Source organism: Sinohyriopsis cumingii, chromosome 6, assembly GCF_028554795.1.
Source record: "Sinohyriopsis cumingii isolate HCF-2022 chromosome 6, ASM2855479v2, whole genome shotgun sequence".
NCBI classification, from domain to species: domain Eukaryota; kingdom Metazoa; phylum Mollusca; class Bivalvia; order Unionida; family Unionidae; genus Sinohyriopsis; species Sinohyriopsis cumingii.
Window position 1 is genome coordinate 8,161,525 of NC_142966.1, and position 72,089 is coordinate 8,233,613.

A 72,089-nucleotide genomic window follows, 5' to 3' on the forward strand; every position below is an offset into this window, starting at 1 on the left:
CTGTTTCATCTTGCGTCATTGATTTCTGAGTTTAACTATATAGATGTCAGAGGGAGTTTAACTCTTTTTGTTTTCACAGGAACAAATTGATCTCAAACAACCACCATAACAGTAAAATAGGTTTCAAGTGCTTCATTTGCGTAATCTATATTTTCTACACAGAAGAGGATGGACCTTACTAAATAAGGTAAAAGGTTTTCAACATTTAATGAAACATCTAAAGGAGATAATGGTATGATTTGCATCATATATAGCCTTTCTATTTACTTTAATAATGATCAGCAAACTTGAAGTCTACGTTGACATAGCCCGTCTCAGTAACTACTAGGTCATGTTCTAAAGCTACCCATAGTTCAGTTTCAATTTTCTCAATCCAAGACACAGGTACATCGGGTAGCCTGTACACAATCCCTATCAATATTAGCTTTGACGAGGCACGACAGATAGTTTTTATCGATATATTCACAGGTTGACTGATTACAAGGTATTTTATTTGTTCATATGAAAACTGACTGTTTATATAAGCAATAATCCGCCTCCATTTCTATTAATTGTTTCGGCTTTTCTTTCGATGTTATATCCCTATATATCAAGCTCATTTTCTTGTACATCAGCGCTGAGACAAGTTTCACACAAGCCTAAAACCTGGACATTTCTGTTTTGAGTCAGAAGTATTTTTCCTCATCAAGCTTTGACATGATGTGTCCAATAATAAGACATGTCATTTTAAGTTCTTTCTTAACCGGTCCTAGTGAAGAATAAATATTATAGACGTTAATGGTTTATTTTTAAGATTTACACTAACAGTAGCTATAAAATATTTCAATTTGTCTGGATCTCTGATCACAGACAAATGTGTTTCAGTATTACTAATAGTTTCAACAGACTCAGTTCGTTGCGAACATGAATTATTATCTAAAACCGAAACAAAAAAGTCCATTTTTACATCATATTTTGGTATTACACAGGCATGCTCATCTTTAGCTAGAGGTACATTACTTATGCATGTGGCCTCAGGGGATACATCATCACAATTAATATCTCGAGAAAAGATTATTACATCAGAAACCTTTTGGGACGCATCTTCTTGTATTCTTCAAGTTTCATTATATTTACTAGCTCCTGTATTGCTGTCTATTTGTTGTGTACAAATCAGAAAGGTGATGACAATGACATTGATATTCATGACACGTGGAACACCGTTTCCAGAACAGATAAAAGACATTTTGGACAAACACATAGAATGCAGTATTACAGCTAGTAATAACATAATCTGAGGCAATTTCGTTCTTGCCGTGATGTCCGTCCGTATACATATAAACAGTATATTTCTTTGTGGCCATATCAACTACACGAGTTGCACGGTATTCTTTTGCCATGCTTGCAAACATCAACGTTGTGACCTTCTTCACCATACATCAACGTTGTGACCTTCTTCACCATACATCAACGCTGTGACCTTCTTTACCATACATCAATGTTGTGACCTTCTTCACCATACATCAACGTTGTGACCTTCTTCACCATACATCAACGTTGTGACCTTCTTCACCATACATCAACGTTGTGAACTTCTTCACCATACATCAACGCTGTGACCTTCTTTACCATACATCAATGTTGTGACCTTCTTCACCATAGTAGAAGTAGTTGAAGGAATATTTGTCTTAACCACTGCTATGCCATATTCGAATAAAATTCGAAACCAATTTTAAATGAGTTCACGATTGCAGCACGTCTATGTAATCTTCATTGTTTCATATTTTGTGCCAATTCTCTTAAGCCCGCTTGTAGTATGTTGCATTGTCAGGCAGACAGATCTTGGTTTATAGATGTGTTCGCCAACAAGGCATGCTCGTCTTCTTTATGCCCACACCATGTGCTATTAACTTTGTCGAAGGGTGGGAATAAGAGTAACACTCCCATATCTGTTTATGCATACCGTGAATGATAATTACTATTGTCAATTTTCAGATGCCAAATTTCCAGAAGTTTAAAATGAGTGGTAATTGAAACCACACACACACATTATGGTCCAGTCTCTCAATCGCGCTTGAGACGCTCGATGGGATAATACCCAGGCGACACCCAGGTCCTGTGTGTGCACATAATTCAGGGCATTTGGTTACTAGACGAGTGTGAATCGGCAAAAACACTCGCCTATGGTTGCCCGAGGAGCCAAAGGAAATGGATGGGTTTTACGAACGTCAGCAGGAACGTTAACTAAAGCTCCAGATATGAACAAGGGTTAAATAATGCGCAGTTATTCTATGGGCATTCACTATTGCCTTTTTTTTGGGGGGGGGGCGGGGGGGGCATTCCCTATTGCCAATTTTATATCAGCCACAGTTGTAAATAGAGTTGCACGACATATTAGATGTAAATTTTCATACTTCCGAGTTTATAGATGTTGGTATAAGTACACATATAACGTCAAATAAATACAAACTTGAAACTTCACAGTGACCAAGCGGAACTTTGCTAAGTCATATTTGGTTTCGGTAATAAATTTTGAATGTTAACTAATGGACCAGGGTAGATTTTTGGTTTTATTGTGCATCTTCTATTTAGTTTTTCGATCAATACATGACGAGCATTTTGTAAGTCCTAACGTTATAATATGCCGTTCTTAAGCACATCTGTCACTTTCTAAAAATGCATTATATTTGAAATCTTATAAGTTGGCATGCTCTTTAATACTGCTGTATATGCATACAAAATCACGTAGTTCGTTTTAACTGAATGAGGCCTTCGCCTAGTTACCAGAAGTTACAGAGCTGTTCATATCCTTTCCCTTTCTCATCTATATCATTTTTACCCTTTAATCGTATTTCCTTAAGCATGTGTTTACCTTTATACACGTTACCGTGCTTGAAGAACAGAGATAACCCTCGCTGAAACAAACGTATATTCGGTACATCATCCATTTGATTATTCCAGTTTGTTAAATATATGTTTACCGAATATTCTTTGTCTGTTTTTCGATATTTTGGGTACACATTATGAAGATAGTCCGTTGCAATTACTGTTGTTTTTCATTTTACTTTTTAAAAAATTCTATTTTCTCAGTTTCACGTTTCAACCAAAGCCGTGTCTTCTGAAGCATGATAAGTGGATCTGCTGTTTAACGTTAGCTAAACACCAACCCACTTTCCTGCTTCATAAACAGTGAAATACTTTCGCATTCTAGAATTCGTAATCCTGCTAGACCTTATACCATGTGAGTATATTTTCATCTCAGTTAATTGAAGAATACGTGCTATTTTTATTTTTAAAAAAATCACTGAACACTTTCCTGTACAACTCATTTCACTCATCAGCTTGTATCTTCTGAGTTTTCGTAACCCCTCCCCCGTGGGAAATTCTTCTTATCGCATGTCCGTTTGTCGGTTTTACTTTCTCTACCGAATCATATTTATGGGAATCATATATTGTTGTCAACTGTTGTATCATTCCTATTCCTTATTTTACGCTCAATTCACTGCAGAATAAAGAAAAGAAAATTTGGCCTAAATACTAGGGTGTTTATTTGTCTATTAAAGTTATGGTTGCCACAGCTTTGAAATAGCACTATAGTCTAGAAATACGAGGGTATATCTATTTGTCTTTATGAGTAGACCATAAATGTTCTGGTATATCGATACGAAATTTTAAGACGGACGTTTAGTGTCTAAAATGATTAATAGACCTCGACCTAGTACATATTCCATCAGGAAGAAATTCAGATGTAATATATTAACTATAGCTATGAATACAACTACAACAAACATGAAACACGCCATAAATTCCAACTGCGGTTAATGAATTCGAATGCGTTATTCCATTCAACGCACTATAACTGGATAATGCAGTATAACTATGGTTACGGGCAATTGATAATGAATACATCCGTTCCATGTTTTTCTGATCGTGAAGAAATCGCTAGTCATGTTAGAGATATAGATGCGTTTGTTGATTCCTTAGAGTATCCAGTAAATCGAAAGCAGTGATATTTTGGGAAACAAGCAGTCAAATATTAAAAATAGTCTAGCTCTTTTTGTCGGGAAAATGTAATGCAGTGTGCAGCAAAATGATTTTATTACGCACTGACGCAGGCATTGCACTGATAGAAATAAAATAATACATATATTGGCAAGAAGAAGTAGACATTTCGTTTTAAATACTAATTTTAGAAATTTGACAAAAGGTGTCTATCTAAACATGATATTTTCAAACGGTATTCATTTATCGTTTGTCAATCGGTAACCATCCAAAATGTCTACAAATTCCCAGTAAGCTCAACTGAAATACTGCGCACAGCAATGTTTGATAACTCTATCCCTAGCGAAAATACCTCTATCCTATATAACTTGATATGTAAGACACTTAATCTGGACATTACCTTACAATCTCTTCATACACACAATTCATTTAAGGCTTGTCTATATAGGATATCATACTGACCACCATTAGCATTCCCAAGCTTCCAGAAACACTATATAGAGCACCACATTTCTTTCCAAGGGACTAGATGGTTGCAAAATACAAAACGTTTTACCCGTATTATTTAAATGTCATACATAAAACAACATGAATACAAGAAATGTAACAAAACCATTACCAACATGTATATCGCTAATTCGAAAAATAAACTCTTTTCCTATATATGGTCTGATCAAAACATCGCATTTTTTACTGTAGGAAAGCATAAGACATACCATGGTCGAAATTACTGAACGCTTTAAGCTACATTTACTTTACAATCACGACAAGTGACATTAGTAACATCCAACAGATCTTAGAGAACGGCCGTCTTCTAAGGTATGCAACTGCTTATGTATCTTATCTCATTAGTTCTCGTATAATTACATATTTCTCCCTTGATCCACACGTTTGCCTTTGCCGAGAGCACTTACTCACTCACTTGCGGAAACACATCCTTCAACTTCAATAGTTCTTATGCTCGCAAGCAAAATCAATATATGCATCAATTATGAAGAAGAAATCCAATCACCTAAGTTGTTATAGCGTTCGACTCGAATGCGGGACGTCGCGGGTTCGAACCCCGGCCGAGTCACACTAAATATTATTAAAATGGTTCTAGCAGCTGGGCCGCTTGGCGCTCAACATTAAGAGGTTATTGTTAGGACTGGTCGGCCTGATGTTGGGATAATGTGACTGGGTGGGATATGATGCTGCCTGTTTGAAGCAAGCTGTTCCAATGCTAGACATCACCATAAACTGCCACACTGCAGATATCTTATCAGTTGTAAATATCTATAGAAAGGCATTACAAAGTGAACGACAGGTAATACTGAAATATATCTAGTGTTATATTTAGTTAATCGCATGCAATAAAACAACAAAAGACCATTTTTGAAATGTAAACAAAAAACCACCACAGTTAATGGTATGAATCATTTTGCTATTAACAGTAGGGATCAAACCTGCCCTTTCTAAAACGAAACATTGATGGCAACCGGGTTCCAGATATACATGCGTGTTATGTACATTTAATTTAATTGTTTGTCTGTTAGTTTTTTTCAAAAAATTATTCCATCACATGCTATTGTAATGTAACATTGTTTACTAGATTTGACATTGTCCCCATTTTGAATTAAGTTTTGTTTGACATGATTGATTTTTTTACTTTTTAATTTTCGATGTAAACAACTAATAATAGAAACATTGTATCTATTTGCTGACCTTGTTCCAAAATCGTTAAACAAACGTTTCTAATTTTGGTGTCTTACTCAGAATAAGAATCATTAAGTTGAGTCATGGTCATATCTGGACTATGTGATATGAAGCACGTGTCAATTGGTAATAAACTCCTATTTTTTTCCCAGAAGAATTAAATTTTGCCCTTCATCCGGCAATCTGTTTTCCGTCCTATTCGTATAACTGATGTTTTAATAAGAATTATATCAGTCGTGCTTTAACAGCAGACACTTAACGTTGTATTATGTTATTGACAGCTTGGGTTGAATTTTGTTTTCATCAGATTATTGAATTCAAGTGATCATTGTCTCTGGAAATACAACAGGTATCGGACGCAATTCTTGAACAAAGACATTCATTGGAATTTATACTGAATTCAAAGTTGGCATACTATTTTTTCTGTAATTCAACAAGAAAATATTGACACAGTAAAACGCTAACTATTACAGACGTGATCGCCTTCCATCTTGAATTTCATCGGGATTTGAACTGAGATTTACTTAGAGCTTTTCATTGATAAGACCTGTGTTTTTTCAATCGATAATCGCACTCAAGAAAAGATACATCAGATAATTTCAGATGAACAAATTAACTCAAGCGAGGAACAACCCTCGACAATTCTGGCATATTTTGAAACGAAACACACGTTATTCTCAACAATAAGTAGAATATATCTCCCAAAAACTGGAAGGAATACTTTAAATCTGTATTGAAGAATGACTGGCAATATTGTTAATGAAGAACTACCTCACTTACAGGTTGATGACTTAAATTCTCCAATACAAATGATGAAATTATGAGAAGTATGATGGTCAATCTCGGTAAAAATAAAATCATTCTTTTCAGAAATGGGAGACATCTCAAAGAAAGTCGTATTGAATGTGTGTCGTATTACATGCGCATGGGTTTGTTTGTCACCCCAAAGTTGGTTTGGACGAAAGCAAAGCAGATACTAGCAGCTCAGGCAAAGAAGGCAACTTCAAAGATTCTGAATTAGCAAACACCATTCGGCTGCTTTCGTGTAGAGGATGTATATTTAAAAAGTTATTCGATAATAAAACCAATTGTTTGCTATAGGTTAGGAATTCGGAAATATGATTTTAGTAGAGATATTGAAAGTGTGCAATACAATGTTGCAAAAAGCATTTAGCCATTCCTAAATCTACCAAAAATACGAATGCATTAGGGGAGTGCGGAAGATACCCACTTTGTACCTCGTATTTTTTATGATGCATTGAATACTTTTTGACGGTGATAAGAATGTTTACAAGTCGATACCCACAAAATGTTATTTAATGTTAAAACATTAACTGAAACTAATAGTGTCCCCTGGGCTACCAATGTTAAAGACATGTTATTTCGTTTCAGCTCAGGCAATATTCGGCTAAATCAATGAGATTGTCACGTTGTGTTTAAAACTTTGCTAACAATTCCTGCATCATGCTTATGAAATAGAATTCTTAATTCAAAGTACACAGGGTAATATCAACACGTGTTATATAATATTACAACTTTAGACCGATTCTCAAACAAAGAAACTACCTGTCAGTGATTTAGTCATTGCGTCATAATCAAGTTTGTCGTTAATTCAAAGAGAAACATGCCACAATGGTGAGAAACTCGGTCGGCTTAGGCTTAGAAACCGGAAAACCGGACATTATGGCATATCAGTGATACTACCCGATAGTTTTCAGAGAGACCATCTGTATCCTAGCAGAACTAACATAGTCAAATATTTGAGAGGGTTTCCCACACAGCCAAACAGTATCCTGTGGCATCCATTTTGGAAAAATCACTGCATATTTGAACGTGGCACGAGTATGTCCTAGAGTATTTGGGAAACACTAGACTGCACTCCGAGAGCAAATTGTGCACTCATAAAAGAACAGGAAAAGGCGTTATGGGAAATTCGACGAGATTTGGAACGAAAGCTTCCAAGCTTTCAGGATGGTATAGGCGCCACCTGAAGGTCAGAAAAAGAAGGAGACTTGGAGAACACGGAAGAATAAGCAGTTGCGTGAAGGCGCAGGGCCGGTGGAATACACAGTAGTGCAAAAGCGCAGTGTCGGAGATGGTAATAAGGGTAAAGGAAGTACCGAGGAGGAAGCTACAGATGCGTAACATGGAAGGAGCAAGGAAAGGAAATTCTCACATATATAATTTTACTTGATGAAATAAATGGCAATTAGAAAAGGTCTTTTATTAAATGGAAGCAATTGAATTGAAACATTGACCAGTAATTAATGAATATAGTGTATTAAGTTGTTACACCTTTCAACATTTTTTAATAATTTATGCACTTGGACCGTCGGCGTTGCTGACTGGGGGCTCGGAGCTATATAATCTTTCAAACGTCCCTCCTTCTCCGGTGTTAGTAATAATTCCATAGGGGGCACGTGAAAGAGAGGAAAAATACTTCTTTTGCACTATTTATGCAAAGAATTAAGGATTCAACATTACAAATCTAGCAAAGTGATATTTACAACTCACATAAATGTTGGTATTCTATCCCGTATAAAACCGAATTAGGACCGGAAAATAGCTCTCATGTAAATTAACGAATTTTCTTAGGAATTTACTTACGATACAAACGAATAATAATGTATGATACTGTATGCGTCATATCGCACTCTCTATGAAGCTGTAGCAGCTGGAACACTCCTCGTATGATATTGTATGCGTCATATCGCACTCTCTATGAAGCTGCAGCAGCTGGAACACTCCTCATATGATACTGTATGCGTAATATCTCACTCTCTATGAAACACCAGCAGCTGGAACACTCCTCATATTCTAAGCTTCTTCTACAAATGCGCTGACTCGTGTGAAACGTTGCTCAGTACCAATATTTATGTCATATTGAAATTAATGGAAATTGATGTTATGAAAACCTCTTCAGAAAAAGCAGCATGCCTGCATACTGTGCCCTTTTATGCATTATTAACCCTATACTGCATACACTGAAAATTTATGAAAACTCCCAGACAAAGGTTGCTAAGTAGCACATATTCAAAGTACCCACTATTTCACATTAGCGTATGCCAAACTCATGTGGAGACCCTCTCTCAAAGTCTATAACTTTGATCTTGACGGCGTTTCAACACTATGAGATGTGATGCACTCTGGAGGATGTAAGTAACGAAAGTACCGCACAGCACATTACGTGCCCACCTTGTTCCCTTTTCCCAAACAAAATTCTTGATCTTATAGCTATAAACCATCCAGCAGCATCATACAGCGTGGCACTGGATCTAATTTCATCAAACTATTTAAAGTAGTCAAAAAGTGACAGACTCTATAAGGAATCAGGCCATTGATTTTCCTTGTCTTTGACCTTAACGTTCGGCACAGAGGATATAACTATAAATACATGTCGTGGACAGAGGTCGCTGATTTATATTTACCCTAGCAGCGACCTTAAGCTTGAGACAGAAATCAAGGCTATCATATCTCTTCTTATGATGTATAACTAATTAAAATTTTATTAATTCGGTACCTTAAACATTATCCTACTGAAAATGTACAACGTCATATAATCACAATTTCCATGTTCTTGTTGTTAACGTATCGTAGCGGCAAGTGGCCACGATGCTAAAGGTGACACACATTCAAATTAATATTTACCCCTGGATACAGTTTCGTGAAATCTCTCCAGCTGTCATGAAGTTATGAGATACGCAATCAAATGTTAACAGAAGGATGGAATGAAAATCTTGTTAAACTAGTATGCCAAATTTAAGAAGGTTGTAAAATAATGCATTAATAGTTATATTGTAATTAAATATGACACCGCACTTTTCCGGACTTGCCATTGACCTAGAGAAATAACATTGAACAAGTTATACATTCTTTCTCATATTTAAGACAACTTCAGAGCTGCTACTTGGATAAAACGATTGAAAATATTAACATCTCAGAGAGAACCATGAAAGAGGCAAAGCGTTAAATTATCATCTATTAATGTATATTTATCTCCCTAATTATGTTTTTTAGTTGAATGATTAACAAGAAATGTAGATATACTGGCGTGTGCAAATTTAGAAAATATCATCCAGTCAGAAGGTTAGTTTAAGTAAACCTTCCAAGCAGTATAGTTTGGGAAGATTTTATACAAAATGTAAACAGGTATCCGAGCACTCCACGTTAACATTGTCTTCAAGACAGTGTCATTTGTGCAGTTTTCTTCATTGTCAAAAATGTATTGAGTGTAATGTAGTGAGATACAGGAGGTGAAATTAAAATAGATAACTAACATCACAGTACGTATCACCACGATTCTAATCAATATATATATATATATATATATATATATATATATATATATATATATATATATATATATATATATATATCTTTAAGAACTGATCCTGGTGCAAATGGTTTAATATATATTATAGTGTTCCCATTAAATTTATATCAAATTCTAGGATGGAGATCTTAAAACTCTCCATGATATGGGCCAAGTTCAAAAGCTCCGGCTCGTAACCAAAGGGGCACAACCAAAGGTCTGTGCTAGACACATGTCAAATTGTCTTTCCTTACACACTTCATAGTCATAGCTTGGGAGCCTCAAGAGTTTCCACGGGCTAGTCTCCTTCCGCAGAAGTTGTATTGTGAATGTGTCTGATTTATGCCCTGTTCTTGAACCTATTTATGGTCAGACATTGTGGACTTTATGTTTTTCCAAGTTACGACTCACGAGGAAGTCCACAACCAAAGGGTCATGGCCCACGGTCTATATTGAATATATCGGTATATGTAGTTCTGTCTGATGTCAGTCAGAACCATTTATGGTTACTGACTGGTGATCATAACAGTTTCCAATTGCAACCGAAGTTAGTATAAGCGCACGGTAAATTCCTGGGCAAGAACAATGCATATGTCCTAGACCTGGCATTGAAGTTCACCCATTCCAACATCTAGATTTCCAGCTGCAATATTTCAAATATTCATAATTTTAAAGACAAAATGTGCTGTTCTTTTGAAGTCACAGTGCACATGTAAAGTCTAGTCCATTCATATGCAAAAGTTTAAAGCATGTACATTTAATGTTGTAGGAGATACATAACAACACTACATTACTAGAAGCAGGATGATATAAAAAATGCACATCAATATTAATTGGTTTAACTTAAAGAATATCTCTTTCAATGAAAATTATGGGAGTATTTCAAACAATATCAAAACTCTAAGAAACAATCTGATTGGTTGATAAAGTAAACCTTTTATTTAACAGCATTTTACAAAATGGAAAGCATAAAACATATTTGCATAGATTTATCTTCGAATCGAATGATATAACTACAACCCACACACTCAGTATTATATATTCAAGACCTTTTAAAACATATTCAATACATTCATGACAACTACAAAAAGCATACGCTCTGTCCTATCATTACAATGTTCTAGTTTACTTCCAGGTTTTTATCAAATATTCATTTTTCATGATCAATGGTGTTACGATAACACACAAGTAGTGTATTGGAAATTGTAGACCACAACTAACAACATATAGACATTGCAGGAGAATGGTATTAGTAGTAGCAGTTGAGATTCCTCAAGTTTTATAACTGGAAAAAAAATCTTTTAAATCTTTAAATGTTTTGAATCTTTAAAGTTTGTAGCTTTTGTGAAAAAATTGGCCGTGGGTGATTTTATCGTATTGGTGATAGTGGTGTTACTAAATATTTAAAGCATACTAATGTTGTAAAAAAGAAATTTGATTTCTACTCTCTAATAATAACTTCATTTCATATATATATATATATATATATATATATATATATATATATATATATATATACATACATACATACATATGTGTGTGTGTGTGTTTTTGTGTGTGTGTGTGTGTGTGTGTGTGTACTTGATAACATCATTGTTTTGCATGCAAATATTTATGCAAAATATCACTTTCCTATTTCCAAAAACAAAAATTTAAATGTGTCTGATACCGAAACTAAACCCCCTCCTTTATAACAATTTAGGTAAAGTAAGGATCTGATAATGGTGAACATACGCCTAAAATCTTTCTCAATAATAGTAACACTCCATCAGTGTAAGCTAAGTTCACAATGAGTTTGAACGGACAAAATGTTTTTTTTTTTTGTTTGTTTCAAATATACGAAAATCACTGCCAGGCCTCTGCTAAGCTGGACTGAAGAATTAAAGGTCTTCTAAATGATTTTATGCTTAATTAAAGATAACGAATAAAGAATATATAATGTATATAATGTAACAAGCTTGTAAAGTCTCATTCCCTCTGAATGCATATGCAGGCTATACAATACACATTAAATAATGCAATCGAACTGTGGTTTAACAATAACAGTCCTTAGAATTAAGTAATATTGATTACATTAGAAACAGTTTCTGGTTAAGTGGGTAGCATGCACCAAAGTCACGTGACATAATTTGTGTTTTGTGTCAAATTGCTAAAACAGTGCCTGTACTCTAATTGTAGTTTTATTTTACAATGAATATTTGTCGAACATCATAAAGTACTATCAAATATTTTGCCGGACTTCTTAAAGACTTATAAATTATTTGCTTCTTTTCCTTTGAACTCTATGACTTTACACATTTAGACATTAAAACGTGCCGACAAAGTGATCATTAAAAATTAATCTGAAGCAAAATCATTTATGGCCTTTATGTTAACAGTTATTATCATATCGTCTATTGGTGACAAGGAAAGGGTTCATTAGAAAATTAATCTGAGATCAAACTTTTATATGGGCTCTAATATAGACACTAAACTTAAGCTAAATCTACATGGTAATACTGACTCATCGAAACAGTCAATGCGTCCTACACTTCACGATTGTATTACAACTATTTTTAACATTGTTCCGTCACTCCTGTCAAAGCTGTAGTTATTATACTATTGCACCGTTATACACTTGGACATTAGGCAATGTACATTTATCGTAAGACGAACATGTGTTCATCACGATAACTGAACTCTTATGAACTTCTTTTCAGAATGAATTGAAATTATTGTACACGTGTTTGTTCGTGCAATGATGTCAACACAATGATACCTACTTCCACAAAATTGTACCGAGAGTACCACATAGGATAAACGCATATCGCAACATATCTGAGTCGTTGTGAACCACTTTGGATATATATTGATAAACACTTGCGTGTCTTTACCATATTCAAACCTGTATATAGTCAGTTTTATATATTATGTTCGGCAACCATCTTACAGTTTACTTCAATATAAGTGTCTACTTTAAATGAGGAGAATGTAAAGGAGACCAGGAAACAATAATGATACATGGGCCATGTTACCTAGATATAGTGCAAGATTATGGGCCACGTTGCCTAGATATAGTGCAAGATTATGGGCCATGTTGCCTAGATATAGTGCAAGATTATGGGCCATGTTGCCTAGATGTAGTGCAAGATTATGGGCCATGTTGCCTAGATGTAGTGCAAGACTATGGGCCATGTTGCCTATATATAGTGCAAGATTATGGGCCATGTTGCCTAGATATAGTGCAAGATTATCTATGCTAACATCCTTTGTAACGTTCAAGGCAAACGCATAACATGTTTGAACTGTTTGATTCTTTTCAATACATTAGAAGAAATCATATTATTATGTTACATATTAACAAAAACATCCACGGGATTAAAATAGCGTATTCCAATGCATCGATTACCGCTCTTGGAGATCGGTTGAGACATTAAGTGACGAATACAAAAACATAACAAGTAAACGTCATGGTATCCTTAATATCTCCGCTATACCTTATGGAGGCGAAACTTTTAAAACTAGATTTAAGCCTACTTTAAGTACAATAGCTGGTGATAATGAAATGTCCGTTGTGGAAAAAAGCGGAGGTCTTAACTAAACACTGATACAGAAGGAAAGACTAAGACTGGATGAATCTCGTTCACTCAAGTATTTTAAATTACGTTTGTTTCAATGCGCTACAAGCCAAGTGAAAAAGTAAATAGATCAATAAAACTAAAATTGTACACTTTTCCTGGAGGATATGTGCAGAGTATATTTCGTTATATTTGTTTTAGTTGTTCTTGGTGTAGAACTCTGACATACTTTTGCCACCGTTTCGACGATGCCAACAGTTGAAATAGTCTGTCTCGAGCGACTACATGCTGTACATGTCTGTGATTCAAAATTCTTTTCAGTTATTTGCTCTCACGCTTTTATTTCATTTTTGTTTATTTCTTTGCTTTATTATTTGTTGCTCTGTTCCTCGCAATTTTAGGTAATCCTACCTACGTATTAGTTTTAAGTTTAAATACTATTTTTATATTCTTTATACAGAGCCTTCTTACTCATCTTTGTTTAGTTGCAATCATGTTTAGGTAGTAGTGGGTTCATTAGGGATGTGGCCGAGTTCCAATCATGTTTTGGTAGTACTGGGTTCATTACGTATGTGGCCGTCCTTCACATCCACACCACTTTTTCTATCGCTATAATTTCTGTCTCATTCTGATCTTGTGCAACGTTTCAGTTGAGTTTATTTTGTTTCGTTTTGTTTTTAAATTTTTGTGGGGAGGGGTATAAGGACATATGTTAAATAAATCATTTTGATTAAATATATATCTTTACAGTTTATAACCATTATCGAAAATAGTTCACTTTGTCTTTTAATAGATCCATGTGCTTACAGGCAAGTCCTTCACAAATTCGTTCTTATCTGATAGGACAATGCGAGTAATTTACATTTCATATTCACGGAACAATGCAGCTTTCAAAGAAGATATCATAAAAATTAACACAGCTATTGATTTACACAAATGGTCATTTCATTCGTTTGCAAAGCTGAAGTTTGCTTTGTGAATTTTGCCATGCTTATCTTCAGCTTCAACTTGGACATCTGTACCGCCAAACTTTAGTCTGACCTTAAGCTTCTTGTCTTCCTTTCTGTCTCCAAGGTGCTTGCTACTAAACACGAGATACTTCGCAACACAATGACATCCTTGCTCATCAATATATTTCGGCGATTTAGAAGCTGAGCTGTAAAGAACGATTGGCAAGATTGTATCCTTGTCGGTCAGCGGGTAGTATATTTTTTCTTTTTGAAATTCTCCACTCAGAACTTCGGCTCCCGCTTCTACATGCTTGTCAAATACATCATCACAGAGGTCCTCTCCATCAATTGTTATCTTCTTTTCCTCTAGATGAATTCCTTTTATAAATGGGACAGTCATAGCTACGCCAAAACTGTAGGGGCAGATCCGGGATTTTACCTTGTCTGGATCATGACCATACAAGACGGCACCTTTCATTATGCATAGAATCGCATCTTGGGGAGTAATAACCACATATTGTGGCTCAAACTTAGATTTCACGGCATTTTTCACGAATGGCGAATCAGAGAAGCCACCAACCATCAAAATCATCTGTATTCCTGACACATGCTTAAGCAGACCCTGTATGTGGTTTACTATGTCTGTGACTGCATTGTGAAAGAACTGCTTAAAAATGTCGGCACTTATCCTGAGTTTGCTGTGTTCTGCTGAGACCTTACCCCTGTATTCTGTTTGTTTTATTTCATTGGACAGGTTTGGACACATTTCACATAGAGTTGCTGGAATCTGAATTGTAACCAGATTGGTGTTATCCACTGGAACGCTTCTTTTCTTCAATTCAAAGTTTTGAAACAGTGACAAATAATCTGCTCGATGTTGATTGTTAAGCCTCATAAGAACAGGTGCACCAATTAGAGAAACCAAGAAATCATTGAATGCATTATCAACTTTGGTGCCACCCCAGTCACCTCCAGTAGCCTTGTAGAGCTCTCGGAGACGTTTCCCTTCCAGAACCTCGTGCATTGTTACATCAACGGTGCCACCTGTGAACGCAACACAAGCTATGATTATTCCCAAAGATTATTTGGATTGATTTAGTAATCGAAACGTAGCAAGGTCTGTTTCTTGGTGTCTTGTTATCATTTCCATATATATTTTCTCATCATCAACATCAACGCAAAATAATACAGGCAAAGGTATTCAAATATCACTGATTTTACTTTCTAACTATTCATGAGTTTAAGAACATTCTAATAAAGTGCCTTGCCTGGGCTGCTTCAATGTATTTCAGGATGGTTTAGATTGTTTTCTCCATCGTCCATGTGAAGTAATGTTATAATATGCATGTGTTAGCATTTTGTTCTAATATACGCTTTGTCTGACCAAATAAAATATGGAATCAAAGACTGTGAACATGCACAGGTGACAGTACGCACCTTCTAAGTGAATGATGACGTTACATACCCCTGGCAAGCAAAACATTCATTATGAGAACTTTCAGATTATTGTTTATCAATGAGAATTATTTCAATATAATGTTTTATCAATGTGGATCATTGCAATACAACGTTTTATCAATTTGGATCATTGCAATACGTTTTATCAATTTGGATCATTTCAATATAGTGTTTTATCAATGTGGACCATTTCAATATAAAGTTTGTTACATGGTTGCCTAATAATAAATTGTGTATGAGAAACATTAGGGATAACTTAGTCATATGTACAATGCACGAGTGTACTTATTTTCTTATTTCACAGCTTGAGAAAAAATCAGCAAAATAATGCCTCTTCCATCCAACAAGTGTACCAATGATTACATTCCCAAACTGGCGGAACAAAGTGAACTTTTGAGCAACTGGTACCAGTGCATATTAACATGAATTAGGATAACTTGTTTAGGTTTACACAATCACGTCCAATTTAATCGGAGCGTCCTTTAAAAGAACACGTTCCATTCTGAAGTAGAAAAAATAAATATTTCGATTTTATGACCAACAGTATCATATTGTTATTTGTTTGGAACACTATTACTTTCATTTTTTGAATCGCTTATTCGTCATCACAAAAAGTAATGCTTTTTTGTATTATTTTCTATGTTACTACTAGTCGTACACACCACTACAGTGGCCTTCATTGTTAAATAGTCCTTCTCAAATGCGGATGGTCGTGGGTTGGAATCCCGGCCGAGTCATACCAAAGACTTTTAAGAATGACACTAGCACCTGCCTCATTTTGCACTCAGCATTAAGAGGTCAGTGTTAGGACTGGTCGGCCTTGTGTCAGAATAATGGGTCTGGGTAGGACATGATACTACATGTCCGCGGCATGACGCCCCAGTGCTAGCCATCACAATAAACTGTTGCACTGCAGACATCGTAGCGATATGGCTGAACAAGTTTTAAAAGCTACGTTAAAAATCCAACTCACGCACACACACAACTCATACTAGCAGATATCGAAGCAATGCCGCAGTTACAAACAGAAATGTAACGAAATATCGAATATTAAGAAGCAAATTAAACTTCAGTTCCATTGTTAAATAGGGGATCTTTAAAATGTTTAATTACTGCTAGAGAACAAACATTTCATTACCTCCGCAATCAACAATCATGTACTTTGTCCCTTCGGAGAAAGATCTGAAGTCTGACTGAGTGGCATTTCTTTCTAAGGGAATTTCCATGCACCACAGCGAGGCGGCTTCCGGTTCAAGAGCAATATCAAGTTTATCTTCTATTATACCAGCCTGCAATTGCAAATAATAGAAAATTAATTCATTGATCCAAGGGAAAGCAATCAATTTCTGCCGTGGGTTGCAGTTACCTATGATATTTCGCACCAGCTTCCTGTCGCTTTTCCTACACTGAGACATTGCGTCGTGCCCATCATGATAGCAATAACTACTTACAGACTGAAGGACAAACACCCTTATTGTTTCACAAGCGAAAAGTGAACATATGAATTAGTTTTTGATTAAATGCTTAAACTTAACAAGGTAATCCTCAGAGCATATACGTATCACGGTACACCTATGAGTATAACACTCCAACATTAAACCTCAGAACATAACCATGTCACTGTAAACCTCGGAGCATTACCCTGGCATAGTAAGCCTCAGAGTATAAACCCTGTCACTGTAATCATCAGAGCATAATCCGTTGACAGTAAAACCTCACAGCATAACACTCACAGCAAACCTCAGTGCATAGGAATCTTCAAGAACAATAGTCTTGCACATTAAAAGAGGGTATAGAACAAACAGATCATATTTGAACATTATTCTGGATGTCTTGTCAAGAGAACTCTATTATTATCACTCCTGAATATCGGCAAATTGTTTACTCTGATAATGAAAGAATTAATTGTTTTCTAAAAACACGTTTTAAACACCAAATATCAAATTATATCTGAAAGCTAAATAATATTGGGACGATAATGTCTTGCATCAAATTTATTGTGTAAATAAAACACAAAGCTAATGTTTGGGATAGTTTTGACTATACCATATGCAGATAATAGGTGCGAATATGCTATTCCAGCGGGGGAACTATCATGTCATACATGTGATGTTTGAACTATTGACTTTTGAGTTACATTAGAAGAGTAAATTTCTCACTCATATCCAAAAGTAACCACTGAGTATCAACACATTATGCGCCATGTCTTTTTCCTCAATCGGTTCATTGCAGAATATTTACAGTCATGCTTATTTAAAATATGTAACACTAGATTTTTGATAACATAAAATCCATTTACCTTTTTAGCAGCTTCTCTCATGAACTTTTTCCCCGATTCGTTCCAGATGGCGGGCACGGTAATGACCCATTCGATTTCCTTCGTGACAAGAGAGGGATGACTTTCGTGGACTGTTTTCAAAAGATGATTCTTTAGGTACTCAATGGAGCGACTAAAAACCACTATCGCTTTCAGCTTCTTTCCAAATGCATCTTTAATTGTATAGTCTGCACGGATCTCCTACATTTCATGAATAAGGGAAAAGAAGCATGCATATTTAGATGGCAGATCAAACAGATTTATTAGTTTCTGCTCTCGGGATATTTGGAGAAGGACTTCCACACTGCCCTTTAACATATGACATTAGCTACTGGATCTTTTTAAAAAGTTTCTGATAAAAATGGTTCATTCATGTTTTGGTATATGTACGCCCAAAAGAAAGTGGAGAACAGTAAGCACTAAACCCTATTTAAATTCTGGTATAAAAGCTTTTAATTTTGTCGTGCATATTTCCCAGTAGAGCAAATGAATAATTTAGAAGTAATGAATTATAATTAAGAGAAGTGAAGTCTATTTCAACATTGCCTGATAGATATTCCCTTAATGTTTCCTGAAGAAAAACAATTCACTAAAATATATACAAGCCATGTCAACAGAAATGTGTTATTTAGAGCAAGTAAATGAATGCAAATTACAGCCTGATGTTTAATAGACAAGACAAACATTCCTAAGCAACCCCACTGGTATTGAAATTTGTATGGGTACGCTTCTGCAATTTTGGGTACAACTGTTTCATTGGGTTTTTTTTATATTTAATTGAAAATATGTGCTTAGATTTTGTCCATGATAGAAAGTTAGATAATGTAAATAGGATGTTTACGTGGCTAAATTTTGTCCGTGATTGTAGGTTATAAATTTGTTGTTTTGAGCTTAGAATATTACAGAACAAAGTTAAGTGGGAAAAAATAGATATGTATGTATGCATGTATGTATGTATGTATGTATGTAAATCAATTTTGATAAGAATTTACAGTTGTGTTCAGTTATAAACCGAGAGCAATTATTTATTTAAACTCTTAACATGAATTACTAAGTGTTTTTGACTTTTGATCAACACATTGTTTTGGGGAATTATTATGACATCATTCAAAGACATTATGATTTTCATCCTTTGGGAATTTCAGGGCAATCAAAACTATTCATAAAATATCGGTTTTCAAACAACAAATAGTGCAAGCCAGTAGATGCATAAATTGGACGCAGTGCAGTCAGTCACAGCGAGTCAACAACCAAAGACCTTTGCAAGTCGTCCAAAATAGTCGAAGATATTTGATAAATTATATTTTACGATTCGTCCCAGATAGTCTAAGACCTTCTTCTTTTCTTAATCGTCCACTACGTATACCGACCGCTTATTTAAGTGATATATCAAATGCACGTACGGTTGCTACTAACTCTGCCAATTTTGCGACCGAAGTAACCCCAAACGGTGCAGGAAATGCATCGAGTAACTGAACTATTCCACTGCTATTTTGCATGTGTGTTACCTCCAAAATCGATATTTTTAATTCGATTGAGATGTTCTCTTTTATGGCTGCCTTTAGCGAATCAAGTCGCGTTTGAGTTAGCTTCATGGGGACATTTCCAGTTAACTTTGCCAGAGAAAGTTCGAATGCGAGTTCACACTAGTTTCTTACTGCGCTCTTTGTGTCCGCATGATGGATTTCGCTAAGGCCAAACTTAACTTTATTTTAAATTGTGTTGGTCAATAAGAACAAATACGGGTTTCCAACAACGCGTCAATAACCCTTATTGGTCCACCTTTACCCTCGAGCAACATCACCTTATCAGAATTAATCACAGCACCGCCTATATAATCGGTACAAGGGACAGCAGTAACACGTGGATCAAAATGCCTATCAACGACAGACAACCTTAACAACACCAGGTGTGTCAACGAAATGAAAAACATCAGTTACAACCCAGTGAAGTCTTTTTGGGACACCTAAAGGCCAGTGTTAATACTTTGATTCCGTCCCATGTATTACAACGTTTTTCCATAACACTGTTACTCCTTATACCCGCTTAAGTACAGAACTTTAATATACATATATGTCGCCAGCCACTGAGCGTAATCTGAAAAGTCACAAACGCGTATCTTGATGTGTTCGTACCTTATTGCGTACACATGTGCCATGAAAACAACTGAATGTCCTGTTGTGTCGAGCATGTTGTGAGCGCGAGATACGAAAGCGGTAAGTTACTTCCGGATCCAATATACGACAACAAAGGCGCTTATATGGACGACAAAAGAACCATCATAGGTATCTACAATGTTAATAACAGCAGCACAGCTTTACCCCAAACTGCATTAGTATTGTCGGTCGTTTCTCGGCCTAACGTGACGCTTTTGGCTCCGACATAACATGTTCGACATCACTGCATAAACCATGTATATGACTGAGAGAAATAAATGCATGAAAACTATAATAAGCCTCTCGTAACTATTAAAATCCAAAGTTGTAACTCAACTTGTACATCTGTGTTTGGTGTTTCCAAAATATTGAGGTCATCTGCGTTCAAATTCTATATGATCTATATGATCGAGTACTTCCTTGTGAAACATCATAGATGGGCGAGCGGACCTCACGTAATCTTCACTCTGTCTGGTAACTCCGATAATAAAAGTGATATCGTGATCATTTTATAAACATGCTTTGAGTTTCTTCCCATCCATAAAATATGGAAGTCGGTATCGTTGTGATGTGTACGATTTCCGTCGATTTCTAGAGAGGCATTACGCTGGGAAAAATACAAAGACGTGTCAAGAACGTATATTTCTATTTACAAAGTTCATTAGCCAGGCAGAACTAATACTGGAAACCTCGCTTGATTCGATCTCGTAGCCCAGGCACGCCCCTATGAAAGTTGAGATCCGATACATTTTTGAACTGGGTCATGACTTTATAAATCACGTCTTATAACTTTTTGTACCTTTACTGGTCATCTCCAAAGCTTTGTCCACAATCGTAATCCACTCCTTTTAGCCACATTTGCAATCATCGAATCGGTACTATTTTCTGCTAACTCGGCCTCATTGAAGACTTTACCAACCGGCGCGAGCAAATTGTCGCTTTTGACGAACGTGTAGCTACTTTTATTAGTATATTCACTAATCGTCAATAATCAAAGGACATCATCATTGATTCCATTACCCTTAGATGTCGTGGGTTTAATCACCCTGGCAACATGCACGTGTATCACTCGTCCAAGTGTAATTGTCATTTTCTTAAATATCATATCGATCTCTTATGCAAACATGTATTGTCATGATCTAACGCGTTCCCTTCCTGTTCAACAGCCACTCGTGTTAGAACTGGCAAATTATAATCTGATTAGGTATCGGTATGTTCCACGTGAGTTAGAATACAGACAACGGAATGATGGTTCTTTGATGAGTGTAAGATCGGACTGGCATTCCAGGACAACCAACATGCAGCCATCAGTCACCATTTCACGAACGAGAGCCGCTTCCACGAGTGGTGAATTCGCCGAGCAGGACATGTATCTGACACACATCCCAAAGATTCCGGAGCTACTATGAACATTCATTTTGGCAACAAAATCGTGCCCGTAAGCGTGAGTTGTTGGCCAATCAGGGAAAATCCATATATATATATATATATATATATATATATATATATATATATATATATATATATATATATATATATATATATATATCGATGAGAGATATCATGGAAACACATCAGTGATCTGGTTGAACTAGAAGATGGAAATAATGGATCAGCAGTCACGGTGATTTATGTTAAGTGTAGACTCGGTTACGGAGTAAATCTGCATGAAGACAGAAAACTGAGGAAAGTTGTTGTTGTTGTAGGGTTTAACGCCATTTTTCAGCACAAGATAGGCTATACATGGCGGCCAGTATAATTGGTGGAGGAAGAACCCTGGAAAAACTGAGGAAAGTGTTACTTGGCACCTAGGTCAGGTAGTCATATTAATGCAAGAATGTTCTTGTCATATTAAGCAGGTACTGGATGTTGTTTTAGTTTAATTAGATGTTACTGTCATAAGAAAGAAAAAGTGACCACACTTATATTATCTAATGATCAAAGATACAACTTAGTTGCATGTCCACGTGATACAAGTTAATCAATTTTCCAGTCTCCTATATTACACATTTCTTGAACCTACGTGTACATACGACTGGTGTTAACCTTACATGCATAAAGCATAAGAATATAAGTTATTGCGAAGCTTTCCCGGATGCAGATCTTGTTATTTTGAGCAATATAGGAATCGTGTTTGTATACAACCAACTGTATAACATTTCTGAATCAAGCCTAGATTGACATCACGCGGATTTAAGCATGCAAGCATGCATAAAGCTAAATAGGTGTATTAAAAATATCCATATCATTAACCGTTATTCTGCACAAGTATGTCACTGATATACTCCTAACAAAACGGCTGTAGCAAATTTGTCCACTTTCTTCCATTACACAAACATAAGACAGTACGGTTTATAAGTTTGCTTCTTTGCGCCTACACTGATATAAGACAGTACGATATGTAGTTTTGCTATTTTGCCTTACCAGTTATGTTCTTTTGGCTAGATGGAAGGCAAATTTACATGAAAATAGATCAGATACCCCCTAAAATTAATATACTAATATACTACGTTTCAAGAAGCGTGGAGCACTGGAGACATATATCTTTCTCTTCAACTTCCGCTAACAGAACTGAGAAAATAACATACATACATACATACATACATACATTTACACACACACACACATATACACACACACACACACACAAATATATATGTGTATATATATAGAACACCTCATGCTTGTGAAGCGTCATCTTGAATCGCCAGAAGAAGTAGTACTCTTTGTGTTCATTTTTAGCTTCTAAATCTTCGTATCTGGTTTGCGCCTCAGTTCCAAAGGCTTCGAGTTCCTTGTTTGGTTTCAAAAGGAGACAAGTTGGCGTCTTAGATTGAGTCCCATATGGTGAGTTCCAGTTTATACCATGTACACGTGTAGGTTCATGTCGAAAAGAAAATGCAACACCTGAGTATGTAGTACCAAAGTCAATGGCAACCACCAACACCGGCGTATCAGATCGCAACTTTGTAAACTTCCCAGCCATGGGTGATTCTTGCTGACAGAAAAGGAAAGAATAATACACATTGCATGAGTATGATTCGTTTCGCATGAGCAGAGTGTATGGGTGATTCCTTATGTAATCTATTTTAAAATAAAATCTATAAAACAGTCACAAATATTACAAAGGGTGTGGCAGGCATAGCTTCAGATTGTTTCTTGATATATGCATGCTCCAGGGACAACAGTCAAACAGATTGAATAGGTTTATAATTGCAAAAACTCCCCCTTGTAATGGAATTGGACCAATGCCATCTTTTTATAAAGCCATGATATGAACCATCGAGACCATTCTGCTTAAGGTCCAACTTTGCTGGTCAGGCCATGTTATCAAAATGGATGGCACCCGCTGGTCTAACAAGATCTTATTTGGGGAACTTTCACAGCTTAATTTAGAGCAATCTAAAACTATCAGAGTTTGAAAGAACAGCACAGGATCAAATGCGCAAGTGTACTATCGCCCGCAAAGAGTCATCTCGCATTGCAAATGAACTCCAGGGCCAGTTGGAGGCAGCCTGAGCGCGTCGATATAGGACTCACGGTACTAATTCAACTCCAATGGTAAACATATGGAAACACTATCATATTCAAAATTCAATAACTTAAAATGTATTGGTGCTGATAATGACACCTATTATTCTTCATGCACATCTAACCTTGGTGCAAGCTTATGTGTGGAGAACACCATATGACCCGCGGCACTTTGTTTACATACATATGCATGAAACACGTGTTATTAATTCTGCACCAAATGAATCAGGTGCTACTTTCAGTATTGAGTACTCCTGAGTCAAGCCTGTAAAAATGCTAAAATTGCATCAGTAGAAATTTGTCAATATTTTTTTACATTGCATATAGGATAAGCTCTCAAAAGATATTTTTCCTAAAATTTTAATTTTCATTATTAACCAATTATGGACCACCAAACCTGTAAATACTCTATTATTTCTTCACCCATTTCTAGACTGGTTCACAGTTCTTCGGTATAATTAGTGCCGTGTCCTATATCTACAACGTAACCAAAGTCCCGTCTGTCATCGACTATGCAAGGCAATACTGGAACTGCAGGACCATTTCTATGCCCACAGATAATTACATAGATCCCGTCCTCTTCAGATCCGAGTGACTACCATTGTTACTAAATGCTAATTATTTCATTTACATCTATATTCTGTCTATGTTATCGCCATTATGTATATCATATATAATCAATTTATATTGATTGTTTAACTTTTATCCAGGTTATAATTGTAAACAACGTGTTTGCGTAGCTAACTTATCTCCATGACTTTAAGTTTTAAACAACATGTTTACGTTGAAAAGTTTCAAGGTCGGTCTTGTTTGCAGTTAAACTAGGGTTTTCCGTTGGAAATCTTCACATTATAGTACGATGTAGGTCAAGTGAAATTATGTATAAATAATGATTGGATCAACAAATAATTTATTCTTATTCTATATCAGACTCTGGATATCCATGGTTAGAGTTTAAATTTGTGTTACATACAATTTAGGTGGAATGTTTTATAAAAATATTATTTGGAATTACCGAGTCCGAAGTGCTCATTGAACTTGTATTAACACATTATTAGGGAGATTATGAATAATTAATTCAAAGCCCTTTAAGGATGACATCACTGTATAACATCAGGATATTCAAGGCCAATGGAATTCATTCAAAACATTCTTTTCTTTTGGAAGTGATATATGTAGCATTTATGATTAAATAGGATTTAATTGCATTGCTGTAAGTGTCTTATGAATTCCCTCATTTTTTTCATGTAAATACATTGCGTGCTGGGTGTACTTAAAAGTTTGCTTTCTCTTCCTTTCCTTTCTGTTACATATGTTAAGCCCTAGATTCGTAACAATTAAAAGGGGCATTGATAAGCCAGGGACAGTGAACTGTATGTATTTCTATTTCATCTTTCAAAATCGCCGACGGGTGACACAAATGGATAGCAAAACCCGATGCTGATTAACGAGAAAGATTTCAAAAGAACAAAGCTTAATTAAACCTAATACGCGTGCTGATATTTTGTCAGATATTTTCAGTTTTAGGTTTATGTCATCAATTTGATATCGGTCCAAAACTTTTGCACACTCATTCAGTCAAATCTTTACGTTTAAATGTGTAGTGTATGAATTTTCATCAGTATTCAATTTAATGAAATCAAAACATGTTATATTTTACTCGCTTGAATTTGTTATTTCACAATTAAGTATACTAAGTGATCTCCAAATATGGAAAACGTCTATTAATATTGTCACAAAAATGTAAAATTATTGACAAAAAACCATTGACTAAGTATAGTCAATAATAAAAGGCAAGACTGTTCTTGAAATTAAATGTTTTCAAGTATGCTTTTGATTTCAATATTGACACGGTTGTGATGTCTATATAAGAAATAAATAGTACAAACAGACAAGAGCTTAGGGCGTTCCTCACTAGCAATATTCTGACGCAACATCATTATAGCATAACTGGTTATGAGTGAAACTTTGTAAATACTATTTAAAGAGGTAGCTTTCAAAGCTTTATATCTGGCATGATGGTAGTTTAGTATCGAAATTAAAAAAGAAGATGAAACACAGTTGTCATTATGTATATATATATTTATATATATATATATATATATATATATATATATATATATATATATATATATATATATATATATATATATATATATATATATGTATATATATATATATATATACATGTGTGTGTGTGTGTGTGTGTGTGTGTGTGTGTGTGTGTTCTCCATATTCATTACCTGAACTTGCGTTGGTGATTTATATTTGCTGCATGAACAAACTACTATTCTTTTGTCTAAGTTAGTGTGTTCATTGTGACATAATGTTTCGTTAAATGCATATTCGCCTAAAGATCTGAATATACATATATATATATATATATATATATATATATATATATATATATATATATATATATATATATATATATATATGGTCATTCATTCTTATGTATATATAATTTGCATTGTTTGTTTGTTGCGTTTATTATTTCTTTATATTATATCGGTAATCTAATATTGCATTTTGGACTTGAGCTGGTCCAAAATCAAATTTATTTTCTATATGACCCGAATTATTGATTTTTATTTCCTAACATGTTTATCTCAATTTGATTCTATAACTTTGGAAACTCCCCATGAATGACCTGGTCTAATTCTTGTTTACTACATTTTTGTATTATAATTTTAGTAATAAAGTACTCATTAAAACTGACATTATATTTTGTAAATTTGTCTAACCTTCCAAAATGAAATTTACCATTAGGTAATCGTTCTTTTTTTAGAAAATGCTAATTGTGACCTGAAGTCAGGCAGAGAACTATACCATCTTGTTACTGGAAAAATAATGTATCCGTGCTTTATGATCCTGACACAGAATCAGTTGTATTATTGTTGTCTTCTGTAACTCATTTCGGCGAGAATTGTATTTAGTCAAATTATTTAATTCAAATGATTCTTCTCTGGAAACAAATAGTGCTCTTAAAAAATAACATTCTTTGAAATAAAGACTTTGGGTGTATTAGTGTGATCCAATATGAGACTGTTGTCACCTCATCATTACATTGGAAAACTAAGGCACATCAACACTTCAAGCTTTCGATTTAATCTGGAATTCCACTAGATATAATTAAGATCTTTAGTCTTTAGTCATTGGGACTTGTGTTTGAAATTCTGTAATTATTTGGGATTTAATTCGCAATACCGCAAGATTCCTATATTTCATGTTCATTATGTATTCCATGGCAATATATATATATATATATATATATATATATATATATATATATATATATATATATATATATATATATATATACCTACTATTTTTGAATAACAAACGACGATTGGTATGATTCTCGGATATATTTCTTATTCCCATATAAATTGATAATAAATAATCCAATTAACTCTTTCATTTCACGATGTTATTATGCCAGGAATGCATGTAAAACTTTTCTAGGTATTAATCTCGTTTCCAATCTTGGCACATTTGGAATATTCCCCTCGTTATCTGGCCATAATAGTTAGGGGCCCCTTACGAGATCATTCGTTTTAAAAGCTAAAATATGTATTATTACTGCAAAGTTTGATCATTGAGGAATAAATTCGTTGTATGCATACTTAGCTAACACTCTGGGTTATATAGGTTTTCAATTACAATTTTTAATTTAGGTGTAGTTTTGTTGCTATCGGTAGCCCGTGCTAGAGCGCGCTCGCAGAATTTATCCCTGCAGTTGCTACCCAGCGAACGGCAGACTTTTCCCTGCCAAGCGTAGAATTCTGCAGAATTCCGCGGGAGGTATAAAAGGCTTGTCAGCGTCTTTGCTGGCACCTGTTCGGGTTTCCGAGGGTCACGGTACTCTCACATTGCACCAACATGTCATGAACATATGCAAGGCTGCATATCTTGAGCTGAGACGCATCAGCTCAATTCGCAAATTAATAGTCAACGAAGTGCTGCAGTGGCAACAATCTCTTGTTGAATCACAAAAAATATTATTCCGGTTTTGAATTCAGTACAACTTCCAATAAATGTTTTTATCCAAGACTTTTTGTAGGAACACTAATGTATTTCCAAGGAAAAGAATCACTTCAATTCAGATAATTTTAAGAAAAGAAAATAATTAGACACAACATAAAACACCTTGATGTCTCAAGTGTTAAGACATGACTGACTGAATTCTTATAATACCATCAGTTATAAGACTAACTAAAACGCAAAACAGATTCCCGGATGAGGGTCAAGTGTTCATCCTTCCAGAAGGAATAGAAGTTTGTTACATGATAAATATCACGTCGTCCAGGTATGGTCTTGACTTAACTTAATATTTCTTAAAAGTTGAAAAGCTTTGTTATGGTTAATCTGTGTGGTAAATATACACGTAAATTATAATGATTACTTATAGTTGGATTTGTTATACGTGTATGGGGTATATTTCCAAAATGACAACGTAAAATTGCATCAGATTTATAAATGGATGCTTACGTATTGTACGTATTGACAGTTACTAATAATATAATTATATAAATATGTTGACAAGATTCGGCCATTTTTCATATTGGACAAGTCGGTCAGGTGGTACCTCAGCAGGATTAAGTTAGTTCCAACTGGAAGGGTTAAATAATGTGAATTCTTCTACGATATTCGAAATATGCGACTTGGCATTTGGTAATAGTAGCACAGTGCGTTTTCATCCTTTTGCTGGTATATAAGTACGTGTAGCTGAACCATTTTGGTCATTCGTGTTTCTTGTGTTTTTGTTTTAACACCAAGTATACACGCGTATTTTGTCTTGTATCTAGATGTTGTTTGGGAGAAGAAAAAAAAAACATATTTAGTATTGTTCAATGGAAATAGAACGTGTTAATTGGACTACAATATTGTTCTGGAACTACTAAGAATTATTCAAACGAGATCTGGACAACATCAGTTTGGCACCATCATAATTCTTGGCGGACCAGAACATTTCTGGTTCTGAAATTAATATGGAACTATACATTCTTTTAGATTTTAACATAACTGGTTCCTGATTATTCTGATTTCACTACATAATTATGTAAGTCGTTCTCACATTTTAATTTAACTCTGATAATTAAATTATTTGTTTACGTTTAACAATACTTGTTGATTTTGCTTATTTCTGTTACTTAGTTATGACCATAGAGTCGTATATATATATATATATATATATATATATATATATATATATATATATATATATATATATATATATATATATATATATATATATATATATATATATATATATATGTGTGTGTGTGTGTGTGTGTGTGTGTGTGTGTATTTTGCGCGAATTTGTTTTGGTATATCGCTACAATCTTGCTGTAATAAAAATTCAAAGTCTACACGATGTTCATACACGAGATTGTTCTGTAATTGGTAAGTAACAAAAATCAAGCAGTTTTGTATCAATATAAATAACCTTTTTAAGTACATAAACAACAAGGAATAAAAGAAGAATATTGAATACATGGAGGAGTTATTAACATTTATATTAATTGTATCTAAATTAATGCAGATAAAGTAACTACCATTGTTATCCAGGCAAACAAACCTGTACCCATTGCCTGTGCTTAACAACTGACCTTATATGGATTGATAGAAGAAACATTTATTTTGCAGTTCACTGGTTTTTCAGTTTGTGAACTTCAGAAAGAACATGGCGCACTAATCAACAGCCGCCGAAGTGCGCTGGTATGTTTCTTTTTAATTTCATTTTTATTAGTATTTTTATTTCATTTTTATTAGTATTTTTATTTCATTTTTATTAGTATTTTTATTTCATTTTTATTAGTATTTTTATTTCATTTTTATTAGTATTTTAATTTCATTTTTATTAGTATTTTTATTTCATTTTTATTAGTATTTTTATTTCATTTTTATTAGTATTTTTATTTCATTTTTATTAGTATTTTTATTTCATTTTTATTAGTATTTTTATTTCATTTTTATTAGTATTTTTATTTCATTTTTATTAGTATTTTTATTTCATTTTTATTAGTATTTTTATTTCATTTTTATTAGTATTTTCGGTCTATATAACATTTCGAGTCCAGTACAAGTAGAATCAGTGCGAAAACTTTGTTATTAATTGAACGTTTTCTAATAACTTACCGTCTAGCCATGTACAAGAACAGGGGAGGCAACTCGTGCATTAAAAGATCAATTGATTCGAGGATTATGCCGTTCTCATATACCTGGATCTTAACGTGTAATAAATTAGCAATCATACAAATTTCAAAATTGTTCATAGTTTTGCTTTCTCGAGTCCATGTTAGACATAGCCTTTCTTGTATCATTACCGATTTAACTGCATAAATCTGAGTTTCGTGCTAATAACTTAAGCTTCAATGGATCGAACACCTGGACTTGCTTAATATATGTGTCAAATCTCGGTGAGGGAATGTTTTATATCAACAGGTCGAAAACGATATTTGAAACCAAGACGTAACAAAATAATGAATACAAAGAGTTCAAGATTACAAAACTTTGAAATAGTTGCTTAGTACAGACATAATTTATGTACATAGCTACTCACCTTCTGAAATCTGTTATTTTTCTGGATTTCTGAATCTCCCAAACCTTGGGTATCTGTCTTTGTTAGAAACGAAGGAACGCGGAAGAAAATTACATGCTACATGAATGAAGCGGAGGTATATGTCGGGTTGGAAAAGAAGCGACAATAGCACGCCACATGTAACAATTTGTTTTAATATTTTGTAATAAGGGACGCCCGCAACATTATGGGGGGGGGGGGGGCGAAATGTAGTGGTCAGCTACGACGTTTTACCGATATTAGCCAAACAAGTTTAGAGGTCAGATCGGTTGCCCCTAAGTGCGGGAGTTCATGGTTGTGAGAAAAAAGTAGTGCTTGAAAAGATTATTAACTATTGGTTGTTTTGTGTTGAGGTTTCTATGAACGCTGTTCATATCTTAGGGTTGTTGCGTGTCTGACGTGCGTGTGTGTCAGGTCATAATTTTACCTGGAAACGTTCTTACCTGAATTCGAGGAAACTATGGCAAATGATATTTTACACTTTAAGTGTTCTATCATGTATCAGAGCCAGCTATGTTTATTGCAGATAATCTATTTATACAATGCATGATATTTCCAGGGCCGGAATATCCATAGGGCAAAGTGGGCAACGTGCCCAGGGTCCCCGAGGCTCAAAGGGCCCCGTATATTATCGCCTGATTTCACAGGCAGGGCCCCCGAGGCTTAAGGGGATGCGTACATTATTGTCTGAATTCACAGACAGGGCCCAGAGGCTCAAGTGGCCCCGTATATTATTGTTGATTTCACATGGGGTGTTTTTATTAATACTGTAACCATATATATGGACAAGGCAGGATAGCTGTGGGCCCAATGTTGACTGTGCCCAGGGCCCCCAAAGGCCTTAATCCGATCCTGGCTTTTTGTGACGAATGTATAAAATCTCGACAACAACAACTGAACAGATAGTTTGTACATGTGTATGAAATATAGTGACTTGTCAAAGTAATGATATTAAATCATGTAAATTAGGTGTACATTTATAGCAAATACAGTGGCTAACACAGTAATAATATGACATCATGTAAGTTAGGTGTACATGTGTATCAAATACAGTAGCTTATCAAAGACATGAAATTACATTCTGCCAGTTAGATACACGTGTATGAAATACAGTGGGTTATCAAAGTAATAACATTACATCATGTCTAGTAGATGAAATACAGTGGGTAATAACATTACATCATGTCTAGTACATGAAATACAGTGGGTAATAACATTACATCATGTCTAGTACATGAGTAGTGAAGGGGGCCACCCTAGCCTCAATGGGAATTAGCATTACAGGACCCCTTTGGGCCACTCTAGCCTCAAGGGAAATTTAACATGGAGAAAAACCCTGGGCCACTCTAGCCTCAAGGGAAATTGAACATGGAGAAAAACCCTGGGCCACTTTAGCCTCAAGGGAAATTGAACATGGAGAAAAACCCTGGGCCACTCTAGCGTCAAGGGGAATTGAATATGGGGAATAGAGTTTGGGCTTGTCTAGGGACAAGGGGAATTGAACATGGGGAATAGAGTTTGGGTCTGTCTAGGGACAAGGGGAATTTAATTTTTTTTTTTAAATTTAAAAAAGGGTAGGCAATCGAAAGTCATTCTCTTTTCGAGACCTATGAGTGGCCCTGAAAAGGGCCTTTGGGTTTATGTTAATGTATTCATTCCTGTGGACAACGGTCCACTTGGATCGGACATACATTAGCATGTCCGTCCTAAACATCATTGAAAACACTAGGGTGGATGATTCAACTGTGGTCCACATCTTGAGGCGACGAGAACAGGTGAATCAATGCACTGAACTGCGCTTATTTATAGGTAGAGGAAGGATTGAAACGGATTGAGTTCATTCACCAATCCAAACACGTGTTACAAAATTCAGTCAGCCCGCATCCAATCCGAAGAGAACAGTCTGTGACGTCACATGGTCTATATAGATTCGTTAGCGCCTGTGTGTAGTCAATCTATGCGACAGTGATTCAACATGACGGAAACTCAGAAAACGATTCATTGGGGTGCACCAGCAGTGGAGACCGCCCAAGGGAACCCGGACATACTTTCAGAAGAGGTAAATTGGGATTTTGTGGATTTTCTTACATCGCAAGAATTTGTTCCGGAACCTTCGTTACCTTCTTCATTACCGCAAGTGGAGAATTTTAGACAGAGACAGAAAGAAGAATTGGAGAAATTTATACAACGACAAAAGGAAGCGGAACAAGCTTTTCTCCTACAGCAACAGCAGCAAGAAGAAGAGGTAAGAAAAAAACAACAGCAACAACAGCAAGAAGAAGTAGCAGCAAAGAAACAAGAGGGTGAAAATCAAACGGTCACGGTACTGTTGGACATTTTAGCGGAGTTAAGAAGTCTGAAACAAATGTATTAGACTTCTTTATTACGACCAAAGAGAATACGACCTTCCCGAGCTAAACACGTCAACCCTGTGACTAAGCCTACCGTACCACCCTTAGTGATTTCAACCAAATCATCATCATCATCAACAGTACGCAGTCCAGAAGTAGGCCTCGGCCGAGGCAAAGGCTTAAGACAGTTAAAGTTGATTGCTTAAACTCACCCCTACACCAAAAAAAAACCAAAGGTCCTTTTCAGGGCCACCCACGTCTCTAGAAAAGAAATACAATTTCAATTGCCAATAACTAAAAAAAACACATTTTACCCCTATAGTACGTGTATATGAGTGCGTGAGTGTACGTTCTTATCTTAAAATCAAAACTCAAAGACACTTACCTTATATAATTAATGTATTCTTTTATCAATAGTTACAATCCAATTCACAATTCACAATTCATAATTCACAACAGAGCACTTTAAAAAGTTCATAAACTTCTTCTGTCTCATTGTTTACTCTCTCTGTTTTTTTAAATTTCTTCACCCTCACAGGCTTTTCCTCTTCTTCCTCCTCACTTTCTTCCCTTCTTCTTTTCTTCTCCTGTTTCTTTTTCTTTACCTGGCTGCTTTCTTCCTCTGAAGAATCCCTCTCTTCCTCTGAAGAATCCCTCTTTTCTTCTGACTCCTCTTGTTTCTTTTTTGGGCAATCTGGAGACCAATGTCCTTTTTCTTGACAATAATAACAGGTATCTTGACTTGTGTCTTTTCTAGCCCCTTGTTTTCTTTTCTGATGGTCTGGACTCTCTGAAGACCAATGCCCTTTCTTCTGACAGATATAGCAAGTATCTTGACTTTTATCTCTAAAGGAAGGAGAGTAGTCCGTAGGCTGGTCTGAAGAGAATTTTCTAATGACCCCTCGCAAAGCTCTGACGAAACGTTCCATCTGGTTAGTCTCTTCCATCGTTGTGCTCGGTTTGAGAGTGAAATGAATAGTGAAAGGACAAGACACACACCCTTTTATATACGCTGGTCTGTCATGACTATAAATTAGTTTATGGTGTTTAAACGTGAGTCATTTGACGTTGTGCACTCAAGATGAAACGATCCAATTCATTTGCGAAGAAAGAAGAAGAAGAAAGTAAGAGGCAGAAACGTGATCTATCGTCTCGTACCAGAGCTGAAGTCTTGGCACAAATTCATGCCAGTGATTTTGAAGAGGACATGAGTGAACCAGAATTCGAACCCTCTAAACAAAGTTCGCCACCCTTAGTCAACCCTGAAAAATACTATTCCATTCGAGAGACGGAAAAGCGCTCCTCTAGAAAATTTAGAACCACGGCTTACAAATACACGGTGAAGTTTAAAGATTTCAAGTCGGACGTACCGTTGGAGAAAGGAGAAGAGTTCATCACCGGAGTGTGGGATTCTTTGCTCACCACACTCAAACGACAATGTCAACCCAAAGAAGACGATCGCTAGAGACTTTCCATACAACACGACGGTTTGAAAACCCCTGTTTGGATCGAGTATAGCACCCCTGCAGAATTGACCACTTCCAAAGTCATGGACAAAATTCAACACGTACAACAATCTAATGACCAGTTTGAAATCACCGATGGAAAAGCCACACTGGACATGACCCACGTCTCTCCTCCTCAAGGGACTGGACGCAAAAAGGTCTTATTGGTGGACGACCTTCGCAACACCAAAACAAGTCTCGTCCGAATTAACAACCCTCAAGACCAGATGTGTTTAGCCCGTGCCATCGTGGTGGGACGAACCTATGCCAACAAGAACGACACGGTAGAATGGAAAAGAGCCTGGAAAACTATTCGACAATCGGACCGAGCCAAACAACGAAACGAAGCAGAACTCCTGTTGCAACAAGCTGGCCTGTCCAAAGACACACCCTGTGGCATTCCTGAGATGCAAAAATTGCAAGATGCCCTAGCTCCACGATACACCTTGAAAGTGCACCCTCAAGAAGTGCGCGGACCTCTGTTGTTTCGAGGCCAAGACTTTAAGGACGGAAAATACATTCATGTCTATTATCACGATGAACATTTCGATACCATTACCAGTATCACCGGATTTCTAAGATACAGATATTACTGTGAGAAATGTGACCATGGTTATAATAATCGAGAGCAACACAAGTATTGTGGATTGAAATGCTCAGGATGTTTGGCCTCTCCACCCTGTTTGAGCGAAGGACCAGTGTCTTGTTCAACTTGTCGGCGCACGTTTGTCAGCCCTACCTGTTGCCAACAACATTTGAAGACGCAAGGTTCACAACAGAAATGCGCTTGTCAACTGCTGAGATTGTGCCCTACGTGTGGACAAGGCATACGTACCAATAATGCCAAGGCACACGTATGTTCAGGAAAGAAAAAATGTCACATTTGTCACCACATCGTGGACTTGGAACATCAATGTTACGTGCAAAAATACCAACTCCCACAAGAGGAAGAGGACGGTCACAAGAAGAAGAAGAATAAAGGCAATTTCATCTTTTTCTATTTCGAATGCATGCAAGAGACTGGCATTCACATTCCTAATTTCTGCGTGGCTCATCGAGCGTGCGAGAAGTGCATTCAAGAACCTATCTTCAGTCATTGCCCTCACTGCAGCAAGATTCCTGGAGGGCGTGAAAAAATCTTTCGAGGACCGAACACGTTAGCCGATTTTGCCCAATCGGTCCTAGACCCCATCGACAAGACGTGGAGCCAAGAGGACATCGAACGTTACGGAGATTGTCATCGTCATGCCACGGTGATGGCTCACAATTTCTCCGGATACGATGGACAGTTTCTTTTGAGATACTATACGGAACAAGGCACCGAGCGTCCTAAAGTGACTTTGAACGGAGCCAAAATCATTTTCATGCAAGTGGGACAAGTACAGTTTAAAGATTTGATGAGCTATTTGGCCATGCCTTTGAGTCGAATGCCTAACACGTTTGGAATGACAGAAATGGCTAAAGGGTACTTTCCACACTTTTTCAATACGGAAGCCAATCAACACGCCGTTCTACCCCATTTACCTGAGGCTCACTATTACGACCCCGACAACATGCGTACCGAACAACGAGAAGCTTTCTACGCTTGGTACCAGGCTCACGCCTCGGACCCTTTCGACGTTCAGGAAGAAATGCTAAAGTATTGTCGTTCCGACGTGGACATTTTACGGCGTTGCTGTGGAAAATTTCGAGAACTGTTCATGGAACACGGAGGGGTCGATCCTTTGAAAGAAGCTTGCACCATTGCCAAAGCGTGTTCCTTAGTGTACAGACAACGATTCACGCCTGAAAACACCGTGGCTGTCATCAGCCCTCAAACGACCAACTATGCAAACGTCAATATTCGGTCAAAGCCCTACGTTGGTTACATTACTTGTGCGACAAGGAAGACAAATGGATTCAGCATGCCCGCAACGGAGGAGGCGAGAAGACCATCGGAACGTATTCGGTAGATGGCTGGGACTTAGAAAACCCCAAGATCGTGTACGAGTTTAACGGTTGCTTATTTCACGGATGTCCCGTCTGTTACACTGATCGTAGCACTAAAAATCAGTTTTTACAACGAACCATGGAAGACTTGTACCAGGACACTTGTCAGCGACGCCTAAAGTTGGAACAGGAAGGATACCAAGTGGTGGAAATGTGGGAACACGAGTACGATCACCGTTTGAAAACCGATCCCGAGTTTAAACGCCTCGTGGAAAGTTACCAGTTCATGGACCCGCTGAACCCGAGGGATAGTTTGTACGGAGGAAGGACCAATGCCACCTGTTTGCTGTACCAAGCCGACGAAGAGAAAGGAGAAGAAATCAAATACTTGGACGTGTATTCGCTGTATCCCTACGTGTGCAAATATTGTCGCTTTCCTGTAGGGCACCCACAATTGTTCACGGAACACATCGACCTGAAAAACATTCGACAATACGAAGGCTTGATCAAGTGTAAAGTTTTGCCGCCGACGGACTTGTACCATCCCGTGTTACCCCACCATTGCCAAGGCAAACTGATGTTTCCTTTGTGCCGTACTTGTGCCGAAACGTGCATCCAAGATCTGCCTTGTCAGCACAGCCAGGAAGAACGTGCCTTGACGGGAACCTGGGTCAGCGTAGAATTGTTCAAAGCTCTGGACATGGGATACCAACTGTTAGAAGTGTACGAAATTTGCCACTTTCCCAAGACACAACAATACCACAAGGGTGATCCCAGTCAGAAAGGCATTTTCGCTGACTACGTGGATGCTTTTTTGAAACTGAAGCAAGAAGCCAGCGGCTATTCTTCCTGGTGTCACACTCCCGAAGACCAAATACAAGTCAAAGAGAAATACTATGAACAAGAAGGCATCTCTTTAGACCACATCGAGAAAAATGAAGGAAGGCGATCGTGTGCTAAAGTGATGTTAAATTGCTTGTGGGGTAAAATGGCACAACGACCGTGTTTACCCAAGACGGAATATTTGACAGAACCTTCCCGCTACTTCCAGATGATTCACGACAGAACCAAATACATGAAACACGTGGACGTCGTTCGATAGAATTTGATCTTGGTCAATTACGAAGAAGATCTGGACTTTGTACAAGACGACCCTTTTGGAAATGTCATCATTGCGGCTTACGTGACAGCTCATGCTCGCTTAAAATTGTACGAAGCTTTAGAACTGTTAGGGGAACGCGTCCTGTACTTTGACACGGACAGTTGCATCTACATTCATCACCCGAGTCAACAGCACCCTGACATCGAAGGAGACCGTTTAGGAGCCTGGACAGACGAGCATCCCGACGACAAGATTCTAAGTTTCGTCAGTGGTTGTCCCAAAAATTACGGCTACGAATACCGGGACAAACAAGGAGAAGTGCACACGACGTGCAAAGTGAAAGGATTAACTCTGAATTATCGTACCAGTCGAGTGGTCAACTTTGGGGTACTGAAAGAAGCCTTGCAATCGGGAGAGGATGGAAACTTTAAAGTGACCATCTATCAACCGAACAAGATTGTACGTTTACCCACTCACCATATCGTCAGTCGACCCTTGGAAAACGTCTATCAAATCATGTACCAGAAGCGAGTGCGACTACCCAACCACTTTACTTTGCCGTATGGACACGTTGTTATAAAACATTGGTTGTAAGAGGATAGTCACCCACTAGAAGGATGACTTGGCCACAGCAAGAATCGAGTGAGAAACCCGATGAGAACTCCAAGTTCAAACCCTACCCTTTTTCAGTCTTCTTACCTGACTATTGTGATTGTGCCCGTCGATTGGACACGTTTCAGAAATGGCCTACGGATAGAGAAGGATTACCTTCTTCGCATGTTTTAGCTAGAACAGGACTTGTCTACTTGGGACCTGAGTCAGGATTGGGATACGAAGTACAGTGTTTCGCTTGTGGCCTGAAGTTACGAATGGATCTATGTATCTATAAAGATTCAGCTATTCTGGAACATACTCGATGGTCTCCGCACTGCCCTTACCTTTCTATGGCCTTTCCACCCATGACATTACTGTACAATGATGACGGTACCTTAGAGACGGTACCTTCCAAAACAAGACATAAAAAACATAAAAAAAGGAAAGATGTACAAGCTGAAGACTGCATTGCGACTAGTATAAAAAGGGGCTAAGGTCAAGATCGATAGTTCATTGGGACTACCAAGACCGAGTGAACAAGATGAATACTTTCAGAGAAACACAAAACAAGTTTAGACAGGTACACTTCAAGTGTGGGACTTCTGAAGTGGAATGCGATTGTGAGCCTTGCGATGGGTACGATGCTGTACGTTGTGACCTTAGCGATGCCTTAAAGCATCATGGGTACTTTAGTGTCACTACCCGTATCATGGAAAGTGATGCTGTGCGTGTCAAACCTGAGGGATGCTAAAGCGATGCCACTCGTCCTCTTGGACATTTTACTGGGTTTCGTTTTAAAAGGGAATGTTCACCTTCACGTCTACCCCCCCCACACACACACACACGGATGTCATCCAGCCCTGAGCAAACTCCTGTCCATATCACCCAACCCTCATCGAAACGAACCTGTGAAAGACGAATATTCGTTTCCTGTGCGTTTATCGGAATACTGCGACTTTGAAAATCGTCTTCAATCGTTCAAAGGAAAATGGCCTAAGTATCTGGGAGGACCGACCCCCGAAGAATTAGCCAAAGCCGGATTTTTCTACTTGGGCGAAGGAGATAAAGTCAAGTGCTTCAGTTGCGGTGTGTCACTTCATTACTGGGAACCACAAGATTCGGCCTAAGTAGAACATGCTCGATGGTCACCGAATTGTCATTACTTACCCTTAGTGGGACCGAGACATTAAAGTAACTTACCATGTCGTTGACGAAGAAGAAACCAGTTTGGCTAGGAGTCAAATGTTGGACATCACCGAGACCAGTATTTAAACTTCATTTCAAAAACGATATTGAATCATTACCTAAAGAACTGCAAGAGAAGATTTACAAGGAAGTTTGGCAGGGACTTGCCAGAGTGAAATCTCAATGGGTCACTGTAGAACTTTTGTGCCGTGAAATTCACAAGAGGAAAGTGAAAAAAGTCAACCAGTGTGTTAGATTTCTTTGGGTCAAGTGTGCATTCGTCCTATTGTATTACTCTAGACCGTTTACATCAAAAGAGTTCAGTGACATTCTTGGACGTTACCCTGCATGGCAGTGGTCAGAAATTACTCACTATGTGGATTACTTTTGCTCTAGGAGAAGATTGTGAATTGTACGGACTGACCTATTCATGGATACTTTACAAGAGAACATTCGTGCTTTGCCTGTGGAATTGAGAGAACGCATTTACCGAGAGCTGGTCAAAATACAAGTCAAACGTAAAGAACAATTGCATCCGTTACGTCACCAGATCTTTAACCACTGGTACCTGAATGGTATAAGAGAACTTATTCGTCAGAAATTGTTTCAGTGGTCAGACCTTGTTCAATACTTCCAGGCCCCCGATGATCCACGTGTTGATCATTTTGGTTACTTCGAGATTCACCTAGTGCAACACATTGAGAAAGACAAGGTAAAGGATTACCGACATATTTTATGTGGAATCCACTTAGCGGAAGAGGAAACTTCTAAACAAAGTCTGACGTTTCGGTTACAGTATGCAACATTTAGATTCCCCACTGGAGAACGATGATCTCTGGCTAGAAAGTACGTGTATTGCTTCCGAAACAAAGAGACTATAAAAACAGGCTGCCATGCCGCGACTTATCTCGTATGTAATCCAACAGATTCCGTGGAAGGAACTCAATAAAAAAATTCAAACCGTGGATCATTACCATCGATTATTACAAGAACTATATCCATTCAATTTGGGTCGACAAGTGGTGTGTGTTTTAGTGACTTGTTTTCTGGGATTTCGTTTACCAGCCGATTCCTTGTGGACACTTTACGAACAGTACTTACCACCTCTATGGCCTTAAATGGTCTCGAAAGACTCCTTTTGCTCAAAGCCTTGCGGTTTCATCTGGATACTTCTCGACCTCAACAGGAAAAAAAGATTCGTCTTCTTTTAGCTACCCAAGACGTGTATGACGATGTGTGTGTAGCTTGTGACTTACATCCCCATTGGACAGATGTCCGTGCCTGGAAAGAATGGGATTTTGAGGCTTGGACCCAAGAAGTGGCCCAGTATGCACGAGAGTTGTTCAAGGAAAAAAGTTACTTTTCAACCTGTGTTAGTGACGGTGCCAGAAGAACCCGTCACCCAGGACAAGACTGTCGTGGACAGGCCTGAAAGACCCTTTCGGGAGGACACTTGTGTGACCTTACCCCTTATAGAACTGGTCAGAACTTTACCAAAAACATGTTGTACAGACACTTGTTTTTATTCCACGTTAATGGTTATCATGTGCCTTTTATCCTTGTACTTAAGCCTTTGGCTTTTATGTATTTTTGTCTTTCGTATTCATGTTTAAAACATTCACTAAACGTGTTCTGAAAAAAAGTATATAAACTCTTGTCTTGTTTGTTTTCGTGTCACAAGTGACATTCCTGACACTATGGCTACCTCTGATGTCTCTGCTCCCTCTTCCTCTACTGTCAAAGTTATCGACGAACACTTAGATCGTGCCAGTTGGGAGGCTTTGTATCTTCGCCATCCCTTTAACATGCTCATTGCTGGACCTAGCGGTTCAGGCAAAACCTAATTCGTCAAACGTTTGATCGAACATAAACATCATTTGATCGATCGACCACCTCAGCGGATCGTGTGGTGTTACAAAGAGTGGCAATCGGCGTACAGCCTCTTGCGAGAAAGTCAAGGCGATTCCATCGTGTTTGTGGAAGGCATTCCTAAAGAAGACGACGGCATCGTCTCTGACTCCCGTCAAACCCATTTGGTCATTTTTGACGACATGTTAAGAGAAGACGAAGAAGAAATTAAACTGTGGTTTACACGCAAAGGGCATCACCGTAATGCCAGTGTCGTTTACATCACCCAAAACTTGTTTCAACAAAGTAAAGCCCATCGCACCATCAGTCTCAATGCACATTACGTGGTCTTGTTTAAAAGCCCTCGAGATAAATCGCAAGTGCAAGTCTTAACCAAACAGTTAGGAACGCCTTGGCTGACTCAGGCGTACGACGATGCCACTCAAACGCCACACGCCTATTTACTCGTCGATTTGAAACCTACGACCCCCGATGATTCGCGATTTCGTACCCACTTGTTTCACCACTGGTGCCAAGACGGAGGGCCTGTCCTGTACACGTCTCCGTCCTCGACTTAATTTCACTCCACATAAAAAAATCTATAAAATTCTCAGACCCTTTTCGTCTGTCTCACACACATTTTGAACATGACGTCCCTTCAGTCGCATCTTCCCGTCAAATTGATTCGTGCCTTGTATGGCATCAGTCGAGAAAAATATCCACAAATACGAGCTCGTGTCTTAGAAGCTAGTCTCAAAGAGGTCTTACGATGGTTCACGGTGACGGCACGTCAATTACTCCAAGGAATCATTCAGATTCCACATCAAACCAAACGCTTTTTTGATCGAAACAAAGTCGCTTTGACCCAACTGGCCGATCCCCGCATCGGCACTCAAACCAAAAAACAAATAATTTTGAAACCTGGAGGGAGCGGTACTCTAGGAGGGGTCATCATTCGCTCTCTCTTAAGATGGGATCCTAATGCCCCCAAGAAAAAAGTAAAACGAAGCTCCAAGAAGAAAAAGACCAGGTCCCCAAGGAGAACTTCTCCAGTGGCGGGACCCTCCTCTTACCAGACACCACCCCGGAAAAAGAAAAGAAGCCCCCAGAAAAAGAAACAGAGAAAAAGTCCCCAGAAAAAGAAAAGCCCAAAGAAGAAAACTAGTCGCAAGAGAGGCACTTCTTCGGCCAGGACGCAACCTGATACTCGCAAACCACGAACTGCCACGGCGGTGACTGCGTCTCCGGCATCCTCACGTTCATCCACTTCTCCGTTGATGACACCAAGAACTGAAGAGTACTTGGAGACGTTGATCACACCAAGAACTTCTCCGTTGATGACCCCAAAAACAACTTCCCCAGTGGCAGGACCTTCCAATTTAGTGGCAGTGGCTGCTGCTCACAAAGTACCTTCTCCCAAAATCAAAGTTCAAGAAAGATCGGGCATGTTACAAAGTTTACTGGATTTGTCCAAGCAAGAGCTGGCTCGATTTAGTCCGTTGCGTACCCCTGCACGACGTGTCATGCCTGTCCTCAAACTGATACGACGTAAAGACAATCAGTGGCGACGCGTTCCAGTATAAAAAAGGCCTGTGACCAAGTTGGAATATCAGTGTTTTGGTGCTCCTGAACATGTCACCCTCCAGAAAACATCCCTCTTCTAAACAACCCAAAGGAAAGAAAAGAAAAGGACTGCCTCCTCGTTTAGTCAAACATGGAGACATGTTGTCTGTCATGTCCAAAGCTTCTCCACCTCTACGAAAAAAATCATTCAATCGGCCTCCAAAGATTTCATCGATACCGTGTGCGAATGCTGTTTGAACGTCTTGAAAGGCACCATCCCTTTGTCCAAACACCAGAAACAATGCTTAGGCAAACATCGTCACGTTCTTCGCCAAATGGTTCAAAAGAAAATTCCCATTCGTCAAAAGAAGAAGATGTTGGTCCAACGTGGTGGCATTTTACCCCTCTTGTTAGGCCCCATACTGAAAGGAGTCTTGGGAACCATGTTGGGAGGACTGGTGGGAGCAAGATAAAAAGGCCCTCGGAAGTCCCAAGATCTCAGAATCGACCGCTGACAACCCCATGGAAGGACGAAAACTAGCTTTAGTGCCTTACAAACGATGGATGGAATACCATCGGTGGCAAGAACAACGCACCCCGCATTTACCTCCCAATCCCAATTTGAGCGAGATGTCATAGTTACAACACGAATTGCAGTCCTTGATGGATCGCCAAGATTTGTCCGAAACAGAAAAAACGCAAAAGTACGGTCAACTCTTGCAACGACTGCAACTCTTCACCAGAAAGCTTTAGACGAAACAGCTCTACCCACTTTGAAAGATTTTAAGACCTTGATGAAAAGTCCAGCACCATCATCACTACCACCACCAACACCACTACTACCATCCCCAGGGGTCACCAGAGATGCTACCTCACGAAGACCTGAGGAAGAAGAGATGCGAGAAATGTTTCAAACGCCGTCAGCAGCTCCCATTTCGAGTAAGATTGCAGCATCCTTGTTGACCCCGTCCCCCACACCCCAACGAGAAGAAATGAAAGTTTGGGTTAAAAAGATGATGTCCACTCCTCCTTCGACAGAAGTGAAAAAGAAAGAAGGGAAACCAGAAGTGAAAAAAGAAAAGAAGACCAAAGCCATTCCATTGCCACCTCCACCACCACTACCTTCGACTTCTACTTCCGTAGCCCATCGGACACGAAAATCCGTTTCCAAACCACCCTTTCGACCCACCCAAAGTAGCATCACCGAAGAGTGGGTGACTTATTAACACACCAAAAAATGGAGAAGGTGTTAGCCAGCATTTACTACGATCCCTCGCATCCTGCAGGTTACGCACGAGTTCAAAAATTGTATCGTGCTGAAAAAACGCGACTGAAAAGTCTCCGTTTACCTCAAGTGCAACGATGGTTACAAGAACAAGCTACCTACACTTTACACAAACCCATTCGACGCAAGTTTGCCAGAAGTCGCACCCGAGTGGAAGGCATCGATCATCAATGGCAAGCCGATTTAGCCGATGTCTCTCATTTGGCCAGCTACAATCGTGGCTACAAATATTTGTTTTGTGTCATCGACGTCTTTTCCAAATTTGCCTGGGTCGTGCCCTTGACTTCCAAATCGAGCAGCGAGTTAGTGCGAGCCCTGCAACGGGTGTTGAAACAAAGCGGTCGTCACCCTCTTCGATGGCAAACGGACAAAGGCACCGAATTTCTGAACCAAGCTTTCCAAAAAGAATTAAAGAAACGTGACATTCATTTTTTTACCACCGAAAATCCCGAAACCAAAGCCAGCATCGTGGAACGTTTTCAACGCACTTTGAAAGAACGCATGTGGAAATATTTTACGCATCACCACACTCTGAAGTACATCGACATCTTACCGCACCAGGTGCAAGCTTACAACCAATCTTACCGTCGAAGCATCGGACGTGCCCCGCAAGACGTGACCCCCGAGAACGAAGTGTTGGTGTTTGAGCGCCTGTTTGGTACGTCCCCGACGAGGGCTGTCCCCAAGAAAAGTGGAGAGTTGACCGTAGGAGATTGGGTGCGCATTGGCAAAACCAAACGCACTTTCGACAAAGGTTACTTACCTAACCGGACGACCGAATTGTTTCGTGTCACTGGACGAGTGCATGGTCGTCATCCTGCCGTCTATAAATTGGAAGACATGAACGGAGAAGTGCTCAAAGGAACGTTTTATTTGCCCGAGTTACAACGTGTCACCAAAAAAGAAGACGACGTGTACGACATCGAAAGCATTCTCGAACGCAGAACCCGTAAAGTGGGCAAACGACGTGTCAAAGAAGTTAAAGTACGTTGGAAAGGATATCCACCCAGTTTTGATTCTTGGATCGACGCTTCGCAAGTCATCGACTATAAAAAGAAGTGACCATCATGCCCTTTCACACAGACGCAGCTACGTCGACCACTCCTTCACCCAATTCTTCTGTGCAAGATTTACAAAAACAACCCTTGTGGGTGTGGTGTGGAGAACGTGTGCCTAAAACGCAAATCGTCTTTTTCTGCCAAATCTTCGTGGTGTGTTGTGTCATCGGTGCAGCCATTGCCAATTTGAGTTTGCAACAAGGAGACAAACAATTGTGGACCATTTTATTGAGCAGTTGCATCGGTTACCTGCTTCCCAATCCCTCCCTGAAATTCACCTCGAACGGGAACCACGGGAACCTTGTGTTCAGTGCCAGTGGCAATCACCACTCCAACAACAACCACAACCAGAACCCCATTTTGGACGGAGACACGCCGCTGACGTCCAGTAACCCCTCGGACAGCCACAGAACTGTGGAATTATGAGTTACCAAAACCAATTTTACTTAACCTTACCCAGTGACAGTTCCATGGAGGTGTTTCCCCACAACACGTTGTGCTGTTACACGGCCAAATTACCTCAGGCCATCCCATTAGATCACGAAGCCCATTGGGAAGTGGCTTTAGTGGAAATCATTCACCCGACCCAAGTCCTCAATGTCCTTCACAATCAAAATAAATTTGATGTAAAAGTTCAAGACGAGCAACTGCAACAGTACTTGGATACCCATGTCAAATATGACAAGAAAATCCGTACACAAAATCAAAAGTACACCGCCTATTACTTGTTCATTCCCCCAGGCTATTATTTTAGTGGTCAACATTTGGTCAGCACCATAGCCACCAGGTTTAATAGCGTGTTTCTGAAAGCTTTGGAGAGTGTCAGAAAAAGTGTCACCATGGAATACCACAAAGTAGCTCGTCGCTTCTTGATGAAATTTGACGGGAGTAAAACCCTGTCCATTTTATTTTGTCCTGAATTGTTTGACATCTTGGGCGGAGACGTGAACATGAGAATGACCTTGCTCAAGAAAAACGAATTACCAATCGTTTACGACAACGAGTCTTTTAGCAAGTTATTTCGTACCCCGGTAGAACTGAACCAAGGACTGAATTTGATGTTTGTGTATTCCGATGTGGTGGAGTACAACGTGGTGGGACACACCTCTGTGCCGTTACTGCGTGTCATTCATTTCAAAGTGGATTCTGCTACGAACGCTGACGAGGAAGGTGGAAACACTTACCACGTCCACCGCGAATTTGTACATCCTCACTATTTGCCTGTCAGCAAGTCGTATTTGGACACAGTCAACATTACTATAAAAGGAGATTTGGGACAAAATATTCCATTCACCAAAGGAAAAGTCACGGTGAAACTCCATTTTCGAAAACGGCCGGAAGTCATGTATCCAGTGTACCGAGGGGTTGCTCGACAGCGAGGACACGGTTTAGGAGATATGTTAAAATCGGCCTTTCGTTCGGTGGCCCCGGTGTTGAAACCGATGGTGACACGCGGATTGCACGCCTTGAAAGATGCGGCACTGACGCAAGGCAAAGAATTTCTCCAAAATGTCATCATCGACAAACAAAACCCTAAAGAAGCCTTCATGAGGGCAGGCAAAAATGTCTTGCTGCAAACGGGCAAAGACATTTTAGGCCGACGAGACACACCTATAAATGCCCTGCACGCTACCGAGTCAGGCATTCAGCAATTCAGCAAGGACAAGGCAGAAAGAGACGACGAAGAAAACACCCTTTCACCAGACTTCACACGTCTAAAGCGAGAAAGACAAAGAAAAGAAGAACCGTTCGAGACTTAGACGTTTTCGATTATTGAGAAAGAACAAAAAAATGATGCACCGAGAATCTTGCGCTTGGTCCAAGTCGGAACTGGATCTGTTTGCCATGACCCCCACCATGATGACGATGCAAGAATCCCAGTGGGTGGAATTTCACCCGGTCTCCTCTTTGACAGATTCCGCTCCCATCGAGTTTGAAATCAAAGAACAGTCCGAAGATTACATCGATCTGAATAGCAGTTAATTGTACCTGAAAGTCAAAGTTCTAGATAAGACTGGAGGTCCTATAGACGATGAAGTAGTAGCTCCCGTCAACAATTTCATGCATTCCTTGTTCAGTGGAGTGGACTTGTACTTGAATAACAAACTAGTCAGTAGCAGCATGGATACTTACCCTTATCGTGCCTACCTGGAAAATCTCTTGACGTACGGAATAGATGCCAAGAACACTCATCTCAATGCCTGTGTGGTATGGGAAGCTGACGAAGCTGACAAGTTTGAAATATTCGAAACTAGTACAAGCAAAGACAACAATGATGGATTTCTAGAACGGAGAAACAAAATATTAAATGGAAAGAGTTTAGAACTGATGGATCGTTTGCATTTGGACATGTGGTTGCAAGAGAAATATTTGCTAAACGGGGTGGATGTTCGCTTGAGACTGAATCGGAGCAGTACCACTTTCCATTTATTGGCTAGTGCTGACGATTACAAAACCAAAATCCAAGAAGCCAGACGCGTGGAAGTGTTACCCAAAGTGGGAAACGACATCAGTCAGACGTTGAGCAGAACGACCGCCAAGTATCCCATACGACACGTGGAAGTGAAAACCTTCACCATTCCCAAGGGGCAACGATCCATGATCGAAGATCATCTGTTCCAAGGACAGTTACCCAAACGTTTGATCGTTGGTATGGTCGAGAATACAGCCTTCAACGGAGCTGCCGATAAAAATCCTTTCTATTTTCAACACTTTAGCGTGTCCAAGATCGAAGTCAGTCGCGATGGTAAAACCTTGTGTACCCGACCTTTCGAACCTGACTTTACCAACAAGAATTACTTGAGATCGTACTTGTCCCTGTACGAAGCCACCGGACAGTTAGGAACCAACACCAGTCACGGCATTACGTACGAGGTTTACGCAGGAGGTTATGCTCTGTGGTCTTTCGATTTCACTCCAGACCAAGGCAGCGACGAGGGACATTTCCACCCTATAAAATCCGGCCAGATTCGTGTGGAACTTCAGTTTGCAAAGCCACTGGACGAGACAGTGAACGTCATCCTGTATGCAGAATTCGATAATACCATAGAAATTAACAGTTTGAGAGAAGTCATTCTAGACTATTAGAAGCTATGGAAGACTGTTATCCCTCTTTACCTAGTGAGAAACTTTGGAGATGGAATGTGAGGAGACCATGGAAAAAGAAGAAGTTATCATGATGAAGTCAAGATGGCCAGAACAAGAAGCCCTTTTAGTCTCCTGTTTTGCCAAACACTTGGTCGAAAAAATGACGGAATTAATCAAGAAAGAGTGTTATGGATGTCAAAACGATCATCCCAGTCAAATTCAACACGATAAATGCCTGATGCTGAGTCAAGAAGAAAAATTGGACGAGTATCTGGACGATGCTTGGAGTCTCATCTCGGACGAAGACGTGTTGCATCAGTGGTATAAAGACTTGCGTGAACATTCTTGTCCAACATTAACCACTCAAGAGATCGATCGCATCGAAGCTCTCCTGAATCAAAGTGAGGAGACGAAACGAAGAAACGGTTATTTGTCAGACATTTTCAAGCAAAAAGTCAGGATCGAATTGATGACTTATTATTACCTGTGAAGAGGAAAAAAACATGGATACCTGGGAACTTTATTACCTTTTGAACCACAGTTCGTCTACGTCTTCTTGGAATCCTGTCGTCTGTGCTAAAGATGAACTTCCTCATCGCAAACCTCAAGACCATCAAGCTTACGTGATCAACACGGACGACAGTCATCTCCCAGGAACCCACTGGGTAGCCGTTTACTTTCGTCAAGAAGGATGTGTGGAATATTTCGATTCGTACGGATTGCCCCCTTTGGAAGACGATATCATTGACTTTATGAGAAGAAATGCTCAAACCACCCGATTCAATAATGTGAAATTACAAGGCACAGATTCCTTGGTGTGTGGACAATATTGTGTGTATTTTCTGCATCATCGCAGCCTGGGCTATTCCTTAGAACATTTAGTGACTCATTTTGATCCTCGTTCTTCTTCTAGAGATAATATGAAAGTAGATCGATGGTTTTGTGACCATTATGCTTATCTTTTGTCTCAAGCTAGGAAACGAAAGGTCCATCAATGGCCTAATGACTTCCAACAATGGAAATCACATTTTCATTCACAACGTTGCCAAGTAGAGTGTGAATTGAAAAAAATGTTAGTGATTTGAAAAAAAATGTTTGATGTTATATTGTTGGATTATTGTTAAAAATGTTAGAGTTGTTGTTGTTGGTTAGTGTTAAGTGATTTTGAATAAAAAATGTTGTGTTTTGAAAAAATATGCCTTTGTCTTTTGTTTGGCTATAAGAATGTTGATTCATGCTCTTTGACTTCTTACTATCCCTCTCATGACACTCATTGAACGTTCCGGCTCGAAAACCGTGGAGGGATGTTTTCCTTCACGTCCGCGCTTTGACTTTAAGAACCGGGGGAGTTTCCAGTCTAACCATCCATTGTCGACTCATCCTCCTACGAAGATGTGCTCCAAACTAGCTAAGCTAAACGAAGCCTACGTGAATTTGCATAGGGTCAGACACAGTCTGATACCGAAGCCAGAAGAGATAGAGAATGTGAGAATGTTAAAAGTCACTGAAGACCTGATAGAAGAGCTCTTCAGAGAAGAAGTGAACAGGGAGAAAGAAGAATGGACAGAGAAGTACAGACTTCAGAGACAGCAGCAAGAGCAACAACAACAGCAGCAGCAGCAGCAGCAACAGGAACCTGACAGAGGCTTTGTCGATTGTCATATCGACACCAAAGAGTTCTTCTTCTCTTTCCGAAGAAGCAGACCTATCGTCAGAAAGTCTATCCTCAGAGGACGACGCATTCTTAGAAACTAAAAGATTGTCATAGCAAACAAAAAAATCCAACCCTTTTTTAGGGCTACCCAATACTCTAGAAAAGAAATAACAATCAATTTGCCAATGTGTGTAGGTAGAGTAGCGTGAATATAAACAGTGACTCTTTTGTGATGTGAGTGTATGTGTTTGTGTATAGGATTGTGAGTTTGTAAGTGCTCACGTACGTTGGTGTGGATAGTAGATTAAGATCATGTTTTTTATGTTTGACGTGTGGGAAGAGTAGATTTGGGGTTTGATTGCTTTGCGTATGTGGATAGTATATTGAAGTGATTAATGAAAATTTTTTAGAATAGTAATGGGTAGTATAAAAAAGTGAGTGATTGTTTCTTTTAGGTCCGCGCGTTGTTTGGCCATGATCTAGATAAGATCAATTTTATGTTTTAGGGGGGATGTTTTCCTTCACGTCCGCGCTTTCAGTATAAATTGAAACTCGCTGGGCAGTCTAGCTACCCTGTTCATTCGTTGACAAGACAATGAATACCAGAATTGTGAAACTGCTAGAACTCCAGATGCACCTGGAATATGCCAGGCGCATGCTAAATGAACTGGCCGCGGAGGCCATTGTCGAAGAGGCAAGGATGAAAGAGGAGGAGGAAAGAAGAAAAAAAGAAGAGGAGGAAAAGGAGAGAGAAAATTTCAGAATCCCAGAGACAGAAAATTGGGATTCTTGAAGCCACTTATCCCGCCTCTGCACTCCCAAGAAGAAAGGTAAAAGGAGACTGGGGAAGAAGATGTGTGTGCGGTGCCAGGCCTGGAAGATGCCATCATTAGATAGGTGCATCTGGAGTAAAAAAAAAAAAACAAACAGCCCTTTTCAGGGCTACCCAATACTCTAGAAAAGAAATAACAATCGATTTGCCAATGTGTGTGTGTGTGTGTATGTAGAGTAGTGTGAATATAAACACTGACTCTTTTTTCCTAGTGTGAGGGTATGTCTTTGAGTTTGTGTGTTTGTGTTTGTGTGTTTGTATTTGTAAGCGCTCACGTACGTTTGTGTGAATAATAGATTATGGGTTTGTTAGCGTATGTGGAGAGTATAGTTAGGGTTTTGTAACCGCTCATGTACGATTGTGTGGATAGTAGATTATGGATTTAGTTTTAATGATTTGCGTGTGTAAATAGTAGATTTGGGGTTTGTTTATTGCTGATTCACGTATGTGGATAGTAGATCATATGAAATGAGAAAAGTAGGGGATGTTTTCCTTCACGTCCGCGCGTTGTTTGGTCATGATCTAGGTAATATCAATTGTATGTCTTGGGGATGTTTTCCATCACGTCCGTGCTTTCACTATAAGAACCCACAGTATTCGTCGTTCAAACCATTCTACAGAGAAGATGGCTTCAAACGACCTCGATAAAATGCAAACATTGCAAGACGTCCTGGACAATTTGGGCATGATGGAACAAATGCTAGTGAGACTAAATGAAGATCACTATTCTTATAGCCCCCATCGAGTAAAGATGGAGATTAACAACTTAAGAAAAGTAAAGGAAATGATAAGTGCTGTAATGAAAGAAATAAAGGAGGAGAAGGAGGATGAAGAGGAATGGATAAGAATAAGAACATGAAATGAAAAAATTGAAAAAGAAGAAGAAAATGAGAAGAGGAAGAAAGAAGAGGAAGAGAAGAAGAAAGAAGCGAAAAAAAGGAAGAAAAGAAGAGAAAGAGTGTAGGAGAGAAAATAAGAAGTTGGTGGAGAAATAGAAAAAATTAGAAGCAGAAGAAACCCAAAGGCCCTTTTCAGGGCCACTCATATGTCTCGAAAAGAGAATGACTTTCGATTGCCTACCCTTTTTTTTTTTTTTTTAAATTTAAATTCCCCATGTCCCTAGACAGACCCAAACTCTATTCCCCATGTTCAATTCCCCTTGTCCCTAGACAAGCCCAAACTCTATTACCCATATTCAATTCCCCTTGAGGCTAGAGTGGCCCAGGGTTTTTCTCCATGTTCAATTTCCCTTGAGGCTAGAGTGGCCCAGGGTTTTTCTCCATGTTCAATTTCCCTTGAGGCTAGAGTGGCCCAGGGTTTTTCTCCATGTTAAATTTCCCTTGAGGCTAGAGTGGCCCAAGGGGGTCCTGTAATGCTAATTCCCATTGAGGCTAGGGTGGCCCCCTTCACTACTTACATGAAATACAGTGGGTTATAACATTACATCATGTCTAGTACATGAAATGCAGTGGGTTATAACATTACATCATGTCTAGTACATGAAATACAGTGGGTTATAACATTACACCATGTCTAGTAGATAAACACTGTCACCTAATGTTTATGTACCTTCTGCATGAATTAAGCCCTATCCAAATACTAATTTATCAGATTTCGTTATCTATCGATCTGTCTATCTATATATCTATCTATCCATTTATCTGTGTACAGGAGTATAATAATTTAAATCGCGGATGGATAGATAATTGAATAGTTGCATGCCTAGTTTAATGGAGCGATAAAAGTAAGGATGAACAATATTTGAGAATTGATAGACATTTTCAGGAATGGAATAATCCAACGAAAGTATATATATATATATATATATATATATATATATATATATATATATATATATATATATATATATATATATATACATATATATATATATATATATATATATATATATATATATATATATATATATATATATATATATATATATATACATATACATATATATATATATATATATATATATATATATATATATATATATATATATATATATATATATATATGTGTGTGTGTGTGTGTGTGTGTGTGTGTGTGTGTGTGTCTAGAGTGAGGGAGAGAGAGAGAGATTTACGAATATGCATATCCTTATCTACCAAAGATTTTTTTTTCGTTAATGGACTCAGATTAAATGGTTTTATCACATAGTCGGTACACCTTGCCAACAGTGTGTGCAGTTTCATATTTGATTATTTTATATAAGTGAACATATCACATTATGTGATTTTGATTAGTTCAAATAAACCCATGAAATTAATGTGCAGTATTCTCTTTACTGATTGGCTGCGATTGTGGGAAAACTTTTTTAACCCCACCTTCTGTAATGTTTTGTTTTCATTGGACAGTTTGGCCGCCATTGTTTGATTCGACTCGCGAAAGGGAATTGTGAAACAAATGGTTTCGTCTGTTTCAGTATTGGCAATTTACCACAACATGGGTTTGTTATGTCGTGTATAACATATCATAACATGAAAAATGGCAAAACTCCAAGGCAAGAACAATACCAAAATGTAAAACTACCATTAATGCTTAGATTGTAACGAGGGTGGGGTTGGGGATGGATGGGCGGTTTATCTGTCGCATGGAATCTACCCTATCTACAAGCTTGATTTAAATGTGAACTTACTTAAATAAATAAATTCACCATTGTTCACAGAAGAATGTAGACATAAACTGGTCTCCCCAACTGACACAACTTTATCCAACCACGGCATATTTAGGCTGTAAAGATGGGATGCAAGTCCGACTCAAAAAGAGATTTGTTTACGTCTACTGTACAATCTAATGTTCCAAATAAAAAAATACTGCAAATATCCCGTCACAAATACACTACCGTAAATATGTGTATTTCTGAATCCAGTAATCTTCTTCGCAAAAATATATCGCAACAATGTAATGTTTAGTTGTAATGTGGAATTTCAACTTAAACACTGTCACTGTGTTGTGTAGGAAAACTCAAACCGGTACTGCGCACCGTATCAAACAATGTGACATCACACCCACTGGACATTTTATGTTGACAAATCTTTTGTCTTTTGTAAAATGTTATGTTTATTTCGGTGGACGCTTAATTCTTGATTTATCGTTATCAAAACTGTATAAAATGCTCTTACTGTTTCAACTTTGCTCTGGACTATATTTTACGCACAACCAATGAATGGAAACATCGTCTATCAGAAATGAATGTGGTATGTATTAAACAAATGTGTCGTTCGAAACCTGTAGTTCCCTTTGAGCTCTGATCACACATAACACTTTGAGGATAACTGTTTTAATTAAATAAATACTTTCAATATTAAAGGCATCAGTCAATAGTAAACACCTGATAACTTATACATGATATTGGAATGCATTGATAGTGACTGTTTTAATGTCCATCCAGTAGAATGAATTAATGTTTACTTACCTATTAATAGCTCAGATGTAAAATCGAATTTAACGAAAATATACAATCGCAGGCTTTATAAATAGAAATATCACAGCTAGACATGATTAAGTTCAAATAATGTTAAGCAATCATATTGTAAAATATCACCTGTCCCAATATTTTCATCAACATTTCACCAGTCCCCTGTCACTTAATACAACATACTTGTCTGGTAGTGGTTCAGATGATTCGCTATAATCCAGGACACGATGAGCTTATCTTTGCAACCAAATTTTAGTATGATCTTCCCAAGGCCAACACTGTGTAAATGGCTTTTATCAAATCCATCATTGCCATGTCCAGGTTAGAGTTTTGTTCCTGGCAGGTACCTTGGAGTTGGCGACCAGCAAAAACCATGTATATGGCCCCTCGTACAGCAAAAACCATGTATATAGCTCCTCTTACAGCAAAACCCATGTATATGGCCCATCGTACAGCAAAAACCATGTATATGGCTCCTCGTACAGCAAAAACCATGTATATGGCCCCTCGTACAGCAAAACCCATGTATATGGCTCCTCTTACTATCCGGAAACCACGCTGACTCTGAAGCTGGAGCCATCGATAAAAGTAGGATACAAGGTCAATCAATATATGCCTGTCGTTAATTTTGCTGGCTATTGACAGCAAATGTATAGCTAGATGGTAGTCGTAAGATTAGTTGTTGCCTTTCAGCTTATACAGTTGGACAATGGATGCATACATATACTCATGCAGTATAGTTCCTTGAGTCCACGTTCACTGGAAGATTTCATTCAGTTTCTGGGCTAGGTACAAACATCCTGCTTTGTCGACTACTGCGGGCTTTTACATTTGTACCAGGTGTATTACTTTCTATTTGACAGCACACAAAATTGCTTTCCCATTTTCAACTAGCATTGGAGAATCAGCATATGATATGTTGATTTCATACCATGGCAGTGGATCAATTGCCTCCTCACTGATAGTTGAATGTTAATTAAGGATCTTCTTGGATTGTTCTGACATTTTGTTTTGCAGTATCATTTCTTTTTTGTCGTAAGTATTGTGGCGCTATCAGCATTCAGTACTGGAGACTTTTATGCATGTAATCCTTAGATAGTCTTCAAAGTATCAAATAAATTATTCATGTATCCCTATCTGCGTATAACTCAATTTCATATGCTTTCTTGCTCAGCCACGAGTCTTGTAACTCTCTGAGTTTGCATTGGACAGTCCTCCTGATGTTATTGTATGCTACCTTCTTGGATGATGAAGCACTGTCTTCTAAACTGGCTTTCAGTAGCCAATGTATCTCATTCGTAAATCTATGGCAGCATCCTTTTCATCAAATAAATAGTGATGTTTACGTGCTGTATGACCAGTAGTATTTTATGATGTTGAGTAAGCTCTGAAAGATGCACAGCATTTCTTGGTGTTTATTTCGAGTATATATTGTTGGCTGCGCAGTTATTTGTGCTAGAGCCATTTTCGCTAACGACACCGGGTCATGGCTGTTGAACTGTGCCAGCTCAGCTATTCAACAAGAAAAATCAGCTTGTCTGCCTTTCGTACATATGCAATAAGAGAGTCAGGTCTTCATAAAATTTGTCCCTGATCTCGCCTGGGTCGGTCATGGTGGGTGCATGGGCGCTGATGATACTACCTGTCTTTTTTCAGGCAGTGGGAATTTCGTTTACATTACATGTTACATGCATTGCGACAGATGAGTTCCTTTATAGCTTGCTTATTGCAAATCTGAATCGGACGTTGCATAAAAGAAAGAAAATACAACACTCGCAGGTCGTGGGGTTTGTTATCCGTCATGAAAACATACCAGATAAAAGAAAAACCTGCAATAAAACAGAACGAATACTTAAATGTATAATAATAAAACAGAACAGAACAAGTACTTAAATATGCAATACTACAAACGAGACAAATAAGATACACCACTCGCACGCCTGTATTTCAATATATCAACACGATAACACATATATTATAATACACATGACACGATGACCTTAAATATTCAAATGTTACAATTCTCTCGAATTGTGATCGCCACCTTAGGCCTATATACACTGAGTAAGATATTGTTCGTCCCGGGCCGATAGGACGCGTGCCTAGGGCTTTTATTAGGTGACAGGTGCTCGGCGTTATCGTCCTCTTCATGCTTTTTGTGCACTGATCGATCACTCACTCACTCGCAGGCATATCAATATTCAGAGTACAACATTTTGGACGATTCCACGGAAACAAATGCTGCTCAGTGCAGCTTCTCGCCTCTATATTGGATTCCATTTAATGCTTCTCAGCGGAATTTAAGGTACCCCCGTTTTGTTTTGTTTTGTTTTGGTTTTTGTTGCTTTTCAACTGAGACATTCTGTGTTTGTATTCACAAAATTGTATCCTACCGTGAATGATTGAAAAAATCGATAAGTTGATGGAATGTATGTTGTTATCGCTTCATTCATGATTATGTATATACTCCACACAATCCGCAATGTATTACCGTACGTCAAGTGACCGTTAAGGTCCGTTTTTGAATACATTGCACATCAATGCAAATGAAAATGTCACAGAAAGACATTTTGCCACCTCTCCTCTTCCTCACTAATAACTAAATCTGGGTCTCTATAAGTTAGGGCCCACACTGTTCCTATCCCTGAAACAAGATACCCACATCCATGTTCTTCTTCCAAAAGTTCACCAAATGCTTGGTCAGATCTCACAGTCTCCTAATTTGAAAGTATCCCATGTATGTGTGGGTCATAATTTGAATTGGTAGAATTTGTTCTTAGACATCTTCTGTGTCATTATACAACTGATTACTGCTGTTTTAAGGTTCGTCATTAAATTTATCGTTTTCGTTATTGGTTTATGTTAAATTTCATCATATATTTTTGAATTTGTGTATCAATATGTATAGGCTATGACGGTAGTTCCTTACATAGGAGGACGTAATTGGTCAGCCTTATTTTTGTAATCATACAACTATTGACTGCTTCTCTTCAAAGTGTTGAGCATGGAAATGTATTAACTCTGTTTTGACTTGGAACAATGACATATTCTTTCATAGTTATGTTTCCCAAATGGTAGCTATTGAATCGTTGGGGTTTTCTGTGTATCGGCAAGTTTATTCTAATACTTTTCAATACATAATATCTGTATTTTAAAAAACAGAGCAGATCTGAGAATGATCTTCTGTCAGCCATCCGTCATCTCTCTCTCTCTCTCTCTCTCTCTCTCTCTCTGTATGTATGTCTCTCTCTGTCTTTGTCTCTGTCTCTCTCTCTCTCTCTCTCTCTCTCTCTCACAAACACACACACTCCCTCCATCTATCTCATTCTTTGTCTCTGTATCTGCGTCTGTGTCTCTCTATCTCTATCTCTGTCTCTCTCTCTGTCTCTCATTCTGTCTCTTTCGTTATTTTAAATACTTTTTTATGATATCAGGTGAATGCTCTCTTTCAATAGAAAAAGGGCAACCTTTGTCGTTGGTCTAAAACGTATATACAGTGTACATGTAGAAGAAATCTGAAGTACTTTAGCTATTATGACAACAATTTACACAGCTACGCTATCAAGGATAAAAAGACATAATAGCAATGTATATGGGGATGATATATCCTTCTATTCCTTGCGATAAAGTATACATAATAGCAATGTAATATGGGGATGATATATCCTTCTATTCCTTGCGATAAAGAATACATAATAGCAATGTAATATGGGGATGATATATCCTTCTATTCCTTGCGATAAAGAATACATATTTTTTTACAGTGGCTGCAAGTGCATCAATGTGTGTTTAGACTGCTTTTTAATTCCGAAGCCTGGTTCTATGATCCAGAAGAACTTACTAATTAACAAAACAACCCAAATAGGCAATCTGAAAACCTACTTGCCCACATTCCATCTACGGTATTGTTTCGTAAGAAGATTCCATTACAAACATTAGATTTCCGTGTATTTGCTGTACTTGGGGAAAATACTGATCATTGAAGTATAAATCTAAATATATCAGACGAACCACTCCTTTGAAACACCGGCGAGTCTAATATTTTGTAAGTATGATAATGTCGCTTACATCAGTATATAATACAGAAATCACTCCTGTAACATTACAACGATTACTTCAGTGAGCTACGTACTAATTGCGTTTAATAACAAATATGAGAATATATTATCTGCAACATTTGCACGACTATACCAGAAGTAAATGTATGTACGTGCATAAGCTCTGCAAAACTTAACATTCGATGCCTTTTTTTATAATTCATAAGGTTTATTATTCCTTGCAATTCATCAGGTTTATTATTCTTTATAACTCATTAGGTGTATTATTGTTTGTAATTCATTAGGTTTAGCTTTCTTTGCAATTGATTAGGCTTAATATTCTTTGTAACGAATTAGGTTTATTGATCTTTACAATTCAACAGCTCCGGTGGCCTAATGGTTAGAGCGTCCGGCTCGGATGTGGGAGGTCATGGGTTCGATCTCCGCCGAGTCATGCCAAAGACTTACAAAAACAATACTAACAGCTGCCTCGCTTGGCGCTCATCATTAAGAGGTTAGTGTTAGGACTGGTCGGCCTGGTGTCTGCGGCATGGTGACCCAGTACTAAACATCACTCCAAACTGCCACACATCATAGCGATATGACTGACAAATTGTTAAAGCTACGTTAAAAATCCAAATCACACACACACACACACACTTTATAATTCATTAGGTCTATTTTATTTTGTAATTCATTAGGCTTAGTATTCTTTGTAATTCATTAGGTTCATTATTCTTTATAACTAATTAGGTTTAATATTGTTTGCAATTCATTAGGTTCATTATTCTTTATAACTCATTAGGTTTACTATTCTTTGTAATTCATTAGGTTCATTATTCTTTATAACTAATTAGGTTTAATATTGTTTGCAATTCATTAGGTTCATTATTCTTTGTACCTCATTAGGTATATTATTAGTAATTCATTAGGTTCATTATTCTTTGTATCTCAATAGGTATATTATTAGTAATTCATTAGGTTCATTATTTTTATAACTCATTTGGTTTAATATTCTTTGTAATTTATTAGGTTCATTATTCTTTATAACTCATTAGGTTCATTATTCTGTATAACGCATTAGGTTTATTATTCTTTAATATTCAGTAGGTTTAATATCCCATAATATTCCCTGCATATCCCTAGATTTGATATTCTTTAACTTGTATTAGAGGTATATTGGCGATCTTTATTGCACGACACCAGAAAGCGTTTTATACGCCCTTACCTGTTTGGTATTATCACGTTTTTCGCGCTGCTTCATTATCCTATTTCGTAATACATAATTGTACACTAATGGATAATTATTGCTTTACATTGTTTTAACAAAATAAAATATATGAAGCATGGTTGGAGTTTTGGTGCGATTTCTTCACGAAACAATACGAATAATCTTTTTGCTTTCTCTACTGTAACCAAAGATAGAAATATCAGCAAAAGTTCGCCATATTGCTAATAGATAAGTCAATGCAACTTGCTACCATTGTCATTGCCACATCATAATGTTGGTAGAGTTTTCTTTATGACATGAACCAATTCGAAATGTTACGCAAAACTCAAAGCTTTTGGTGAGAAAGTGCAACACAGATACGCAATCTTGGACGCCAGCATTAAAAACAAAGGTTATTAATTCTGTTTTGCGTTTTAAGTTGACACTTCGTCAGCAAGCGGTGTTTATTATTTGCCTAATTGCAATTGCCGTATCGTGACTCAATTCAATGAAAAATATGCAGTAGCTGAATTGACAGTTTTTCGTGGTTCCCATCATGTGAAGTGTTTGAAAGACTGAAGATTGTATTTTTCAATGCTCTTTTTCAGCACTATCTTCCTGCATCTTTGCTCTGCATTATATGCATAATCTATATCTCATTGTCTTCTAGTTTGCTTGTCCTTGCTATGGTATTTAATTTTCCTAAAAGCACAAGGATATACATATATACACTATTCAGTTCCAAGTTCCGTTGTTTGTAACTTCTGTAGGTCCAGCCTATCTAAGTCCACCTTCATTTCATCGGTTTCATAAAGTGGTTTTTGGTACTATTTCATAACTTCATTCCATCAACTTATTGTCATCACTATATACATATATCTGAAAACAACAAACATAGTCCAGGTTGCGTACATGAATAACGTTTATCCATGATTGTCAATAACAAGCTGTCCGAACGATTTAGTTCAAAGCATTCCAGAAAAATACTTGTTTACAATTTGATTGGAACTTCCCACTAGAATGATCCACATTTAGATGAAGTGAAAAGGTGTATAAATAGGGACTTGATAAACAAATATCTAATTCCTGTCTTAGGTCAGTCTCTGGAATCCATTTGTATTCCGAATTTATAGAAGTGTTCAGATAAACGAATCGAGAGGAACTATTTATGTAAATTAATAATTATAATTATTAAGTGCTCGTTGCTTTTGGATATATAGTACTTCGAGACTATTGTGAATTTATTCAAAGACATTCTGGATTGAATTATCTGGTACATCAGAAGACATTTAAATATATTGATGTTCATTCGGAGCATTCTATAATTTTGGATTTGTTAGGGGACAACGGGGATTTGTTTGGATTTAAATCGAATTGTACGTGTCTCTTCAATATTTACCTTTGTAACTTACAGAAATAAATTGTTGATATTACTTAAACTGTTGGTTTAACTGCCATCTATTACTTAATCTAAAACCTAGATTAGTAACAGAAATTTGAGGCATTCCGGTATCTGAACTTCTTTCAAACATTTAAGTTATTAAAAATTGAATTTTAAAATTGAATTTAACTTTGTTGCCGAATTTTAATTGTCCCAGGAAACGATTTTAATTTCATATTCTTGAGAAATCTTTAGTGAGACCAGCAAGCATTCACAATGTCATCTAATGTTGAGAACGTTGTTTCAAATCCTACTAAGGATGGGTCAGAGCCTGTGAAAAAGAATGGGTTGATTGAGCTCGCCGTATATTATGATCTTTCTGATGCGACATCATCTTTGACAAAGCAAAATATAAAGAAACATTTAAGTCAGTATTTAGTAGGAGAGGAAATGTTTGATAACAATGTTTTGTATTTGCTAATAACTTTTCTCTGTTTTTCATATATATATATATGAATTTGTATCTCTGAATTTGTATTTATTCCTACCCTCCCTCTCTCTGTCTGTCTCTCTCTCTTATATATATATATATATATATATATATATATAAGAGAGAGAGGGACAGACAGAGAGAGGGAGGGTAGGAATAAATACAAATTCAGAGAAAAGAGAAATAATTGAAAATTTAGAGAGAGACTGAGACAGAGAGAATAAATGGAAATACAAGTAAACGGGAAGCGTAACGTCGAATAAAGCATTCAAGCTGGCAGACAGAGCATGCCCCCACCTTGGCCATGACAACATTGGTCTTAATATTGCAACTTATACGTATCGGCAAAGCTTGTGAAGCTTATATGGTAATGTCGGTATAACAGTGTTGAGTATGATATGGTTAAGGAATATATCGTATAAGTTGGTACCTGATGCATATCGACACAGTGTTAACAATTGCTGTAGACTCTGGACAAACACCTGTCGTATCTGCAATGGAAAATGAACAATTATTATTCGATACGTAGTATTCATCCAAGAAGATTATTAAAGATTAAGAAAACCTCAGACATATATTACTAGAAGAGTCAGGAAATGTATAAAAAGTAATATCCATACGTATCTTGATGAGCACAAATTGGCACAGCTAATAATTATTCCTTGACTCACAAAGTTTCACTTATCAATAAGTCTTCTTTTCAGCAATGTTCGGTAAAAAAAAATCATCTCAGTCTCATACGAGTACTTTCAAATTTCAATCCGGCACAACTTTTAGAAATTGAACATCTGATAAGACTGATCCGAGATCAGTATCTTTGTATACGTGCACTTATTGTACAAAGAAAAAAGCGTCAGTTCTGATTGCTACAAGTTAAAAAGTTAGTGACTTAAATCACTTCCTACTTGCACTTATCGTAAAATGAAAGGGCGAGTCACTTCTTGTCACTACAAAATGGAAAGGAACGTAAATTGCTTCTTGCCAGCAGCTATTATAAAAATAAAATTCACGTCATTTCTGATTACTACATGTTAAATAATAGGCAATAGAGTAAAGACAGAGTTATTCCAAGTCCTCTTGTATCAGATACGTCAAGGTCACCGTCTTTTATTGAAATCAATACATTTCTTTGATTCAGCCAAGCTTCAGTATGATTTTCTCTTTGAGATTTATGAACAAATCATGTCAGACAGTTCTATACATATGCTTCTGCTATCCCTATTTAACTATTAAGGGACGCAAGAGCCTATCAAGGTCTTTTCTTGTCAGGTAATTTGAGTCTGTCCGAAAAGTGTTTTTTTTTTTTTCTAGTGAAGGTATCCTTATTCAGAGAGTAGAGTGTTGCTTTGTTTATGTTTAGTTCCACTGTGTCAATTTTACATCAGATTTAGTTTCTCTACCTGTGACTACCGGGAAAAAGGACTTCTTTGCCTATACTGGGCATTCATTTATTATTAGGCCACAACCTTGCTGGATATAAGGACGTGGTTATTCCACTAGTAACTAACATGTCTTGTTTGGATAAAACGGTTGATTCTACCAAGAGTGAACTCCATGATTTGTATCCTTCTTGCACTGTCACCAGAATTATGCCAACAACAGCTCTTGAGACTGATGTTGATCAGGAGAAAATTATTTATTTAGCTAGCACATTTATTGTTCAGACATTTAAATAGGTCACCTTAGCTCTTTTATTGAGCATTTGATAGAAATAGATAATAGTGATTATCATTTAATACATATTTACTCTGTTCTAATATAAGTTAACAAAAGACAATCACGCATTTGAAAAAAGTAAATGAAGCGAAAACAGAAACAATTTTGTAAATGAAATATGTTGAAAGAATATTTTAATGGAGATAGCACATTTAATTATTCGATCAGTTTGATTGTTCCTATCCCACACAGTGCGACATAAACGGTGGCATGTAATCTGACTCAAGTAACTCTGGTTTGATCAATCTTAAGAAATCTGGAAGAGAATTTTATTTAAAGATTTACTAAAATAGGAAGGGCAAGAACCTGTTATTTTATGAATATGAGCACTTGTTTTCTGATGCTCCAACAAGAACTAGTACAATATATCCTGACGCTGAGATTGTATGGTCTAAACCTGTGAAACAACATCCTTAAAGGATGAATCCTTTATGGCACGAAAATTTGGAAAATGGAATTCAATATTTACCGGAGAATAATTTATGGAAGCAATTAAAAATAACTGGAATCAACTTTTAGTATTGTGTCTAAACAAGATTATTCATTCCGCATGTGTATATACTATAGAAATATCAACGGTATCACCAAAAGAGACTCATTTCTAATGCCAAGAATAAACGATCGCATGGACAATCAAGAAAAGAGCAACAACAGTTTCGGCATTTTCAACTCGAGATGAAATTTGTCAGTACAGAGAAATGTTATTTAGAATGAAAAAGTCTCCGTCAACATTCCAGTGCTTAATGAACATATTAATATCTGGTCTAGATAACTGTGAGGGGTACATCGATGACTTCATCATCTACAACGATACCTGGAAAGATCATTTGAAAACGATTTGGAAATTATTCCATCGACTTAGTGACGCGGACATGACGGCTAATTTATTAAAAGTGAGGTTCGCCGTGCTTGTATCACAGTTTTAGGATAACTTATGGGACAAAGTCAAGTTAAACCCTTTGAAGTGAAGGTCCGGGCTGACTCAAGATTTCCAGTGCCAGCTGGTGAAAGGCAACTGATGCGATGTTTGGGTATTGTTGGATATTTTCGTAAAGCTTGCTCATATTTTCATAATTGCCGAAACTCTGACAAATTTAGTGAGTAAGAAGTCCATTGGTCTGATAAGTGTCGGGATAATTTTATGACAATTATAATTTATGACAATTATAATGCCGTACTTTAAAGGGCGTCAGCTTATTCAGATCCAAATTTCAGCCAGTTACTTAATATATCTGTTGATGCAAGTAAGTTAGGGGTTGCTAGATTATTAATTCAAGTAAACCAATATGTGGATCATCCAGTGTGCTATTTTTCAAAATAACAACCAAAACAAGTACTAGAAAAATTATTCCACAATCGAGAAGAAATATCGGCTTTGCTATTAGTTTCTAAACATTTGGAGGTATATAAGTAGTGAAGGGGGATCCTATAGGGTCTATGGGATTTATCATTAAAAACACCCTTGGGAACATATAGGGTCTATGTAAATTTAACATGGAGAAAAATCGTGGGAACATATAGGGTCTATGGGAATTTAACATGGAGAAAAACCCTGGGACAATATAGGGTCTATGGGAATTAACATGGCCAAAAACCCTGGGACAATATAGGGTCTATGTATATTTAACATGACCAAAAAAACCCTTGGGACTGTATAGGGTCTATGTAAAATTGAAACATAAAAAATAAAATAAAAAATAAAATAAAAAAAGGGGTAGGCAATGGAAAGGCTATCTCTTTTCGAGATATATGGCTGGCCCTGAAAAGGGCCTTTGGGTTTTTCTTCTTCTTCTTTTATCTTCTTAACTTTTTCCAACATCTTCTTAATTTGTCCATCATTCCTTTCTTCTTCTTCTTTTCTGTTTCCGGCAGCCAGTCCGGGTGGCCCATGGCCCGGAACTTCTCTTGGATTTTCATCCAGTTTGTGTTCAGTTTTTCGAATTCATCCTTTTTTCTTCTATTTTCTTCGTCTTTTCTTTCATTGGACCACTTTTCTTTGATCTTCTTGACCTCTTTGGTCAGCACATTCCTCATTAGTTCTTCAGCTTTCTTAATTTTTTCTAACCCCCACTTTGCGAAACACCAATCTGTCCATTCTACAACGTCTTCTAAAAAGCACCTTGCACTTGTCACATGATCTATTGCTTCTTTTAACTTACCCACTTTGACATACGGTAGGTTAATTAAACCTCTGATTCTCTTCTCCTCATCCTCTATCATTTCTTTCACGATGTTTACGGCTAAGTGCAGCCTGTTTACTTGTCTTGAGACGAAGTCTTTTGTCACTTCATACCTCCATTCCTGTTCAACCCTTTCTGCTACACTCAATACATCTACCATCCAATACCAACTTCCCATAAGATCGTTGTATAAAGCTGAAGCTGCTGGCATCTTCTTGTTTGCTTATTCCGTAGAATGAGCTCCAATGGCCAACACTGTTAGTTTTATACTGAAAGTGCGGACGTGAAGGAAAACATCCCCTAAAAAACATAAAATTGATCTTACCTAGATCATGACCCAACAACGCGCGGACGTGAAGGAAAACATCTCCACTTTTCTCATTTCATATAATATAACCCAAACTATACTCTCCACATACGCTAAGAAACAATAAAGAAACCCATAATCTACTATTCACACTAACTTACTTTATTAGTTACAAACACAAACACAAACACACAATCACATACACTTCCACTATTAATAAAGAGTTAGTGTTTATATTCACACTACTCTACCTACACACATTGGCTAATCGATCGTTATTTCTTTTCTAGAGTATTGGGTAGCCCTGAAAAGGGCTGTTTTTTTTGTTTGGAACTTCATTGACACCTGGTTAATGGTGGCACCTTCCAGGCCTGGCGCCACATACACATCTTATCCCCCAGTTACTTTTTACCTTTTGGGGGGATAGAGCAGAGGCAGGATATGTCGCTTCAGAATCCCAATTTTCGCTCTCTGGGATTTTGAAATTTCTTCTCTCCTTTTCCTCCTCCTCTTCTTTGTTTCTTCTTTCCTCTTTATATCTTCTTTCTTCTTCTTCTTCTTTATATCTTCTCTCCTCCTCTTCTTTGTTTCTTCTTTCCTCCTCTCTTATCCTTCCCTCCTCGACAATGGCTTCCGCGGCCAGTTCATTTAATATGCGCCTGGCATATTCCAGATGCACATGAAGCTCCAACAGTTTCTCAAGTCTCGTGTTCATTTTTTGGTGTTGATCAATCAACAAGGGTAGCTGGACTGCCGAACGAGTTTCAATTTATACTGAAAGCGCGGACGTGAAGGAAAACATCCCCTAATAACATAAAATTCATCTTACCTAGATCATGACCAAAAAACAACAACAACGCGCGGACCTAAAAGAAACACTCACTCACTTTTTTATGCTACCCATCACTATTTTAAATTTTTTTATAAATCACTTTAATAGACTATCCACATACGCAAATCAATCCAATCTAACCCCAAATATACGCTTCAAACACTAAGAAAAGATATCATTTTAATCTACTATCCACACCAACTTACTTGAGCTCTTACTAACACCAACACACCAACACATACCCTCACATCTTTTAAAAGAGTTAGTGTTTATATTCACACTACTCTACCTACACACATTGGCAAATCGATCGTTATTTCTTTTCTAGAGTATTGGGTAGCCCTGAAAAGGGCTGGGTTTTTTTTGTTTTGCTATGGCATTCTTTTTTAGTTTCTAAGAATGCGATGTCCTCTGAGGATAGACTTTCTGGCGATAGGTCTGCTTCTTCGGAAAGAGAAGAAGAACTCTTTGGTGTCGATACGACAATCGACAAAGCCTCTGTCAGCTTCAGGTTGCTGCTGCTGTTGTTGCTGTTGTTGCTGCTGTTGCTGCTGTTGCTGCTGTCTCTGAAGTCTGTACTTCTCTGTCCATTCTTCTTTCTCCCTGTTCATTTCTTCTCTGAAGAGCTCTTCTATCAGGTCTTCAGTGATTTTTAACATTCTCACATTCTCTATTTCTTCTGGCTTCGGTATCAGACTGTGTCTGACCCTATGCAAATTCACGTAGGCTTCGTTGAGCTTAGCTAGTTTGGAGCACATCTTCTTAGGAGGATGAGTCGACAATGGATGGTTAGACTTGAAACAACCCCCGGTTCTTAAAGTCAAAGCGCGGACGTGAAGGAAAACATCCCCACATGGTTTTTCGAGCCGCAACGTTCATGAGAGGGATAGTAAGAAATGAAAGAGCATCAATCCAACATTCTTATAGCTAAACAAAAGACAAAAGCATTTTTTCAAAACACAACATTTTTTATTCAAAAATCACTTAACACTAAACAACAACTCTAACATTTTTAACAATATAACATCAAACAATTTTTTTCAAATCACAGACAATTTTTCTCAATATACAACCTACTTTAAACAGGGCTGACAACGTTGTGAATGAAATTGTGATTTCCACTGTTGGAAATCATTAGGCCATTGATGGACACTACGTTTCCTAGCTTGAGACAAAAGATAAGCATAATGGTCACAAAACCATCGATCTACTTTCACATCATTTCTAGCAGAAGAACGAGGATCAAAATGAGTCACTAAATGTTCTAAGGAATAGCCCAGGCTGCGATGATGCAGAAAATACACACAGTACTGTCCACACACCAAGGAATCTGTGCCTTGTAATTTCACGTTATTGAATCGGGTGGTTTGAGCATTTCTTCTCATAAAGTCGATGATATCGTCTTCCAAAGGGGGCAATCCGTACGAATCGAAATATTCCACACATCCTTCTTGAGGAAAGTAGACGGCTACCCAATGGGTTCCTGGGAGATGACTGTCGTCCGTGTTGATCACGTAAGCTTGATGGTCTTTAGGTTTGCGATGAGGGAGTTCATCTTTAGCACAGACGACAGGATTCCAAGAAGCCGTATACGAACTGTGGTTCAAAAGGTAATAAAGTTCCCAGGTATCCATTGTTTTTTTGTGTGCTTTTTTTTCTTCTTCACAGGTAATAATAAGTTGTCAATTCGATCCTGACTTTTTGCTTGAAAATGTCTGACGAATAAACGGTTATTTGTTCTGTTTCCTCACTTTGATTCAGGAGAGCTTCGATACGATGGATCTCTTGAGTGGTTAATGGTGGACAAGAATGTTCACGCAAGTCTTTATACCACTGGTGCAACACGTCTTTGTCCGAGATGAGACTCCAAGCTTCGTCCAGATAATCGTCCAATTTTTCTTCTTGACTTAACATTAGGCATTTATCGTGTTGAATTTGACTGGGATGATCGTTTTGACATCCATAACAATTTTTCTTGATCAATTCCGTCATTTTATCGACCAAGTGTTTGGCAAAACAGGAGACTAAATGGGCTTCTTGTTCTGGCCATCTCGACTTCATCATGATATCTTCTTCGTCTTTATCTTGAGATTCTTCTCCTTCCACGGTCTCCTCACATTCCATGTCCAAAGTATCTCTAGTAGGTAAAGAGGGATAACAGTCTTCCATGGTTTCTAGTAATCTAGAATAACTTCTCTCAAACTGTTGATTTCTATCGTATTGTCGAATTCTGCATACAGGAGGACGTTCAACGTTGGATTAACAGGGTCTCGGATTGCAAACTGAATTTCCACACGAATCTGTCCGGATTTTATAGGGTGGAAATGTCCCTCGTCGCTGCCTTGGTCTGGAGTGAAATCAAAACCCCACAAAGCGTAGCCTCCTGCATAATCCTCGTACGTAATGCCGTGACTGGTGTTGGTTCCTAACTGTCCGGTGGCTTCGTACAGGGACAAGTACGATCTCAAGTAATTGTTCTGGGTAAAGTTAGGCTCAAAGGGTCGGGTACACAAGACCTTGCCGTCGCGACTGACTTCGATCTTGGACACGCCAAAGTGTTGAAACTCAAAAGGATTTTCGTTGTGGACTCCATTGAAAGATGAATTCCTGACGATACCAACAATTAAACGTTTGGGTAACTGTCCTTGGAACAGATGATCTTCGATCATGGATCGCTGTCCAGTGGGAATGGTGAAGGTTTTCACTTCCACACGTCGTATCGGATACTTGGCGGTGGTTCTACTCAACGTCTGACTGACGTCGTTTCCCACTTTGGGTAACACTTCCACACGTCGTACGTAGAGTCTGGCTTCTTGGATAACAGTTTTGTATTCATTGGCATTGGTCATCAAATGGAAAGCGGCACTACTACGATTCAGTCTCAGGCGGATATCCACGCCGTTGAGCAAATACTTTTCTTGTAACCACATGTCCAAATGCAAACGATCCATCAGTTCTAAACTTCGCCCTTGCAGAATTTTATTTCTACGTGTGTTAAACCCCACATTGTGAGGATTGTCAGCTTCTGTCAGGGCTGTGTCGTTAAACGTGTTTGCACCGGCCGTGTCAGGTTTCCATACCACGCAAGCATCCAGATGAGTATTCTTGGCTTCTTTTCCTTACGTCAAGAGATTTTCCAAGTAGGCACGATACGGGTAAGTATCCATGCTGCTGCTGACTAGTTTGTTATTTAAGTACAAGTCCACTTCGCTGAACAAGGAATGCATGAAATTGTTAACAGGAGCTACCCTATCATTGGCTCCAGGATTGCTGTTGTCCGTTTTGCTCACTTTGACTTTCAAATACAGGTAACTGCTATTTAGATCGATGTAATCTTCGGGCTGTCCTTTGATTTCAAACTCGATGGGAGCTGATTCCGTCAAAGAGGAGACGGGGTGAAATTCCACCCATTGAGATTCTTGCATCGTCATCATGGTGGGGGGCATGGCAAACAGATCCAGTTCCGTCTTGGAACAAGCGCAAGACTCTCGGTGCATCATTTTTTTTCTGTGTCTCAATAATCGAAAACGTCTAAGTCTCGAACGGTTCTTCTTTTCTTAGCCTTTCTAGCTTGAAGTCTAGTGAAAGGGTGTTTTCTTCGTCGTCTCTTTCTGCCTTGTCCTTGCTGAATGCCTGACTCGGTAGCGTGCAGAGCATTTATAGGTGTGTCTCGTCGGCCCAAAATGTCTTTGCCTGTTTGCAGCAAGACATTTTTGCCTGCCCTCATGAAGGCTTCTTTAGGGTTTTGTTTGTCGATGATGACATTTTGGAGAAATTCTTTGCCTTGCGTCAGTGCCGCATCTTTCAAGGCGTGCAATCCGCGTGTCACCATCGGTTTCAACACCGGGGCCACCGAAAGAAAGGCCGATTTTAACATGTCTCCTAAACCGTGTCCTCGCTGTCGAGCAACTCCTCGGTACACTGGATACATGACTTACTTACTTACGAGTCGTGAGAGAACCGTTTTCGAAAATGGAGTTTCACCGTGACTTTTCCTTTGGTGAATGGAATATTTTGTCCTAAATCTCCTTTTATAGTAATGTTGACTGTGTCCAAATACGACTTGCTGACGGGCAAATAGTGAGGATGGACAAATTCGCGGTGGACGTGGTAAGTGTTTCCACCTTCCTCGTCAGCGTTCGTGGCAGAATCCACTTTGAAAGGAATGACACGCAGTAACGGCACGGAGGTGTGTCCCACCACGTTGTATTCCACCACATCGGAGTACACAAAGATCAAATTCAGTCCTTGGTTCAGTTCTACCGGGGTACGAAAATACTGGGCAAAAGTCGTGTTGTCGTAAATGATTGGTAATTCGTTTTTTTCTTTTTGTACTTTCTCCCTCATCTCCATGTCACCGCCCAACATGTCAAACAATTCAGGACAAAATAAAATGGTCACGATTTTGCTCTTCTCAAATTTCATCAAGAAGCGACGAGCTACTTTGTGGTACTCCATGGTGACACTTTTGTTCTTGATCTGCTCAAAAGCTTTCCCAAACACGCCATTAAACTTGGAGGCTATGGCGCTGACCAAATGATGACCACTGAAATAATAGCCTGGGAGAATGGACAAGTGGTAGGTCCACTTTTGAGTTGTCTCATTATAGGTTTTCTTGTCAGGTATGGTTCTCTTATTCAATTCCTGTTGCAATGCCACGTCATGAACTTCCACATCAAATTTATTTTGGTTGGGAAGGACATTGAGGACATGGGTCGGGTGAATCATTTCTACCAAAGCCACTTCCCAATGGGCTTCGTGATCTAAGGGGATGGCCTGAGGTAATTTAGCTGTGTAACAGCACAACGTGTTATGGGGAAACACCTCCATGGAACTGTCACTGGGTAAGGTTAAGTAAAATTGGTTTTGGTGACTCATAATTCCAGAGTTCTGTGGCTGTCCGAGGGGATATTACTGACGTCAGAGGCGTGTCTCCGCCCAAAATGGGGTTCTGGTTGTGGTTGTTGGAGTGGTGACTGGCACTGGCACTGGACACAACGTTCCCGTTCGAGGAGAATTTCAGGGAGGGATTGGGAAGCAGGTAACCGATGCAACTGCTCAATAAAATGGTCCACAATTGTTTGTCTCCTTGTTGCAAACTCAAATTGGCAATGGCTGCCCCGATGACACAATACACCACGAAGATTTGGCAGAAAAAGACGATTTGCGTTTTAGGCACACGTTCTCCACACCACACCCACAAGGGTTGTTTTTGTAAATCTTGCACAGAAGAACTAGGTGAAGAAGGAGTGGTCGACGTAGCTGTGTCTGCTGAGTGAAAGGGCATGATGGTCACTTCTTCTTTTTATAGTCGATGACTTGCGAAGCGTCGATCCAAGAATCGAAACTGGGTGGATATCCTTTCCAACGTACTTTGACTTCTTTGACACGTCGTTTGCCCACTTTACGGGTTCTGCGTTCGAGAATGCTTTCGATGTCGTACACGTCGTCTTCTTTTTTGGTGACACGTTGTAACTCGGGCAAATAAAACGTTCCTTTGAGTACTTCTCCGTTCATGTCTTCCAATTTATAGACGGTAGGATGACGGCCATGCACTCGTCCAGTGACGCGAAACAATTCGGTGGTCCAGTTAGGTAAGTAACCTTTGTCGAAAGTGCGTTTGGTTTTGCCAATGCGCACCCAATCTCCTACGACCAACTCTCCACTTTTCTTGGGGACAGCCCTCGTCGGGTACGTACCGAACAGGCGCTCAAACACCAGCACTTCGTTGTCGGAGGTCACGTCTTGCGGGGCACGTCCGATGCTTCGATGGTAAGATTGGTTGTACGCTTGCACCAGGTGCGGTAAGATGTCGATGTACTTCAGAGTGTGGTGATGCGTAAAATATTTCCACATGCGTTCTTTCAAAGTGCGTTGAAAACGTTCCACGATGCTGGCTTTGGTTTCGGGATTCTCGGTGGTAAAAAAATGAATGTCACGTTTCTTTAATTCTTTTTGGAAAGCTTGGTTCAGAAA

The 72,089-nt window shown here is 38.2% G+C and overlaps 2 protein-coding genes across 4 annotated transcripts in view; both read right to left on the reverse strand.

The window, feature by feature from the left end:
- Positions 1-10,904: 10,904 nt before the first annotated feature.
- On the reverse strand, positions 10,905-30,599 carry LOC149796331 (heat shock 70 kDa protein 12A-like). Its single transcript, XM_089961001.1, has 5 exons — positions 30,523-30,599; positions 23,104-23,424; positions 18,253-18,471; positions 17,092-17,242; positions 10,905-15,539 (listed from the first exon to the last, which is right to left on the reverse strand). Exons 2-5 carry the CDS (start codon positions 23,410-23,412, stop codon positions 14,491-14,493), a joined length of 1,728 nt encoding a protein of 575 aa, XP_089817127.1. The 5' UTR covers positions 23,413-23,424; positions 30,523-30,599; the 3' UTR covers positions 10,905-14,490.
- A 23,207-nt stretch (positions 30,600-53,806) lies between these two features.
- LOC149796332 (heat shock 70 kDa protein 12A-like) overlaps positions 53,807-72,089 on the reverse strand; it is a 40,262-nt gene continuing 21,979 nt past the window's right edge. For 2 of the 3 annotated variants that reach the window (XR_016421661.1, XM_089961004.1), the window contains 2 exons: positions 61,509-61,569; positions 53,807-55,789 (listed from right to left, as the gene is read on the reverse strand). Coding sequence is in view for 2 of the 3 variants with exons in the window: in XM_089961004.1 (XP_089817130.1) it covers positions 55,638-55,789; positions 61,509-61,569 (213 nt within the window). In the remaining variant the exon portion in view is untranslated. Of the gene's footprint in view, positions 55,790-59,185; positions 60,087-61,508; positions 61,570-72,089 lie in introns of those variants that run through there. The other variant, XM_089961005.1, reaches the window with a different exon arrangement.

What these genes read in the sequence shown, in the direction of transcription:
- LOC149796331 (XM_089961001.1), bottom strand. Translation starts at nt 23,412, where the DNA reads ATGGCTGGGAAGTTTACAAAGTTGCGATCTGATACGCCGGTGTTGGTG. An exon ending in TGAGAGAAGCTGCTAAAAAG is followed by an intron (nt 17,243 to 18,252) that starts GTAAATGGATTT and finishes TTGCAATTGCAG; the next exon opens with GCTGGTATAATAGAAGATAA. An exon ending in CATGATTGTTGATTGCGGAG is followed by an intron (nt 15,540 to 17,091) that starts GTAATGAAATGT and finishes TTGCGTTCACAG; the next exon opens with GTGGCACCGTTGATGTAACA.